The following is a 62011-nucleotide window of genomic DNA, read 5'->3' as shown; positions in this document are numbered from 1 at the left end:
AGGCCGTCTTCATCCACAATCACGTACTTCCTGCATCACTCCCCAGCCCCAGCCCGTCAAATCCATAAAGAGTATTTGACAGGAAATATCTTCCAAATGGCGTAACTACAACTTACCTTACTAGTCAGTGTCTTTTTTCACTCTCATTCATCCTGGCTCCTTTCTGAAACTCTCCTCATTAAAACAAGTAAATATATCCCATGTTAGTCTAACTTAAGTCCTATAATTTACAATATTTGTTAAAAATCTCAAATATTTTCCCATTTCTGGTGAGGTGTATATCTGGCAGTTCCCACTGATTAGTTAACTTATATGAGCACAGCTCTCCCCACCATTTTTAATACTAAGTTAAAACAAGAAATGTTCTCTTCTTCCTTTTTTCCAGACCTAGAATTCTATTACAGGTGAAAGGAAAGGAAAATCACTGCACAAAAGTTAGTGAGAAATCCTTGAGCCACAGTAGGTCATTTTTCCCTATTGGGAATGAATCTGTGATAGGGATATCCATCACTGAAAATCTGGCCCCTTTTGAGCCTGATGGATCCCCACATTTGCCTGCTGAGCCAGGGGAAATTTTGTGGGATTTTTTTTATTCTGAACTGTCAATTTACGCAAACTGCGGGTGCTATTTGTCTAATTTGTGCATATTTCAGCTGCAATATGCTTAATTTGTGCAAATTGCAGGTGCAATGTGCGCAAATTAAGTATATTATGGCCGACAAATGCACAAATTAAGCAAATTTCCACCATAATATGCACCAATTAGGCAAATTGCACCTGCAGTTTGTGTAAATGACCAGTTAAGAAAAAAACCCAGAAGTCTGCAAGCTGGTCCTGTGCAGATCGAGTTGGGCCAGCTCGCAGGTAGGTGAGCCAGAGTCCAGAGCCCAGCAAATTTCCAACATCCTTAATCTGTGACCACTGGTTGGAAAATGCCACTATTTGCATCATTTCTCCAAGGGATCCTGGAAATGGTACTCCCTGTCTCATCTCCAGGTTGGTGTGGTATTGGTGCTAGTATGAAGTGGTGTGAATGCTGGTTTCTTTTCCCTCACCATACACAATTCTTGTATATTTTGAGATGAAAGTTGTGTGGAAGCCATCCTTTTCCCATACAGGATCCCTGGGAAGATGCCCCATCTTCGTGTAGATGGGTGTGGCACCACTTTGAGGGAATCTGGTAGTTGTACCGCCAGAAGGTGCTCAGCCCAGCTGAGCTGCAGCACTTGGTTTTGAACTGCTTAACAAAGGTGTGGAAGAGGGGAAGACGTTGTGTGCAGATCAGACCACCTTGTACTAAAAATCATACCGATGCCCCCTATTAAAGTCAAAGGCATGCGCGCGCGCGCACACACACACACACACTTTTGTATCTATATTAATCTTTTTAATATACATACATAGATTTGTATATATCTGTATCAATGAATTCATATGAAATGTATATATGAAATAACATTTTCTAGCAATTATACATAAGCTTCAACAAAAGCAGACCCAGTATCCATTCTACACACACCCATGAAGTTTTTTGTACCCCCCACTTCATTTGAAAGAAAGGTCCAATGGGGAATCCCACTCCCTGGCAACTGAGCTTCTGTTGGTACCGGGTAAGGCATTTGCCCCATTCCAAAGTATACAATTACATTTTACAGACACCAAAATAAATGGTTCAAGATGTCCGTGTGGTGTTTATAACTATGACAAGAACCTGTTTGCATATAGCAGATTATGATGTAGTTCAGGCACATGGCCGAGGTGTTGTGGTACATATCAGGTTGCCTGCAGACAATGATCTCATACATGTGATACAAAATGATACATTGTTTGACAACAGCCCCAATGCTGTGTAATGCAATTAGAAGATTCCACATGGCCTTCAAAGTATCCTGAATCTTATCTCTTTTTGTTAGTCTTCCCAGTAAACACAGAGGATACCCAGGTCTTTTCTGCCTACGCTTAAACATGTGAAGACACAGAGACAAGTGATACTATAAACTCAGCCAAAGACAGTGATCAGGGCTTTTCTTTCTTTCTTTCTTTCTTTCTTTCTTTCTTTCTTTCTTTCTTTCTTATGAGAAGATTAATTTAGAACATGAATAGCTTAAGTAGTAAACACATCCCTTTGGGTATTAAGATTGGCAGGAGACATTGCATGGGAAGCCCCCCCCCCCGCCCCAGAAGGCTATTAATTCTTTAATTATTTTAAATATAATTAGTTCAAGAAGAGACTCTTAGTCCACTCTAGGCAGACATCAGTAAGACATCAGTTTGGAATACACTGCAGGCCATATGTGACATTGTAAAGGCAATTTTTATATATGGCAGTTCGTGGAAAAAGAAGACAATAACAATTTCTTTTCAAGAAGCCCATGAAAGACAACAAGAGGAGTATAGGTCAGTATAGTTCTTTTTAGATGGTACTGGAAGGAGTATTTTGAGGTTGGTTTGGACAAATCTGCCAATCCCTCATTTTTCCTATCGTGCATTCAGTTTGTTCCGAACTTTGCAATTCTTTGTTAACTTATGTTTTGTTCATCCCGAATGTTGAGATCTGTCTTTAAAAAAATGCATGGCATGATTTTTTAATGCATTTTTGTGGCCTTTTCTCTTAATATAGCCAGTTCTGTGAGCAGTTTCCACTAATATACACATGTTTTGCAAGCAAATTGTCTAATATAATGCATTTTTGAACATTTTCACAAATAAATGCATTTATGTGTGCACTTTTCCTTTTGTATACTTTTTTGATTGGATAGTTCCATTGAAAAATTCAGAGAAATGTGGATTTTGAAGAACAACTGAATTTCATTCTGTGTATCTTCACCTCCTAGCAAGAATGAGCCCATTCATATTTTCAGCCAGCCAGCCATGCTTGCCTTCAGGATGGTATAAGTAGGGATGTATGAGAAATTATTTGGGTTTTTTTAATCAGGATTTACCCAGTTCACAACTTCTAGAAAGAACATGAACTCAGACATAATCTGCAGTCGACAACCGTACATTTTTTAGTTTGCAATGTGATTCGCGGACCCCCCAAAATGCATTTGACAGCATATGTATATTTGAAAAATGTGAATGAAAAATACATATTTTTTTGAAAAATGTGCACAAATATGCTGCAATCAATGGAAGAAGAATACATACATTTCCAAGATGCAAACAACTGATGCTTACATGTGGAAAAACAGCATGAAAATACACATGGAATTTCATGCAAAAATAAAACTTAAAGCTGGCAGTAGAGACTTGAGTTGGAATGAGCTTTCAGATGAAATTCAGAGAACTTCAGCAAGCTTGGGTTTTGTGATTCTCACATACGTATAAGGGGCACAGGCAGGTCATTCAACTCCACCTTCCTCCACTGCTGTTTTTCCCCTAACTGACACACAAACTTCTGTGGTTCCTGCAGGCCAATGACCATACTCAAGTCCTCCTTGGACTAGTTTTGTTGTGGGGGCAGTGCCAGTGTACCCTTTGATGCATGTGTTTTGTTTGTTTTTGTTTTTTGTTACAATTAAGAGGGATAATATAGATGTCCTGGGCTGGAAAACATAAGGAACAATTTCGAACTTCCCTACAAGGGTGGCAGCACTGTAATAATTTTGAGGTATACTTCATGTCTCCCATCTTGTGCTTCAGATGCATCATCCCAGCCTGTGACTCATGAGGACAGTGGTTAATTAGCTTTCACATGCATACTTGTAGCCAGATGGTGAATACTGTGCTTAAATCACATGACATGACTCAGCAGCCTGACCAGCACTAGTGCTGTACATGCGGAATCCAGTTTAGAAAACAGGAAACCCATAAATATCTTCCTAGTTTTTATCAGTGATTAAGATGGAAACTATGTCGGATTTCAGTTCTTCTACTCACTCTTCCTTGTCAAAAAACCACGTGTTAGAATTCTGGATTATTTTACTAGGGTATGTGTACTCTCCACATGTCCATTTGGATGTGCATCTCTGTGTCCAAGAGACATGGCCAAACATAGTCAATTAATGATAGAGCTGCCTAGATTGTTTTAAGAGCACATACAGGGGAAATTAACATCAGAACATCAGAAGAGCCATCTGGATCAGAACAAGGGTCCATCTAGCCCAGAATTCTGTTCATAGTGGCCAATCAGGAACCCACAAGCAGGGCAAGAGTGCAACAGAACCTTCCCACCCATGTACTCCAGCAACTGGTGTACATAGGCTCACTGCCTCTGGTTCTGGAGGTAGCACATAGCCATCAAGACTAGTAGCCATTGATAGCCTTTTCCTGCAGGAATTTGGCCAACCCCCTTTTAAAGCCATCCAAATTGGTGGCCATCACTACATCCCATGGTAGTGAATTCCATAGTTTAACTATGCGCTGTGTGAAGAAGCACTTCCTTTTATCTGTCCTGAATCTCCCACCAATCAGCTTCAAAGGATGGCCTTGGGTCCTAGTATTTTGAGAGAGGGAGGAAAAATGTCTCCCTATCCACATTCTCCACACCATGAATAATTTAGTAGACCTCTATCATGTCTCCCCTTACCATCTTTTTTCCAAGCAAAACAATCTCAGCTGTTGTAACCTTCTCTGAATTTTGAAATGCTTTCAAAATTAAAAAATCCTTTTTTGTGCTACATGGTACTACTAATTGCTTATCTGATTAATCCTCACCCATGTAAAACAGAAACAAAACACACACACACACACACATACACACATGCACACACACACACACACACACTAACAATACTGGCTTCTTCTCTTTTGTCAATGACCCAGACTTTAAAGGACTGTGCTATCAGAAGCTTCTTTTGCATCCAACCCCTACATTCCCACTTATTTCCCTCCATGGCAATTTTTAATTCATTTAATGACTAATGCTGTGTAACAGCTATATGAAATTGCTCAGAAAGAATATCTAGTGATTTCAGGGGTAAAGCCATCAATATGCAAATGACACCAAACTCTATCATTCCTTTTCAGCATGTCCCAAGGAGGCTATTCAAGTTCCAAAACTGTGCCTGAGTTTGGTAAAAGACTGAATGTGGGTGAACAAACTGAAGTGTAATCCAGACAGGACAGAGGTGTTCCTAGTCAGTAGACCAGCAGTTCCATCTCTTTTGAATGAGGGGTGACTCTCCTTGAAAACTCAGAAAGCAGTCTGAAGTCTCTCCTGAACCTGGATTTGAGCCAAGGTGTCTAAGTGACAACCATGGCTACTAGTGCCATTGATCAATGTGGATTGGTTAACCAGCCACATCTGTTCCTGGAAGTGCAGATATGGACATGGCTTAGTTATATCACATCTGGGCTATTGGAATGTGCTCTGTGAAGAGTTGCCTCTGAAGACAATCCAGAAACTTCAAAAAATGTGGTTCAAAAAATGTGGCTGGTAAATTATTGTTGTTGTTGTTCAGTCGTTCAGTCGTGTCCGACTCTTCGTGACCCCATGGACCATAGCACGCCAGGCCTTCCTGTCCTGCACTCTCTCCCGGAGCGTGCCCAAGTTCATATTCATTGCATCCATGATGCTATCTAGCCATCTCATCCTCTGCCGTCCCCTTCTCCTTTTGCCTTCAGTCTTTCCCAGCATCAGGGTCTTTTCCAGGGAGTTTTCTCTTTGCATTAGGTGGCCAAAATATTGGAGCTTCAGCTTCATTATCTGTCCTTCCAATGAGCACTCAGGGTTAATTTCCTTTAGGATGGACTGATTTGACCTCCTTGCAGTCCAGGGGACTCGTAAGAGTCTTCTCCAGCACTACAGTTCGAAAGCATCAATTCTTCGGCGCTCAGCCTTCCTTATAGTCCAGCTCTCACAGCCATACATTACTACTGGGAAAACCATAGCTTTGATTAGACGGACCTTTGTCGGCAAGGTGATGTCTCTGCTTCTTACTATGCTGTCTAGGTTGGCCATAGCTTTCCTCCCCAGGAGCAAGCATCTTTTAATTTCATGGCTACAGTCACCGTCTGCGGTGATCTTGGAGCCCAAGAAAGTAAAATCTGTCACTGCTTCCATTTCTTCCCCTTCTATATGCCAGGAAGTGATGGGGCCAGATGCCATGATCTTAGTTTTTTTAATGTTGAGTTTCAAACCAGCTTTTGCACTCTCCTCTTTCACCCTCAACAACAGGCTCTTGAGATCCTCTTCGCTTTCTGCCATTAGGGTGGTATCGTCTGCATATCGGAGGTTGTTGATAATTCTCCCAGCAATCTTAATTCCGACCTCTGATTCATCCAACCCGGCATTTCTCATGATGTACTCTGCATATAAGTTAAATAAGCAGGGTGACAATATGCAGCCTTGTCATACTCCTTTCCCAATTTTGAACCAATGGGTTGTTCCATGTCTGGTTCTTACTGTTGCTTTTTGACCCTCGTACAGGTTTCTCAGGAGACAGGTAAGGTGGTCTGGTACTCCCATCACTTTAAGAATTTGCCACAGTTTGTTGTGATCCACACAATCAAAGGCTTTAGCATAGTCAATGAAGAAGAAATAGAGGTTTTTCTGGAATTCTCTTGCTTTCTCCATGATGCAGCGAATGTTGGCGATTTGATCTCTAGTTCCTCTGCCTCTTCTAAACCCAGCTTGTACTTCCGGTAGTTCTCGGTTCGCATACTGCTGAAGCCTAGCTTGTAGGATTTTGAGCATCACCTTGCTGGCATGTGAAATGAGCGCAATTGTGCAGTAGTTTGAACACTCTTTGGCGTTGCCCTTCTTTGGAATTGGAATGTAAACTGACCTTTTCCAGTCTTGAACACTCACTGTTGAGTGTTCCAGATTTGTTGACATATTGAATGCAGCACTTTAACAGCATCATCTTTTAGGATTTTAAATAGTTCGGCTGGAATACTGTCATCTCCGCTAGCTTTGTTGTTACTAATGCTTCCTAAGGCCCACTTGACTTCAGTCTCTAGGATGTCCGGCTCAAGTTCAGTGACCGCACTATCATGGCTATCAGGGACATTCAGATCTTTCCTGTATAGTTCTTCTGTGTATTCTTGCCACCTCTTCTTAATCTCATCTGCTTCTGTTAGGTCCCTGCCTTCTTTGTCCTTTATCATGCCCGTCTTTGCACAAAACGTTCCCTTGAGATCTCCAATTTTCTTGAAGAGATCTCTAGTCTTTCCCATTCTGTTGTTGATTGGAGCCAAATATTTTACCCCCGAGTTGCAAATGAAAACTGCATTGGCTTTGGATTTGTTTGCAGGCCCAGTTCAAAGTTCTCCCTTCCTAAAGATGCCCACCTCTTTCCCACTCTAATGGTCTTCTATCTCAATGTGAAGAACCCCGCCCCCCGCCCCGCCGCCGCCACTTTCTTTTAGTCTCTTGTTGGATCCAAAGATATTTTAATCTTGCTTGTTCTTAACCCACCTCATACTTGTTTACTCTGATTTTTTTAAAGATGTATTTTACATGTTTCATTTATATATAGTTAAAGCTTCCTGTTACATTATTTGATCTGTTGATGTTTTAATTCAAACATTTAAAAAAACCTGCTGGTTTAAAAGATCAGAAGATAAGGCTGCCTGTCTCACATTGGTCCAAATGCCACAAAACCAGGAAATTGGAAGCTAAGGCTGATGACTTATATATGTGCCCCTTGATCAGTCATGAAGTTGTGCAATGTCATGAATTGTCCTTGCTTACAACTTACCCTCCATGCACCCACACTTTTCCTGGGTCATTCAGACCCAAATCCATATTGGGAGGATGGAGTGTCTGAGACCAGCAAAGATTCTTTACGTTGTCCTGGTCCTGTATCACCTTATGCTTCAGTTTATTGGCCCTCATCCATGCTGCCACTGCATTCAAGTAGTGATCTAGGGTGTGAATGGCCTCTCCTGATTCAGATATAATGGAGAAATTGAGTCAGGTATCATCAGGATGCTGATGGCACCTCATCCCAGTTCCCCTAATGCACCCAATGGCTTCATATAGATATTAAATAGTATTGGAGAAAAGATGGTACCTTGAGGCACCCCACAGCAAGACTGCCAGGGGTTGACATGCAGTCCTCCAACACGGTTCTCTGGAAATTCCCAAATCCAGAAAGGCAATCCAGGAGGATACCATGATCAATATGAGACTGAATAAGAGTAACAGAAGCACACTCCTGCTTTCTCCACTAGTTCCAATAAAGATAATTCATTGGGGAAATCAATGGTGATTATGTTCAATAACCAGGCTAGAGCCCAGATTGGACTGGGTCTAGAGAGTCAGTATTCTCCTAGAATACCTGTAGCTGAGGTGCCACCATCCTATTGAGCAACTTGCCCAATAATAACAATAATAATAACAACAATAATTTATGCCTTTTCCCCCCAATACTGGGACTCAACGCAGCATTACAACATTAAAACATATACAATTAAAACCTATAAATAGGTTTTAGGGAGCATCACCTCTTGGAAGTAGTTAACCTCTGGATCCAGGGAGGGTTTTTTTTTTAAGGAATAGTTGTACCACCACCTCCTTGTGGGCAGCAAGGACCACCCCTTCTAACAGTAATGCATTCAGTACTCCCTCAACCCACCAGGTCAACCCCCCTTGCTAAGATAGAATAACTAAGCCATGATGGGTAAGAGTAAAAAAAGAAAAGAAAAAAGACATGTAGTGGGTCAAACTGCTACAACCATGTGGTCCATGTTCTCAGGCTGCAGAAACTGAAATTGATTCTGCAAAAGTGGATGAGATGGTGCACTGGACACCTCATTTGTTACTGAAAACTAATACATGTTCATATTTTTTCCCCACTCCTATAGACCTTACAGACTCCATGAAAAATCAAACTCTGATAAGAGAGTTTATACTCTGGGGACTTTCAACTGATCCACAAGTGCAGATCTTTCTCTTCTTTGTGTTTCTAATCATATACGCCACCACATTATTAGGAAATATTGCCATCATATTGGTAATCAGGGGTGAGTCTACCCTTCACATCCCCATGTTCTTCTTTCTCAGTCATCTAGCCTTCGTTGACATTTGCTATTCATCTGTCACTGTCCCAAAGATGCTGGAAAACTGTATAGGAAAGCAGAAAACCATTTCTCTCCTGGGGTGCATTTCACAGATCTTCTTCTTTACCCATTTTGCTTGTGCTGAGGTTTATTTGCTTACAGCAATGGCATATGACCGATATGTTGCTATATGTGACCCACTACATTATTCAACAATTATGAAAAAACAAATGTGCAGACAACTGTGCGGGGAGCCTGGGTAATGGGCTTGCTGGATGCTCTGGCCAACACACTGCCTTTAATTGATTTGAATTTCTATGGACTAAATACGATCAGCCACTACACCTGTGAACTTCCAGCAGCGTTGAGCTGATCTTGCAGTGAAAATTTCACCAATTACATGTTGCTACTTGCTGCTAGTTCTGTCTTTGGTTTTACCCCTTTCCTCCTCACCCTTCTCTCTTACATTTATATCATTGCAGCCATCCTTAAGATTCAGTCAGCAAAAGGCTGGAGAAAAGCCTTCTCCACCTGTAGCTCACACCTCACCGTGGTCTATTTATTTTATCTTTCGGCATTTTTCCGATACACAAAGGCAAGTTCTAAATCTCTTACAGACCTGGACAGAGTAGTCTCTCTCCAGTACCTTATTTTAACTCCCATGTTAAACCCCCTCATATACAGCCTAAAAAACAAAGAAATCAAAACTATTTTATGGAAGAGGTTTGGAAAATGTAGGTAAAGCTAAATAGCTACTTACATGTATAGAAAGCAAAGATGCAAAGCATGTGGGCAGTCAAAGATGGTTGGAAAATAAAATTGAGAACTGTTAGGTAAATGGATTATGTCATACTGTGATAGGCAATATATTGATAAAGATCTGTTTAGTATTGTAAAAGGAAGACAACTTACTCAAAGCATTAGAACACTATTAATGTGATATATAATTCAATAAATAAAAGACCTACGGTTTACAAAAAAAAGAGGTAAGGCTATATAGTTTTCAACACAATACCAAAATGCGGGGAAATTGTGAGCTAAGGCTCATAAGCCATATCATCACATCATCCCAAAGGAGACAGAAAGTGCAAGTGCAATCCCCCCCCCCAAAGCAGATATGTGGACAGAATGGAAAATTGGATATGCAGAGATGACTTCAGGGTTTTGGAAAACTTATGACAAACACCTTAGGGTCACCTACTTTTTTAGAGCAGACTTCCCCAAGCTAGTGCCCTCCAGATAGGTGGGAATGCAACTATTCCATAGGTGGGCCTCCCTTCCAGCAGAAGTACCTGCCCTGAGCTGAGCAACTATTAGCTGGAACCATGGATTTGCCCATAATGCTCCAGAATTTAAGGTATTCTTGAGTATGGTGTGTCTGTGTCTGTGTGTCTGTGTGTGTGAAAGAGAGGGGGTGGTGGAGGGAGTGGAATGGCCACCACCAAGAAACATGGCTTTGGCTCAAGCAGATCCTCAAATATGTCCCATGGTGGCACCACCCCTATTCACATGAGTTGGCAATGAAAAAGCCACAGTGGAGTATTCAACAAGAAACAGGATTGCAGAGATGCTTCTGATATCCCAGACAACTGGGAGAGGGTGTTTCCAAGAGAGAAGGCATCACATGGTTGCCTAGGGATAATGTATACAGTGAAACACACACATGCACACACACCTTCACCCTCTTGCTGGCTCCTCTTATGCATCACCCAAAAATGGGCAAGGACATTTCACAGGGCTACAAATTCAGCAGGGTCAATCACCTTAGCCCTATTTCAAATAATTTAATTTCCTGAAAATTGAAATTCGTAATTCATAAGTCAAGAACCTGTTCATCAGCCTTCCATTAAACTGGGGGTGGGTGGGCAACTTGTGGACCTCCAGGTGCTTTGACCTAAATCTCCCATGTTCCCTGCCTAGGGCAGATGGGAGTTGTAGGCCAAGACATCTGGAGGGCCACAAGCTGCCCACCATGCATTAAACCTACAAAAAAATGAGTGTTTGGGATCACAACAGAATCTTCCCTTTGTCTATCCCCAAAGGCCTTCTTCATCCATAATCCTGAAAGCACAGAATCATGTAGACCCTGCATCCCACCCACCCCAAATCCATAAGTGTCTGACAGGAAAATAATCATCTTTCAGAAGTCATTCCTAGCTTTGGTTGACCTTTTCACAACATCCCTACCTACTCCAATTTCCCTCATTAGTCAGTGGCTTTTTCACTATCAATAATCTTTTTGATTAAACTCTCCCCATAAAAATAAAGGCCACATCCATTGGTAGTTTAACTTAAGTCCTATGGTTTTCAATATTTGATAAACAGATACAAAGAATCTCCAGTATTTCCTCATTCATAAAGAGGTGTATACCTGGTGGTTCCCACACTGCTCAGTTTACTAGCATGAGCACAACTCTCACCATCATTTTTAATTCTAAATTAAGACAAGAACTCTTCTTATTTTTTCCCAGACCTAGAATCCTATTCTAGGTGAAGGGAATGTGGCTGCACAATAGTGAGCAACCCCTGAGCCCTCGCACATAATTTTTCCCTGTTGTGGATGAGTCTGTGACTACCAGTTCCAGATTCCTGGTTGGAAAATGACACTGTTTGCATCATTTCTCCAAGGGATTTTGAAAATGGTACTCTCATCCATGGTGGGAAAAGCCCAGGTTGGTGTGGCATCAGCATCAGTACTTACAGATTATAGCATGAAGCAGTGTGAATACTTGTTCCTGTTCCCCTCACCATACACACTTTTAAAATAATTTGAAACCAAAGCTGAGTGACAACCATCTCAGCTGAGCTGTAGTGCTGGGTTTTGAACTGCTTAAAAGGATGGGGAAGAAATTGTGCTCAGATCAGACCACTGTGTATGAAAAAATGTAAGAATGGATATTTATTTATTTACTTACTTACTTACTTACAACATGTCTATACCAATCCTCATCTAAACAGATTATGGAGTGGTGAACAAGAAAAGATAAAAAAGAATTAAGCACCATACAGGTTTTAATTTTGTTTTTAAACAAAATACCAATACAAATCTGTGGCTGGCCCATCAAGGAGAGCTTCTTGAAATAAAGATATTTTGAGCAGGTATCAAAACCAACACAATTGTGGTGCTGTCTCCAAAAATCTCCAAAAGTAGGGAATTCCACAGGAAGGGGGCCACCATACCAAAGGCTCGTGTTCTTTGAGTGGACTCCAATGGGGCCATAGGTCCACGTGTAACAACCAGGAGCATGCCGTCTGATGACCTCAGTGACTGAGCAGTTTGAGAAGGGAGAAGGCATTATCTCAAGTATTTTGGTCCAAGGTTATTTAAGGATGTATACACTAATAACAAAACCTTAAACTTGGCTTGGTAGCAAATGGGCAGCCAGTGCAGTTCTTTCAGCAAAGGAGTTGCATGCTGAAAAAGGATAGCCCCTGACAACTGCTGAGTGGCTGCATTCTGTAGTAGTTCCCGCTTCCAGACCAGCCTTAAGGACAGCCCCAGATAAAGCACATTGCAGTAATCCAGTCTTGAAGTTATTAGTACCTGTACCACTGTGGGCAAGCTATCTCTGTCCAGGAGAACCAGTCTAAATAGGTAAAAGGCACTCCAAGCAGCCATGGCCACTTCGGACTCCAGTGACAATGACGGATCTAGGGATCTAGGTGTACACCTAGACTATGAACCTGATCTTTCAGAGGGAAGTACAAGCCCATCCAGGAAGGCAAAATGCCTATTTCCCAGACTCAGGAACCACTCATCCTCAGGGATTCTGTCTGGCCACCTGATTCAGATATTGCAGGGCATGGGCATTATGGATGTTAGAGGAGGCCATTAAGGCATGGGTCTTGGATATTTTTGAGCAATGTCCCAGATCTTTAAAGCTGCCTCAGTTGCCATCATCTGCCTTAATACAAGGCTGCTTCTTCCCCCTGAATTCAATAGCCTTGCAGTTACTAGAAACCTTTGGATTCACTCCCTTAGCAGACTAATAGGCAGTGTAGCATGAAGGCATCAGCCTTTTAAAGTGGAGGTGAGACTTTCATGAGTTGGGAAACGGTAGGCAGGAAATTATGTGAGGTAGGGGAAATATTTTCAGGATTACATCACGTTTATTGTGTAGTCTTAAACTTATTTATTCAGGACTAAGTCATACTGCATTCAATGGGTTTTACTCCTGGGTAAGTGGGAGTAAATATCACTGAATCCCAGCTCAGAGATACTTGCCTTAACCACACAGAAGATCATTCAAATATATGGATCTAGAGAGAGACCTGGGGATTGATAACTTTGGTAATTAAAGACAACAACAACAACAACAATAACAACAACAACCAAAAGCAAAAGCAAAGGGATCTATGCTAGTCCACGAGAAATAAAAACCCAAAGTCCACAGTTGGCTTTATTAGGAATTTTGGTTAATCCTAATAAACATAGCCAACTATGCATTTTGGTACTTCAAGGGCACAATGCTATCAAGATAGTTGGCAGCCTTTGAACTTGGAGGCTAATAACTAACATTCAAAGCCCTTAACGGCTTGGGGTCAGGTTATCTGAAGGATCACCTCCTCCCATATGTGCCTGCCAGGACCTTAAGATCATCCTCAGCAGCCCTCCTCAGTGAGCCCCTGCCAAAGGGAGTGAAGTGGGTGGCTACTAGGAGGAGGGCTTTTTCTGCTGTGGCACCCCGGCTGTGGAATGAGCTTCCTAGTGAGGTTCGCCTGGTACCTACATTATATTCTTTCCAGCACCAGGTGAAGACCTTTTTATTTTCCCAGGCATTTTAGCATTTTAGCCCTTTAGACTTTTAGCTTTGCTGTTTTAAATCTGTATTTTAAATCCCTGCACTGCTGCTAGGTTTTATTCTGGTTTTATTCTGGTTGTATTGTTTACTGTAGTTTTAATGTTTTACATATTTTGTATTGTTTTATTGTGCGCTCTTTGGTTTTAATTGTTGTGAACCGCCCAGAGAGCTTTGGCTATTGGGTGGTATAGAAATCAAACAAACAAGCAAATCCTATGCAGGCCAGATGGAACACGGAGGGGATTCTCTCCTCTGTGCTCCAGCCACCCTGCACTTGTGGCTAGACATACATTTTTGCATGTCTAGCCACAGGTTAAGAGAGTGGAGGGAAGGGGCCCAGAGACCTGATAGGAAGCTGTCTAAAGTGACTTCTGCAGTCTTCTCCCTTCCCCACCCCCAGGACTGCCCCATTTTTGCCCTTTCCACACTCTGTGTATGAGTGCAGAGAGATGGCAGTGGTGTGAAAAGAACTCCACCAGCTATGATGGGGCAGGGGAGGGGGAGGGGAATGCAGTTTCTAGAAACCAAGTTTGGACAACTGTGGTTTCCAGAAACTGAAAAATCCTATGACTGTCTAGACAGTGTTTAGTGGACAAATGATTGCTTTTACATAGGAGTTGTATGATGATGAGGTTGCTAGAAACTTTTTGGTGTGGATTTTAGGATTTCCAGAAATTAGAACCCAAAAACCATTTTAAAAGTGTTCTATAACTGCAGAAACTACCACAATAAAGGATCTGAAATAAAATTAAAAAATGAAACTTTGACGGCAGCTCTCTCTGCCTCCCCTTCCCCCATTCTGGAGACCAGGATTAGCAAAGCACAGTCTTCCAGTCCTGAGCTCTCTGTCGTAGGCTGTTGTGCTCATTGGTGATGGGGAAGGAGTGTGAAGAGTGAGTGATGATTTATTCAGAAGAAATCCCACTATATTTAATTGAGGGTTACTCTGTAGCAGTTATGTAAATTTGCAGCCTAGGGACTATAATGGGTTATTATAGACTACAATACGTTCCTGCAATCTCCCTTGCCAGTGTGCCATTTTCAGTTTGCCATGAATTGGTAAATGTTTAAGGTGTCATACAGCTCTTTGCTTGTCCCAGGCACTCTATCCGCCCCTCTGGTTTTGGGCCTAAAAGTAGGGATGTCAGAGAATTTCACCACGAATCTCGGGGAGGCCGAATGCCAGTGCATTTGGCCCCCTGAAATCGGTGGTGAAACGGTCTGCCCCCCCACCCCGCAGGACGGGACTTACCTTGGGCAAATCCTCCTGGCGGCAGCAGCTCCGACAGCTGTTCAGCAGCGGTTCGGCGGCGGTTCAGCGGCGGTGGTTCAGCGGCGGCGGCAGCTGGTCTTCCGACTGGCTGCCACCACCGCCATTTCCAAGTTTTTTTTTTTTAAAAAAAACATGATAGGCTATGTAAAGATTTACGTAGCCTATCATGGCTAAATTTTAAAAAAACACCGTGATAGGCTACGTAAATGTTTACGTAGCCTATCACGGCTGAGTAAAAAAACCAAAAAAAACTGCGCATACGCAATGGCGGTGCTAGGGATGTACGAAAGGGACTTACCTTGTCCCGCAGCTTTTTTCGCGGTGGGGGGAGGCTTCCCGCCTCGCCTGGCCGAAAATCAGGCCGGGCGGGAGGAGCCCCATCCCTCGCCGGCAAAAGTCAGGCTGGGTAGAAGCACCCCGTCTACCCAGCTGCGAAAAACAAAAAAAACCACCCCCGTGATAGGCTACGTAATGATTAACGTAGCCTATCACGGCTAGATCTGCAAAGTCAGCCGTGATAGGCTACGTTAATCGTCACGTAGCCTATCACGGGTGACTTTAAAAAAAAAAAGCGCGTACGCTAATGGCGGCCCCCATAGGGAGCTGCCATTCACATTCCTTATTTGGTCCCTGTAGTCTACGTAAAGATTTACGTAGACTACGGCGAAAATAAGGGCAACGCAAATAGAGTTGCCCTTATTTTTGCTGTAGTCTACGTAAATCCTTACGTAGACTACAGGGACCAAATAAGGAACGCAAATGGTGGCACCCTATGGGGGCCGCCATTTGCGTACGCACTTTTTTTTTTTTTTCAAAGTCACCCGTGATAGGCTACGTGACGATTAACGTAGCCTATCACGGCTGACTTTGCAAATCTAGCCGTGATAGGCTATGTTAATCGTTACGTAGCCTATCACGGGGGCATTGTGTGTTTTTTTTTTACTTTTCTTGTAATGGCGGCGGCGGCAGCCTGACGAAGACCTGCTGAACTGCTGCCGGGACCCGCCGCCGGGAGCGACATTCGGCAAAGGTAAGTCCCGTCCCGGGGGGGTGCGGGGGGTGGGGGGGCAGAGAATTTCTCCCCAAAACTTGTTTAGGGGGCCGAACACGTTGGCACTCGGCCCCCCGAAGTTTCGGGGAGAAATTCTCTGCCAACCCTACCCCTTCTATAATCTTCAGCACAGGTAGAACTTGGCCCAGTGTGGCATAGTCTGCACTCAGTAGCGTTGTGCATTCATTGAATATGTTTAAAATGTCCACCAGGTCTTGCATCCAGAGCCACTGATGTGGTGTGACAAAACATTTGGAGTGGTGCTGTTTCTCAGTAATGTAGTCATTTATAGCTGATCTCTGCTCACAGAGTCTCTGAAGCATATGCAATGTGCTGTTCCAGCGTGTGCACACATCCAAAATTAATTTGTGTTCTGGAAGGCCACAGCTATGTTGGATGGCGCCTATTGCCTCCATTGCTGAGCAGGACTGCCTGAAGTGGATGCAAATGGATTGGGCCACCTTAAGTAGCTTGCCTATTTTAGGAAATGTGTTGCTCAATCTGGAATGCACCACAAGGTTCAAACAGTGCGCAACACACTGAATGTGGTTTAGCTGTGCGATGCGGGCTGCTTTTAGGTAGTTGGAGGCATTGTCTGTTGCTACACAGCCCACTGTTAGATTTAAGGGGGCCAACCAGGACTGAACAACACCACTGATGCTGCTGCTGATGTTTTCCGCTGTGTGTTTCCCTGAGAGTATTGTGAGGGACAATGTCGCTGTTCTACGAGTCAGTCGGCTGCTCACACTGACGGATACCCATTGCGTGGTGACACACAGATAAGACTTTGTTGGGTTACTTGTCCATATGGCACTCATTAAATGTACACTTCCTCCAACTGCACATTTCAAATCCTGTTGGAGTACCCTTCTGATTTCAGAAGCCAGGGCTGGAATGGCTATGCCACTAATGTAGTGACAAGAGGGGACATCCCACCGAGGGCACAATCTCTTCATGAAGCACACAAAGTCTTCATCTTCCACCAGGGAGAAGGGAAGCATATGTGTTGCAATGACCACTGTCAGGTCCTGGATCAACCTTCGTGCCTGGATGCTGTTGGAGGGGAATTTCTGTGTCAGCATGAGGCATTTCTCCATTGACGCCTGCCTCTTAGCGAAGCCGCCTTTTGTGCCCTTCTCACCCGGACCACTTTGCATGAGGTCTTTGGAAGATGAGGCAAAGAAGGCAGTACTGTTCTTTTTGGATGGTTGTGGCTTCCCGTTGCTATCTTTGGGCACAAGAAGTGCATGATGCACCTCCATGTGTCGCCTCATAGCAGACATGCCCACTCGTGCACAGCCCCTTCTTTTCCTAGCCGCACACGGCTTCTACAAATATCGCACATCACGACATAGTGGTCATTCTCTGCATATCTGAAGAAGCACCACACATAGGAGCTCACCCTGCCACCACCATTTCTTCTTTGGGGAATGGGGGTATCGGTTCCAGATGAGGTGGCATCAGGAGCTGCACGTTTCCGCTCATCTGTGGATGGTGTTGTTGCTGGTGTTGTTGATAGCGCTGACCAGTGCTTAGCAGGGGATGTTTGTTCCTGAGGTTTGGGATTGCTCCCAAAGAACCCGGAAGGCTGGAAGTGGAGAACAGAGTCAGACCCAGTCTCAGCAGGGACATCATTGATAAAGAAGGGCTCATCATCATCTTCGCTGTCCAGATCACTGATGACACTAAGTCCTCGGGGCTTTTTTTCAAAATCACATGAGCCGCCGCCCACGAGGTGATTATCAGCAGGCAGCTGTGGACCTGGTTCACCTGTCCCACTTCCGCTGTCTGATGCAGGGAGGACGGTTGTGGGCGTCTCTGTAAAGATTCAAAATAGATAGAAGCAGAGTTTCATAAGAAATGCAACTTTTACACATGAGTAATAGCCAAGAGAATAAAACTGTGTAGTTGTAGAAATCTATGAAACATAGCTTGGAATTGCAATCAATCAACATTACACAAGGTGCAGATGTAAGCTACTACTGCACTAGCTAGCACTGCGAAAACACATGACACAAGGTGCAAAAAAAATGTACTGTACAGACTTTGAAACTCCACAAGAGTTATCTAAATGTGTCCTCACTGGTGAAAGTCTGAAAAGCATGGGGGAGGAGATATCTGACTCCCTTGCAAGGTCCACTCCTTTGCATCAGCTCTATTATACCACTGTGTGGGACTCAGCACCTACAGGGCTGGCCCAAAGCGTTTTGCTTCCTGACCTGAGGCAAAGGATAAAATGGCACCCCTCCATCCTAGATAGAGCGATAGCTGAATCTTACTTGAACAGTGACAATGGGAGAGCCTCTTCCACCACACCAGAGGACAACAAGCTGACTGAGGAGGTACAAGGCAGTCTGAGGAGCACCCACAGTTCTGTACTCCAACACCTCGCTGCTACCTAATGATAGGGCTGGTCCTGAGCACATACTTGGCAAATCCCACCACCTTTTTCCAGGGTGCATTTGTGGTCCCCCGGGAGCGGTGCCTGATTAGTCAGGCCCTCTTTTAAAAACCATCCTCAGAAATGTAATTGCTTAATCAATTCACATTGCAGCTCTAGTTAAAAGAGACCAAGCCCAAACAAGACAGCAAGCTATGATGAATGGCTTTGGAAACAAAGCAAGCACAAAACACTGAAGTGTTTTCCCACCGAAAAGGTGTATCGTTTGAGAAAGTATTGCAGTTCTTGTAAAGAGTTGGGGTTTTCTTTAGTACTAGAGTATCAAGTAACTTTTAAATGATATGAAATATGTTCACAGCAATGAATATGAATGAATGTAAAACAGTCGTGTATGTTTTGTCGTGTTGAAGAAGAAGATCTCTTCCCCAAATGGTCCCCTCCAAAGGTTTTGGACTTCAACTCCCATCAGGCCCAGCTGGCATGACCAATGGTCAATAATGCTTGGAGTTGTAGCCCAAAACATCTGGAAGGCTGCAGGTTGCAGAAGGCTAATGTAGGGACTATTCAAATATTCGAAGATATTTATTTGTATCCAGATATTTACAAGCACCTGTGATGACAGAGTCTTACCAGATTCATCCTTTGGAATGACGTAGATATCTTGACTTTCATTCCGCCACTGTAGAGTCTACTTGGGAACATTTTCATCCACTTTGGATTCACTGCCCTTCCACTCACCATCCATGAACTTTCTTCCTCTTCCTCTGGAGTTGTGGCCGGCTGTCCCTGTGCCACTTTCTGTAGTGGAAATTGGCGGTGTGCGCTGCTTACGGGTGCGGGGTGGACTGTTGCTGGGGCTGCTGTCACTGCTGGGCACACCTTGGGCTTCCTCCTCTTCCATCTCATTCTTAAAATACCGCTGAAATGCAACCTCAGCGGTGTATGTTCTCGCCGGGCGTCCATGCCTCTTTTGAGTTCTGGATTGACCACGGGTTCCTCTTTTCTCCATGTTCATGTCTCTGGGCAGAAGGAGACATAAATGCATGTGGCAACGCTGAAATCATGTGAAGAGCCTACAATCGCAGATATAGTGCAGTGTAGAAGTAGTTACCCACCAATCCAGCCATTCAATGCTAACTAAATAGGGGCATATTGTACAGCAGATTAGGCTGAAAAGCACAGGATGGAGGATGTAGTGATGTACGAAAGGGACTTACCTGGTCCCGCAGCTTGCTTCGCGGTGGGGGGGAGGCGCTTCGGTTCTCCCCCCAAAGTTCAGGCCAGGGGGAAGGTGCCCCGCCTTGCCCAGCCGAAATTCAGGCCGGGGAGAAGCACCCCGTCTCCCCGGCCACAAAATACAAAGTGAAAAAACAACAACAACACCCGTGATAGGCTACGTAACGATTTATGCAGCCTATCACGGCTAGATTTGCAAAGTTACTTTGAGAAAAAAAAGCGCGTACGCAAATGGCGGCACCCATGGGTGCCATTTGCATTCCTTATTTGGTCCCGGGTAGTCTACAAAAAGATTTACATAGACTATGGCGAAAATAAGGGCGCTGCCATTTGCGTACGTGCTTTTTATTTTTTTTCAAAGTCACCCATGATAGGCCAAGTAACGATTAACGTAGCCTATCACGGCTGACTTTGGAACTCTAGCCATGATAAAAAAGGTAAAAAAAAGGTAAAGGTGTCCCCAACCAGTCGTGTCCGACTCTAGGGTGCAGTGCTCATCCCCGTTTCTAAGCCGAAGAGCCAGCGCTGTCCGAAGACGCTTCCGTGGTCATGTGGCCGGCATGACTGAACACTGAGGTGCACGGAACGCTGTTACCTTTCCCGCCGAGGCAGTACCTATTTATCTACTTGCAATTTCTTGCTTTCGAACTGCTAGGTTGGCAGGAGCTGGGACTGAAGACGGGAGCTCACTCCGTCACGCAGCACTCGGGTCTCGAACTGCTGACCTGCCGACCTTCCAGTCTGCAGTTCAGTGTCTTAACCACTAAGCGTTAATCATTACGTAGCCTATCATGGGTGTTGTTTTTTTTTACTTATTTTGTAGTGGCGGCGGCGGCAGCTGGTCAGAAGACCGGCCGCTGCCCCCGCCCCCACTGAACCGCCGCTGAACCACCGCCGGGACCCGCTGCTGGGATGGACATTCGCAGGAGGTAAGTCCCATCCCGGGGGTGGCAGGGGGGTGGCGGAGAATTTCACCAACAATTTCGGGGGGCCAAATGCATTGGCATTTGGCCTCCTGGAGATTCGGGGAGAAATTCTCCGCCATCCCTAGGAGGATGTAGTCCATCCATGTGGCCTGAAAAACACAAGCCTACAGTATACACAGGATGCTGGAGGATGGAGTCCTTCCCAGCAGCCCTAACAAAGGCTGCTGGAAGATGCCTTCCCAGTTCCCCCCGCCCCAACCCACTCAGAAACACTAAGTACATAGGGACACATGGAGTTGAAAAGCACATGGATTAATCCTGGAAAGCCCAGGAGGATGGAGGATGGAGTCCTTCCCAGCAGTCCTAACAAAGGCTGCTGGAGGATGCCTTCCCAGTTCCCCCTGCTCCTCCAACTCACCCCAAAATCACTAAGCATAGGGGCACATTCAGGTAAAGTAAACATATGAAAGAACATACCTTCACTGTAATAAAGGTTGAACTGCAGTGCCGTAGAATGGGGGGACACAGAACCACACTCCTTGCAGCTGCTGGAGACAGACACTCTGTCTGCAGCAGTGGTGCCTCTGGTCTCTAGTCTGGACTGGAGACTAGACACACCGCCGACCTATGTGAAGGTGGGATAAATGGTCAATGAGTTCCCTCCCCTCAATGACGCTATCTTCCTGGTGGGGTGGGGGGGTGGCCTGGAAGGATCTCGCTCACCTGGCCTCACCTGACCTGAACCTGACCTCACCTTCACACACAGACAATAAAAAAAAAGATGAGGCTACGTGCAGTTTGTCACTCAGCCTCAGGCAGGTTACGTGCACTTTGTGACCATGTCCCTCCCAGCAAAAGAAAGCCACATCGTAGCAGGAAACTGCATATTTATTAAATAGTTTTGTAAAATCCCTTTCGCCATCTTTCATCCCGATTTGCGAAGTTTCCTTTGTAAATACCTTCATAAAATTTTCGGCTGAGAAAAAAAAAAAGAACTGTGTGAGCTCCAGTTCAAGTAGACCAGGGCGCCCCATCCCAGGGGAGGGTCCACGGACCGGATGTGTCTGAATTCGGTCCCATTTGACTTTTGAACGGATTTCTCTGACATCCCTAGAACTGACACATTTCCACTACCACCTTTTTCTCTTGGAATAATTTAAACCCTCCTAGTAACTTAGTATAATAGGCTCAGGTGTAAGATGGGCACCAACACTGGGGACTGAGTTTGATCACCCATGTTGACCATATAAAGAAAAGTCATCCATGGTATTCTTCCAACACAATATATTTGACATTCAACATATACAAAACCAAAAAAATGCCATATACTAAGAACTAGTTTTGGAGGCTGCAGAACTATCTTGATCAGTTATTCAAGATTCATTCATTGTCTCTGCATTTGGTTTAAGATAGTCTGTTTGAAGTGATGCACCTCTCTGTTTTGGAGTTTCTTGGCAAACATGCTTTCTATCATAATTTTGGAAGACAGCATGCTCTAGAACAGCCTTCTCCAAACTGGCACCCCCCGGATGTGTTGGACTACAACTCCCATCATCCCCAGCCAGCATGGGCAGGTTGAGAAGGCTGGGACACCCCTCCTACACTGACTGGCTCTGAGGAAGGACCCCCTCAGAGCCAGGCACTTTGGCCTGGTCAGCTCCCTGGAGAGCCATGCCAGCTGCTTTCTGTGGCCAACACTGCTCCTCAGTGAGCTTGCTCATTGGATCTCTGAAAATTCTCAGAGCAAGCCAGAAGATGGGCAGTGGATGCAGCATCAAGGGGCAGGGGCAGAGACACAGCAGCTGTGGCAGCAGCAGCAATGGTGGGGGGAGAGAAGTGTCAGCTGTGGCAGTGGGAAGAAGGATGCTTCAGGTGCTTCAGTGGAAGAAGTGGGTATTGCAGCAGTAGCCACAGCAACAGATGGGGAGTTGGCAGGAGAGCTCACACAGGCAACTGTTGCCAGCAGATAATGACCTCGTCTATATAATGAACCAAGGCATACAAAGTGACTTATCATGATGACAGCCCCAATGTGAAGTGATGCAATTAAAAGTAGGGATGGCAGTGAATTCCACTACAGATCTCGGGGAGGCCGAATGCCAGTGCATTCGGCCCCCCAAAATCTGTGGCAGAATGGCCTGCCCCTCCTGCCCCCCCAGGAGACTTACCTGGGGCAGATCTTCCGGGCTGCGGCGGCTCCGGTGGTGGCTCCGGCGGCGGCTGCTGGTCTTCTGACCAGCTGCCGCCACCACCATTTGCAGTTTTTTTTTTTTGTTTTTTTACACCAACATGCTAGGCTACGTATGTCTTTACGTAACCTAAAATGTCTGGGTAAAAAAAAAAAATTAAAAAGGCGCACGCAAATGGTGGCTATGGCCGCCACCAATTGCGTTCCTTATTTTGGGCTGTCTTTACGTAAATAATTACGCAGTCTAAGACGGTGAAAATAAGGGGAACACAAATAGCGTTCACTACGCTATTTGCATTCCCCTTATTTTCACCGTCTTTGTCTAAGTAAATATTTATGTAGACTAAGATGGCCCAAGATAAGAAATGCAAATGGCAGCGGCCGTAGGCGCCGCCATGTGCGTACGCGGTTGTTGTTGTTTTTCCCCAGAGCCCTTTTTTTCGCCATCTTAGTCTACGTAAATATTTACACAGATTAAGACATCAAAAATAAGGAACGCAAATGGCGGCGGCCATAGCCGCCTCCATTTGCGTACGTGGTTCCCCCCCCCCCAGAGCCCTCCACGGCCGGAAATCCGGGTGCGGACGGCTCTGGCCTGGCTGGGCCTGGCCAGCTGCTCTGCAGATCCACCGCAGAGCACAGCTGGCCAAGGAGGATTCTGGGGGGGGAGGAACAGAGCTTCTCCCCCCCCACCATCAGCATAATCCGCGAACAGGTAAGTGATTTCCGTACATCCCTAATTAAAAGTTTCTATGTGGCCTCCATAAGTGCCCTGAGTCTTATCTATTTCAGTCAGTAGATGCAAGGCAACAAAGTATTCCCAGTAAATATAGATAATACCTGAATCTCCCACATAGGCATAAATATGTGAGGACACAGAAACAGTTGATACTATGTGAACTCAGTCAAGGACGGCGAGCACAGCTTTTCTTTCTTTCTTTCTTTCTTTCTTTCTTTCTTTGATCTTTTGTGTCTGAGATTATTAACTTAGAATGTGAAGAGATTTGGTTGTAAACAAATCCCTTTGGGAATTGGGATTGTCAGGAGAAATTGCACACGATTATCCTCCACCCCCCAGGAAAGCTATTAATTATTTAATTGTTTTAAATATAATTTGTCAGGATGAGATTCCTGAGGCCTCTAACCAGGCTGATAAGGAATGCACTGCCTGGTGTCTCTGACTTTGCAAAGGGAAGTTGCTATATATAGCAAAAAGGAAGACAACATTTCTTTTCAACACATCCACCAAAGACAGCAAGAAGAGTATAGGTCAGTATAGTCCTTTTCGGATTGTAGTGAGAAGGAGTGGGATGGATGAATCTGCCAATTTTGGTTTCTCTCAGTTTCTCATTTTTCAAATCTTAGTTTGGTTCATTCCAAGCTTCCATCATTTTTTCCCCTAAGTTTGTGTTTGGTTCATCCAGAACTTCAAGATCTTTTTCTCCTTCTTTAGAGGTTGGCATGAACATTCAAAGACATTTTTATGTGCATTTATCCTAATACAGGCAATTTAGTATACATATTTGCCTGATATATATATTTTGGCAAGACATTTTCTAATATAGTAAATTTTAATGTTATTTTCATCAACATATGCATTTTGAGTGTAATTTCCAGTAATGTACACATCCTTGCATGGAGTCAATTTTCCCCCAACTTATACTTAAATTTGCATGGTTCCTGAAGCTCAATTAGTATATGGAGTCTTCCTTGGGCTGTTTTTGTCTGTGTGTGTGTGTGTGTGTGTGTGTGTGTGTGTGATGTTTAAGAGAAGTAATAAATATATCCTGGACTACACGTATAACCATTTCAAACTTTCCTGCAAGTGTGACAGCATTGTAAGAATTAGGAGGTATGATTTGTGTTTCCCATATTAGGTTTATAATGTACATAATGGCATGAGATGAAACATTTGTAGGGGACATGGGATGAAAATGGGAGGGGGAGCTTAATTTCCCACCTCTCAGAGTGCCATGGTCACAAAGCAAATCAGGGTCTCATACACTTACACTAAAGTGAATTGTCCAATCACACATAGCTCTGCTTGCATATTTGGGTGAAAGTTTAATTTGGCCCTGAAGACTTGTCTAAAAATAGGCAAATCATGATACTGCTGTTTATAATATTTTAATGTCAAACAGGAAATCCCAATAGCTTTTTTTCAGTCTTGCTCAGACTTTCAAAGACTATGCTGTCAGCAGCTTCCTTTCCATTCCACCCCTACATTCCCACTTATTTCTGTCCATGTCTAAATCTAATTCATTTAATTTGACTAATGCTATTTAACATCTAGATCAAAGTGCTTGAGAAGTTGCCCAGGGATTTGAAATGGAAATGGAATGCTTGTTGTTGTTGTTGTTCAGTCGTTCAGTCGTGTCCGACTCTTCGTGACCCCATGGACCATAGCACGCCAGGCCTTCCTGTCCTGCGCTCTCTCCCGGAGCGTGCTCAAGTTCATATTCATTGCATCCGTGATGCTATCTAGCCATCTCATCCTCTGCCGTCCCCTTCTCCTTTTGCCTTCAGTCTTTCCCAGCATCAGGGTCTTTTCCAGGGAGTTTTCTCTTCGCATTAGGTGGCCAAAATATTGGAGCTTCAGCTTCATTATCTGTCCTTCCAATGAGCACTCAGGGTTGATTTCAGTGCTACTCCATTTCTTCTAAGGGATTCTTGCCCACAATAGTAGATATGATAGTCACCTGAATTAAATTCGCCCATGCCTGTCCATTTGAGTTCGCTGATTCCCAAGATGTCGATGTTCAATCTTGCCATCTCATGTTTGACCACCTCCAGCTTACCTTGATTCATTGATCTGACATTCCAGGTTCCTAAACAATATTGTTCTTTACAGCATCGGATTTTCTTTTCACCACCAGACACATCCACAGCTGAGTGTCCTTTCGGGTTTGGCCCAGCCGCTTCACTCTTTCTGGAGCTACTTGGAAATACCCTCTGCTCTTCCCCAGTAGCATATTGGACACCTTCCGACCTGAGGGGCTCATCTTCCGGCGTCATCTCGTTTAGCCTTGTGATACATTCCATGGGGTTTTCTTGGCAGGAATACTGGAGTGGGTTGCCATTTCCTTCTCCAGTGGACCACATTTTGTCAGAACTCTCTGCCATGACCTGTCCGTCTTGGGTGGCCCTTCACGGCATAGCTTATGGCTTCATTGAGTTACGCAAGCCCCTTCGCCACAACAAGGCAGTGATCCATGAAGGGGAATGGAATGCTATCAGTATGCAAATGACATCCAAATCTATCTCTCCTTTCTGTCATGCCCCCAGGAAGCTATGGAATTTCTGAACCTGTGCCTGGGGTTGATAATGGAATTAGGGATGTTAGAGAATTCCGCCACGGATCCCAGGGGGGGCAAATTCCAGTGAATTCAGCACCCTGGAATCCGTGGCGGAACGGAGCCCCCCGCCCCTCCACCCTGCAAAAGCCCCGTGGAACGGAGCCTACCTGGCTGCTGTTCCAGCTGAGGCTGCGGCTGCGGCGGCGGTGGCTCCGGCTGCTGCTGGGCTGGTGCGGACGCAAATGGTGTCCTGAGTAGGGGGCACCATTTGCATCCCTATGGTAGCCCGTGATAGGCTACGTGAATATTTAGGAGTGCCATTGCTCAATATGGGTTGGTGAATTTCCTGGAAATTCAGGTATGCCCATGGCTTCATTAGATCAGATCTGGACTATTGCAATATGAAAAGTTGCCTCTTTAGTAAGTGACATCGGTCCCAAAAATGTGGTGGATAAGTTATTGGCTGGAACAAACAATTTGAAGCATTTTAATTCTCAGTTAAAAACTGCCTTCATAAAAAATGGAATGAAATGAAATGCATTGGCTTCTGATTTCTTTGTAAGCCAAAGAGGAACGCTTCCTCTTCTGAACAGCTGACCCTCCCTCTCCACACTGATCTACAATCACAAACAAGACTGTTTGGATTCACAGGTTTGTGCATGTGTTCTTTTTTTTTAATATTGGGCAATATAATCTGCACATTACTGGTATGGGAAATATGACCTTATAATTGTAATGGATCACACGTTATACCAATAGCAAGAACTGTTTCTACTTCACTGAGCATCCTGTATCACACTTTGCCATAACACGTGAAGACAAGGAAATGGGGCAACAACAAGGTGTCCAATATACTACTGGGGAAGAGCTAGTGAGGGTGGAGAATTCTGCCATGGATTTCAGTGAGGCTGAATGCACTGGCATTCAGCCCCCTGAAATCCGTGGCGGAATGACCTGCCCCCCCCACAGATTCCCCCCGGGACAAGACTTACCTGGAGTGGATGTTCCGGATGGTGGTGGATCCGGTGGTGTATCCGGCAGCAGTGGCTGGTCTTTCAACTGGCTGCCACAGCCGCCATTGTCATCCTGGTCATTGTCGTGATAGGCTACATAAGTATTTACGTAGCCTATCATGGCAAGCCAAGCAAAAAAAAAAAGTTTACGCAAATGGCGGCTGCTATAGCGGCCGCCATTTGCATTCCCTATTTTTCACCGTTTTAGTCTACGTAAATATTTACGTAGCCTATTACGTCAAAAAAAGGGGAACGCGAATAGCATAGTGGGCGCTATTTGCATTCCTTTTTTTTTTGCCCAGCCGTGATAGGCTACATAAATACTTATGTAGCCTATCATGGCTGCCTGGCTGGACGCAAACGGCGGCCGCTACGGCGGCCACCATTTGAGTCCACGGCAGGCCATCCGCAGCTGGAACTCCAGCTGCGGACGGGCCTGGCCAGCTGTGGAGCAGAGCCAGCCAGGCAGGATTCCAGGGGGGAGGACCAGATCGCCTCCCCCCTGGTCGAGGATTCTGGGGGGAGGGGCAGAGTGCCTCCCCCCCACCGTGAACACAATCCGTGAAAAGGTAAGGACTTTTATACATCCCTAGGAAGAGCAGAGGGAATTTCCAAGTAGTGCCAGAAAGAGTGAAGCGGCTGGGCCAAAGCCGAAATGACACTCAGCTGTGGATGTGTCTGGTGGTGAAAAGAAAGTCCGATGCTGTAAAGAACAATATTGTTTAGGAACCTGGAATGTCAGATCAATGAATCAAGGTAAGCTGGAGGTGGTCAAACATGAGATGGCAAGACTGAACATCGACATCTTGGGAATCAGTGAACTCAAATGGACAAGCATGGGCAAATTTAATTCAGGTGACCATCATATCTACTACTGTGGGCAAGAATCCTTTAGAAGAAATGGAGTAGCACTCATAGTGAATAAAAGGGTGGGAAAAGCAGTACTGTGGTACAATCTCAAAAATGATAGAATGATCTCAGTACGAATCCAAGGCAAACCATTCAACATCACAGTAATTCAAGTCTATACCCCAACCACTGATGCCGAAGAAGCTGAGGTTGATGGGTTCTATGAAGACCTACAACACCTTCTAGAACTAACACCAAAAAAGATGTCCTTTTCATCATAGGGGATTGGAATGCTAAAGTAGGAAGTCAAGAAATCACTGGGATAACAGGAAAGCATGGCCTTGGTGTACAAAATGAAGCAGGACAAAGGCTAAGAAGGGAAGCAAAAAGCAAGGGAGAAAGGGGAAGATAAACCCAACTGAATGCAGAGTTCCAGAGAACAGCAAGGAGAGACAAGAAGGCCTTCTTAAATAAGCAATGCAAAGAAATTGAAGAAAACAACAGAATGGGAAAGACTAGAGATCTTTTCAAGAAAATCGGAGATCTCAAGGGAACATTTTGTGTAAAGACGGGCATGATAAAGGACAAAGAAGGCAGGGACCTAACAGAAGCAGATGAGATTAAGAAAAGGTGGCAAGAATACACAGAAGAACTACGCAGGAAAGATCTGAATGTCCCTGATAGCCATGATAGTGTGGTCACTGAGCTGGACTTGAGCTGGACTTGAGCTGGACATCCTAGAGAGAGAATACATCTCCTGAGGATGGCTTTAGGAAGCACGACTAACAACAAAGCTAGCGGAGATGACAGTATTCCAGCTGAGCTATTTAAAATCCTAAATGACGATGCTGTTAAAGTGCTGCACTCAATATGCCAACAAATCTGGAACACTCAGCAGTGGCCACAAGACTGGAAAAGGTCAGTTTACATTCCAATTCCAAAGAAGGGCAATGACAAAGAGTGTTCAAACTACCATACAATTGCACTTATTTCCCATGCCAGCAAGGTGATGCTCACAATCCTACAAGCTACACTTCAGCAGTATGTGAACTGAGAACTACCAGAAGTACAAGTTGGTTTTGAAGAGGCAGAGGAACTAGATATCAAATCGCCAACATTCGCTGGATCATGGAGAAAGCAAGAGAATTCCTGAAAAACGTCTTTTTCTGCTTCATTGACTATGCTAAAGCCTTTGATTGTGTGGATCACAACTAACTGTGGCAAATTCTGAAAGAGGTGGGAGTACCAGACCACCTTACCTGTCTCCTGAGAAACCTGTATGAGGGTCAAGAAGCAACAGTAAGAACCGGACATGGAACAACCAATTGGTTCAAAATTGGGAATGGAGCACGACAAGGCTGTATATTGTCGCCCTGCTAATTTAACTTATATGCAGAGTACATCATGAGAAATGCTGGGTTGGATGAATCACAGGTCGGAATTAAGATTGCCCGGAGAATTATCAACAACCTCCGATACGCAGACGATACCACCCTAATGGCAGAAAGTGAAGAGGATCTCAAGAGCCTGTTGTTGAGGGTGAAAGTGGAGAGTGCAAAAGCTGGTTTGAAACTCAACATTAAAAAAACGAAGATCATGGCATCTGGCCCCATCCCTTCCTGGCATATAGAAGGGGAAAAAATGGAAGCAGTGAAAGATTTTATTTTCTTGGGCTCCAAGATCACCGCAGAAGGTGACTGTAGCCTTGAAATTAAAAGACGCTTGCTCCTTGGGAGGAAAGCTATGGCCAACCTAGACAGCATAGTAAGAAGCAGAGACATCACCTTGCCAACAAAGGTTTGTATAATCAAAGCTATGGTTTTCCCAGTAGCAACGTATGGACATGAGAGCTGGACTATAAGGATGGCTCAGCGCCAAAGAATCGATGCTTTTGAACTGTGGTGCTGGAGAAGACTCTTACGAGTCCCCTGGACTGCAAGGAGGTCAAATCAATCTATCCTCAAGGAAATCAACCCTGACTGGTCATTGGAAGGACAGATACTGAAGCTGAAGCTGAAATATTTTGGCCACCTAATGCGAAGAGAAAACTCCCTGGAAAAGACCCTGATGCTGGGAAAGATTGTAGGCAAAAGGAGAAGGGGATGGCAGAGGATGAGATGGCTAGACAGCATCACCGATGCAATGATTATAGGGATGTACGAAAGTCACTTACCTTTTCAGCATGGTGATTCACGGTGGGGGGGAGGCGCTCCTCACTTCCCCCTGAAATCCTAATCCGGCCGGCTCTGCTCTGTGGAGATTCTGCGGAGGTGCCAGCCTGGGCCGCCCACAGCTGGACATCCGGCCGGTGGGCAGCCTAGAAGCAAAACAAAAAACAAAAAACAGCGTACGCAAATGGCGGCAGCTATGGTGGCCGCCATTTGTGTTCCCTTTTTTTCGCTGTTTTAGCGTACGTAAATATTTCTGTAAGCTATTACGGCAAAAAAATGGGAACACAAATAGCATAGTGGGTGCCATTTGCGTCCTTTTCCCCCCTGCTGTTTTAGCCTACATAAATATTTATGTAAGCTATTACAGCGGGGAAAAAAAGGAATGCAAATATCGCCACTATGCTATTTGTGTTCCCCTTTTTTTCACCCTAATAGCTTACGTAAATATTTATGTAGGCTAAAACGGCGAAAAAAAGGTAACGCAAATGGCGGCCACTGTAGCCGCCGCCATTTGGGTACGCTTTTTTTTGGTTTTTGTTTTGTTTGTTTCCCCCCCCCACCGGCATTTTAGCCTACGTAAATATTTATGTAAGCTATTACAGCGGGGGGGAAAAAGGAACGCAAATAGTGCCACTATGTTATTTGCGTTCCCCTTTTTTTTGCCCTAATAGCTTACGTAAATATTTACGTAGGCTAAAACGGCGAAAAAAAGGGAATGCGAATGGCGGCCGCCGTAGCTGCCACCATTTGCGTATGCTTTTTTTTGTTTTTGTTTTGTTTGTTTTTTGGCCTGCCATGATAGGCTACGTAAATACTTATTTTGCCTATCATGGCTATGATGAAGAAGCGAATGGCGGCCGCAGAGCAGCCTCCATTTGCAAGTCAGCACAGACGGTAGCAGGTAAGTGCTCCGTTTCGCGTGCCTTTCATGTGTTGGGGAGCGGGGGCTTCAATTTGCCACGGATTTTGGGGGGCCGAATGCACTGGCATTCTATCTCACCAAGATCCGTGGAATTCTCTGACATCCCTAAATTAATATGAACTTGAGCACACTCTGGGAGAGAGCAGAGGACAGGAAGGCCTGGGGTGCTATGGTCCATGGGCTCACGCAGAGTTGGACATGACTTAACGACTAAACAACAACAACAACTGAGCAAGCAAAGAACAGAAAAGTGGACTGGGACAGTTAAAAGTAATTAAATAAAATATTTTAAAGAAATGCTAGTATAGATCTTTTATTGTGTATCTGTTTCTTCTTGCCTGTATAATTCTTTGCATTTTGAGTGATTTCTGGGACCCATCTATATGGCACCACTTTGACCCCCCACCCCGTTGCAACTGCGCAGCAATGCCGCTTCAAATCACCATGCCCTGCAATACACTCATGATTAGGGATGTCAGAGAATTCCATCACGGATCTTGGGGAGGCCGAATGCCAGTGCATTCGGCCCCCCAAATTCAGTGGCAGAATGGTCTGCAACCCCCCTGCCCCCCCGAGATGAGACTTACCTGGGGTGGATCTTCCTGGTGGCGGTGGCTCCGGCGGCGGTGCGGCGGCGGCGGCGGGAAGCAGATGGTCTTCCGACCGGCTGCCACCGCCGCCATTTCCAGTTAAAAAAAAAACGTGATAGGCTATGTAAAGATTTACGTAGCCTATCACGGATAGCTTTTAAAAAAACACCATGATAGGCTACGTAATTTTTTTTTTTTTCACGGCCGGGTAGACGGGGTGCTTCTACGTAGTAGACGCTACGCTATTTGCGTTCCCCTTATTTTTGCCATCTTAGTCTATGTAAATGTTTACATAGACTAAGACGTGCCAAAATAAAGAACGCAAATGGCGGAGGCCATGGCCGCTGCCATTTGCATACGCTGGGTATGCAAATATGCTGTTGTTGTTTTTTTAAAATCAGCCATGATAGGCTACGTAAACATTTACATAGCCTATCACGGCTGACTGCAGGGACGCAAATGGCCTTTGCGTCCTTGCTAGCCAGCAGCTGGATGTCCGGCTGCTGGCGGAGCCGGCCAGTGGTTTCGCAGAATCCCTGTGGAGCAGCACCGGCCAGCCAGGATTCTGGGGGGGAGGAACGGAGTGCCTCCCCCCCAGCCAGGATTCTGGGGGGAGGGACAGAATGCCTCCCTCCCAGCATCAGCATAATCCGCAGAAAGGTAGGTCACTTTCGTACATCCCTACTTATGATGTACCACTAGCTTCCCTAAGACACTTGCCATGTCCCTTTTTTTGCCATTATTCTGACATGTGCAGCTGTGCAGTCCCATGAGTGTGGGGGTGCAACCCTTCAGTGGCTGTTTTATATTTGAGGGGCTTTGCTGTGTCTTTCTGACCTTGTTTTAGGTAAAAATTGGGTATTTTGTGCGCCTTGATTTCTGCAGAATCAGTTCTGTCATTTCCCCAGCCAGAGATTCTTGTGATAGTATGCACTCACAAGTGTTAGCGCTATGTGCCTAGACATCATTCCAAAATGGTGGTCGGGGTGATGTTGTTCCTCCCCCAAGACCCCCCCCCCCAGCACTTGGGTACTGAGTCCACAATCGCTGTGAAGATACAAAGCTGCAAAAATGTGCGAAAGTGTGATTAAATAGTTGAAAACTCCCCTTTGTGCCTTTTGTAACTGCGCAGCTGCAAAGGGATGGGGAAGCAAAGGGACAGAGTGATGCAGGCACTGAGCACGCCTACAATATGCCCACTATAACATGGGAAGTCAGTTCAGGGAAGAAACAGATGACCCACAACTGCAAGGAAACCCACACCAAACCCCCCAAATAACAGTAAAATGACTCCTTGAAGCTCCGCTTTTTCCAGGCAAAAACCACAGATGGCTGCGAAGTCACGACTGTATCATCTATCACGAGGGACCTTGACTCACACCTGCCCCAGAGAAAAAAGTAAAATATTTATGTAGGCTAGTGCGGCGAAAAATAAAGGGACGCAAATAGCACGCACTATGCTATTTGTGTTCCCCTTTTTTCGCTGTTTTATCTTACATAAATATTTACATAAGATAAATCAGCGAAAAACAGGGAACACAAATGGTGGCTGTGATAGGCTACGTAAATTCTTATGTAGCCTATCACGGCTGCAAGGATGGCAATGGCAGCGGGATTACCTTGTCCAGCAGCAGCCTTGCCGTGGCTGGCCAGGAATCCTGCCACCGCCGCCGGAACCGCCGCCGCTGCCGAATCTGCCACAGCTGCCCCAGGTAAGTGCCATCCCGGGGGGATTCCGCAGGGGGCAGGGGAGCAGGAGTCCATTCTGCCACAGATTCCAGATTCTTTAGAATCTGGTCTCACTGGAATCCAAGGCAGAATTCTCTGCCATCCCTACGCAAATGTAGGGATGTACGAAGTCACTTACCTTTATGTGGATTATGTTGATGGTGGGGCGGGAGGCGTTCCGTCCCTCCCTCTGGAATCCTCGACGGGGGGGAGGTGATCCGTTCCTCCTCCCCGGAATCCTCCATGGCTGGCTGTGCTCCACGGCAGCTCTGCGGAGCAGCCGGCCAGGCCCAACCAGGCCAGAGCCTTCCACAGCCGGATTTCCGGCCGCGGAGTGCTCTGGGGAAAAAAACCCCCGTGTACGCAAATGGCGGCATCTACGGCCACTGCCATTTGCGTTCCTTATTTTTGGCTGTCTTAATCAATGTAAATATTTACGTAGACTATGATGGCGAAAATAAAGGGGAATGCAAATAGCATAGCGGGCGCTATTTGTGTCCCTTTTTGATTCACCATTTTAGCCTACGTAAATATTTACGTAGACTAAGACAGCCAAAAATAAGGAACGCAAATGGCAGCGGCCGTAGACGCCGCCATTTGCGTACACAGTGTTTGTTTGTTTTTTAAACCCAGCCATGATAGCCTATCATGTCGTGTGTGTTTTTTTTTAACCCAGCCATGATAGGCTACACAAATCTTTATGTAGCCTATGACGTCATTTTTTTTTTTTAACAAGACTGCAAATGGCAGCGGCGGCAGCCAGTTGGAAGACCAGCCACCGCAGCCACTGCCGCCGCCGCCACCAGAGCCGCCGCCACCCGAAGATCTGCCCCAGGTAAGTCTCATCCCAGGGGGGATCTGCGGGGGGGGAGGGGGGCAGGCTGTTCCACCACGGAGTTCGGGGGGGCAAATGCACTGGCATTCGGCCTCACCGAGATCCGTAGCGGAATTCTCTGACATCCCTACGCAAATGGTGGCAGCTACACCATTTACATCCCTGCCTTTTGCCGTGATAGGCTACGTAAATACTTACGTAGCCTATCATGGCTTGGCAGGGACGCAAATGCTGACCGGCATAGTGGTCAGCATTTGCAGCTGCAGCAGCCCGGCAGCGGCCAGAATCCGGCTGCGGGCAGCCCCGGGTGGCAGCTCTGAGGAGTTGCCATTGAGCGGAGCTGGCCGGGGAGGATTCTGGGGGGAGGGACAGAGCGCCTCCCCCCCACTGCGGATGCCCTGGATCGGGACGGTACGTAGATTTTGTACATCCCTATTGTTAGATGGGAGCTGGATCAAGCAAAATTGATTCTGAATGGCTGGGGAAAAGCTAGGTGGAAACAAGCAGTTGGGAAAGAACAGTTAAGGTATGGCAGTTGACAGTTGAAAAGAGTAGTCTGTGGTAGTCAGAGAGGAAGGAGGTCTGCTGCTAAATCCAAATTCTTTTTTGGTTCTTGAACATTAAGCTTTGGATCTTTAGCTATTCCTTCTCTAAGGGATAACCTTACATGGCAGATGAAGATCAAGAGTAGGGACTAGGTACCTGTGTTATGCCAGGAGGCTGCCCTAAACCTTGCCAGAAGGAGGGTGTACAAACAGGAAGTAAAAAACAAACAAACAGATAAATTGTCCAAGCTGCCAGAGGAAGAGTCTACTCAGAAGCTGGACCTGATTGGAAGTGTATTTAGCTAGAGTGAAGGTTTAGGGGATTTGGCCTGAGGTAAAAGGAGTTCTTAGAGTCTTGCAGCAGCAGCAGTGCATCTTGAGTTCTTAAGAATTGTCACTAAGCAGTCTTTCGAAAACCTCAAAGTAAATATTAGTAATCCTTTATGTACTAAAATATCCCTTTAATAAGTTACATGTTTAATAGCTCATCTTGTCTCTAGAGATGGTGCCCATCTCACACTTAAGACTCTTAGACTAGCTACAAGGAGGTTTAAAGCATTCTAATATAATTGGTGGCAGCGGAAAATGCTCAGCTTGTGGAACTCTGTGGCAGCAAGTTCCTTAGGCCCCTGAAATATAAGCATTTGCTATAAATAACTATCCTTATAGGTGGGATTGCCCAATGGAGGAGCAGTTTCTCCGTAGGTGGTGGCAGTGCTGGGGAGAGGACATCCCCAAAGGGGGTGTCAGAAATTACTTTTTCTTTCATCACTCCCCCTCTAAAAATGGAGAGAAGCACTGTACCTAGACATGCGAAACTTCGGGGGGGCCGAGTGCCAACGTATTCGGTCCTCCGAAGGTTGTTCGGGGAGAAATTCTCAGCCCCCCGCCCCCCCCCGGATGGGACTTACCTTTTACGAATGTCGCTCCCGGCGGCGGGTCCCGGCAGCGGTTCGGCAGGGCTTCGTCAGGGGAGGGGCCGGCAGCCGGTCTTTCAACCGGCTGCCGCTGCCGCCATTACAAGAAAAGTAAAAAAAAAAAAAACGCCCCTGTGATAGGCTACGTAATGATTAACGTAGCCTATCATGGCTAGATTTGCAAAGTCAGCCGTGATAGGCTACGTTAATCGTCACGTAGCCTATCACGGGTGACTTTGAAAAAAAAAATCGCGTACGCAAATGACGGCCCCCATAGGGAGCCGCCATTCGCGTTCCTTATTTGGTCCCTGTAGTCTATGTAAAGATTTACGTAGACTACAGGGACCAAATAAGGAATGCGAATGGCGGCTCCCTATGGGGGCCGCCATTAGCGTACGCGCTTTTTTTTTTTTTAAAGTCACCCGTGATAAGCTACGTGACAATTAACGTAGCCTATCATGGCTGACTTTGCAGATCTAGCCGTGATAGGCTACCTAAATCATTACGTAGCCTATCACGAGGGTGTGTTGTTGTTGTTGTTTTTTCGCGGCCGGGTAGACGGGGTGCTTCTACCCGGCCTGACTTTCGCCAGCGAGGGATGGGGCGCCTCCCACCTGGCCTGAATTTCGGCCAGGCAAGACAGGAAGACACCCCCCCCTCACATGAACTTTGGGGGGAGAAGCGAAGCGCCTCCCCCCCACCGCAAAAAAAGCTGCGGGACAAGTTAAGTCCCTTTCGTACATCCCTATAAAGATTAATATACTTGTCAGAAGGGGGATACTTAATGCAAAAATGTCTTATTTATTCCGGGGTTGAGGAGAAGATGAGAGATAAATATCTACCTTTAGGGTGGGTGGACTGGATATTTAAGACCTCTTCATTTAAAAAAAAAATGTTTTTGTTTTTTTTAATGGGAAACGAGGAGAGGAAGAGTTAGACAAGGGTTAGAAAGGGTTAGACAAATTCCTGGATGAAAAGGCTATCAGTGGCTGCTAGTCCTGATGGCTATGTGCTACCTCCAGAACCACAGGCAGTGAGCCTATGCACACCAGTTGCTGGGGAACATGGGTGGGAGTGTGCTGTTTCACTCATGTCCTGCTTGTGGATTCATGGTCAACAGCTGGTTGGCCACTATATGAACAGAATGCGGGACTAGATGGACCCTTGCTCTGATCCAGCATTGCTTTTCGTGTGTGTGTGTGTGTGTGTGTGTGTGAGAGAGAGAGAGAGAGAGAGAGGTATATGGGAGGGAAACAACATTCAATTCCGGAAATAGTCCAAGGCATAGAACCTCCATGTTCAGAAGCAGTGTACCTCTGATTGCAAAGGAGAGAAAAGGACAGGGGATAATGTGTGTGTGTGTGTGTGTGTGTGTGTCTGTCTATGAAAAATAGAGCATTTTAAAAAAAACAAACTTGGAAGGACCTGAATGTTTGTTACTGAAAAGCAGTCTGTGGTGTTTATATTTTGCAAAGCACCTTTAGAACTTATCACTCCCTTCTTCTCGGAGGGGCAGAGAGAAGTAACTCTGTGTTGCTAGAGGAATCCTTCTGTGAGTTGCTTCACAGCAGTTCATTGCTTATATCAGTAGGTGGCAGGATGCGTTGAACAGTGAGAAGGAGCCCTCTACTTGAAATTCTCTACATGCTGTTGTGTTTTTTTGCCCTACTCTGAAACATGGAATTACACAAAAGTCCATGTTTCTTATTCTGGGTTTGGAACTGCACCATAATGAATGAGAAAGACCAAACCATTCACCACCACATTGAGATTTCCACCAGCAGACATGCTGTAAGATATTTGGGGTTGCTTTGGAGTATGAACTGCTTGGTTGGGTTGGATCAGTTAGGGGTATGGGTATGAAAGGAAAATATCCATTCTCTAGCACACTGAGATTTCCATCAACATGCATGAAGCAGGATCTAAGTGAGGTTGTTTTGGAACTCGAGATTGCCTGGTGGGGATAAAACAGTTTTGGTGTTATGGTGCTGCAGTTCAAAATAAATGATAAATGGTTAAGCACCCACTTCCAGCACACTACTTGTTTACTTCAAACTGCATCCCCCAACATCTCTTCAGAAAAGATACATGGGCTCTGGTTTGTGAGCTCAGTTGTCTTAACTTCATTCTCTATGTTAGCTAAAACCTCTTTGGCTTACACATGCAGTTTAATATGAATGATTAAGCAACTCATTCCTGCGCAAATCAATATGTTCCCCACCCCCACACTGCCAAGATGTGTTTTTCTTAGTGCCTCTTAAAATCCATGAAACTTAGGGACAGCGGAGAATTCCGCCACGGATTCTAGTGAGGCCAAATGCACTGGCATTTGGCCCCCCAGAATCTGTGGCGGAACAGCCTCCTCCCCCCTGCCCGCCCTGTAGAACCCCCCGGGATGAAGCTTACCTGGGACGGATGCGGTGGTGCGGTGGTGGCGGCGGAAGGTGCGGTGGCAGCGGGGACGGCGGAAGGTGTGGCGGAAGGTGTGGCGGTGGCAGGTGCGGCCGTGGGGGTGGCAGCGGCGGCGGAAGGTGCGGCGATGGAAGGGGCAGTGGCAGGGGCGGAGGCGGGGGTGGCGGGGGCGGCAGTTGCAGCAGCTGTTTTAGCCTACATAAATATTTACGTAGGCTAGAACAGTGAAAAATAGCGAACACAAATGGCGGTGGCCATTTTTTGATGGCCTTTATATCCCATTTTTCTTTCATGGCGGTCCGGTCAGCATACATGATTTCCCCTCTTTTAATATCACAAAAAAAACCCTGTGAGGTAAGTAGGTTAGGCTGAGAATTGGTTTCTGGTCCAAGATCAGCCAGTTAGCTTCATGATCAAGTGCGTTTTTGAACCCTGTTCTCCCCAGTCCAAGTCCAATGACTGCATTGCAATGCACGTAGATAATTCCAAGCCTTTTTTTATTTTACATTTTACTTTGGCTGCCAGTTATGAATTTCTGTGGCTTAATGATTAGATCAAGAGAACTAATTTGGAATATGGAGGGAAAGATTACCCACACCCAGCCCTCTGTGGGCCAAATGATATCAGGTGGTAGGGTCATGCCCGTTTCGTTCCTGGCTGACATGCACGAGGTCATTCACCTGGTGCATCCTCCAGGACCCAGCTTCATTGCCACTGTCCTCCCCCAATAGGGTTCAGATGAGCAGGGTCCAGATGAGCAAATGGGGGGTGGAGTACTCCAGCTGGTGGCTCAGCTGGGACCCTGTTTCACTGCATGCCAACTTTCTCCATTGTGGGATGCCACCATGCAGAAAAGCCTAGGGATGTACGAAACTCACTTACCTTTTCGTGGATTGATTCACAGTGGGGGGGAGGCACTCCGTCCCTCCCTCCGGAATCCTCGACGGGGGGGAGGCAATCCAGTCCTCCCCCCCAGAATCCTGCCCGGCCAGCTCCACTCCGCAGCTGGCCAGGACTGCCCGAAGCAGAATTTCCAGCCACGGATGGGCTGGTGCGGATGCAAATGGCGGCCGCCGCAGCTGCCGCCATTTGCGTCCCTGCGTTAGCCATGATAGGCTACGTAATTATTTATGTAGCCTATCATGGCTAACCCCCCCAAAAAAAAACCAGCGTATGCAAATGGCAATGGCTATGGTGGCCGCCATTTGCGTTCCCTATTTTTCGCCGTTCTAGCCTATTTAAATATTTACGTAGGCTAGAATGGCAAAAAATAAAGGAACACAAATAGTGCCTACTACGCTATTTGCATTCCTCTATTTTTCGCCGTAATAGCCTACGTAAATATTTACGTGGGCTACAATAGCGAAAAAAAGGGAATGCAAATGGCGGCCGCCGCAGCCGCCGCCATTTGCGTAAGCCATTTTAAAATTATTATTATTGGCTTGCCGTGATAGGCTACGTAAATACTTATATAGCCTATCACGGCAAACACCAGAACGACAATGGCGGCCACGGCAGCTGGTCGAAAGACCAGCCGCCGCCACCGCTGCCAGACCTGCCGCCAGATCCTCCACCATCCAGAACATCCACCCCAGGTAAGCCTCGTCCCAGGGGGAATCCGCGGGGTGGGCGGGGGGTGGGCCATCTGCCATGGATTTCGGGGGGCTGAGTGCCAGTGCATTCGGCCTCACTGAAATCTGTGGCGGAATTCTCCGTCATTCCTAGAAAAGCCTCCCTGACTGAGTTGGTGGCTGGAGGATCCCTCCTGCACTGGTTCAGCTACAGATGCTTTGCCCATATGGCATCTTAACCCAATGGGGAAGGCACTGTGTTTGGTGAAACTGCCTTGACCATAATTCTGTGTCTCTGTCTATGTCTGTGTCAGCAGCAGGAGCATTGCTCCAGCTGCTGGCTCAGCCACGTTTCTTCAGCTGCACAGCAACCTCCGCAGGTCAGTCCCTGGACCATTGTACTCTATCTGTGATCCCTGTGGAATCAGTGTGCAGTGTACAAACATACTCTTCAAGCACTGGGAAAAACACCCTCCCAGTGTCAGCCAAATCTCCAGTACCAACAGGCCACACTGTTATTTCAAAATTTAGATTTGAAATAACTAGGGATGTCAGAGAATTCCGCAACGGATCTCAGTGAAGCTGAATGCCAGTGTGTTCGGCCCCCCGAAAACCATCGCGGAACGAAGCCCCTGCCCCCCCAACCCATGAAAGGCATGCGGGACAAAGTGCCCGTCGCCCCCACCCCATGAAAGGTGCGCAAAACAGAGCACATACCTGCTCCCATTCGCGCTGCTGTGCGAATGGCGGCCATCCTGCCCGTTTGCCATTTGCGTCCCTGCGGAGGCCATGATAGGCTATGTAAGCATTTGTGTAGCCTGTCATGGCGGGGGAGGGACCCCAGCATATGCAAATGGTGGCGGATACCGCCATTTGAGTACAATGGGTTTTTTTCCCCCCTGCCGTGATTGGCTACGTAAATATTTACATAGCCTATCAGGGCAGGGGGGAAAATACCCCAGCGTACGCAAATGGTTGCAACTACAAACATTACCGTACGCTGGGGTTTTTTTCCCCCTGCTGTGATAGGCTATGCAAATATTTATGTAGCCTATCGTGGCTCACTGCAGGGATGCAAATGACAGCGGCTATGACAGACACCATTTGCGTCCCTGCAGGGCTGCCCAGCAGCCGGATGTCTGGCTGTGGGCGGGTGGAGCAGGCCAGCGGCTCTGTGGCTTGGCCGCGGAGTGAAGCCGGCTGGCCAGAATTCTGGGGGGGAGGCACGGAGCACCTCCCCCCCAGGGTGGATTCCGGCAGGAGGGACGGAGCACCACCCCCCACCTGCGGAGCCCGGCAGAGCCAGGTAAGCAGGGTTTTGTTATAGGGATGTACAAAAGTCACTTACCTTTTGCAGATTATGTTTATGGTGGAGGGGGAGGCGTTCCGTCCCTCCCACCTAGGGATGGGGGAGAATTTCTCTCCAAAACTTCGGGGGGCCGAGTGCCAACGTATTCGGCCCCCTGAAGTAGTTTCGGGGAGAAATTCTCCCCCCCGCCCCCCCCCCCCAGGATGGGACTTACCTTTCCCAAATGTCGCTCCCGGTGGCGGGTCGCAGCGGCGGTTCAGCAGGGCTTCGACAGGGGCGGGCCATTCCAAGAAAAGTAAAAAAAAAAAAACCCGTGATAGGCTACGTGATGATTAACGTAGCCTATCACGGCTAGATTTGCAAAGTCAGCCTTTGGGCTGACTTTGCAATGTCAGGCTTTAGGCTACGTAAATCACGGGTGACTTAAAAAAAAAAAAAGCGCGTACGGCTAATAGCAAATAATAGCTATTTGTGTTGCCCTTATTTTCGCAGTAGTCTACGTAAAGATTTACGTAGACTACAGCGACCAAATAAGGAACGCGAATGGCGGCTCCCTATGGGGGCCTCCATTTGCGTACGCACTTTTTTTTTTTTAAGTCACCCGTGATAGGCTACGTGATGATTAACATAGCCTATCACGGCTGACTTTGCAGATCTAGCCGTGATAGGCTACGTAAATCGTCGTGTAGCCTATCACGGAGGCATTTTTTTTTTTACTTTTTATTTCGCGGCCGGGCGAGGCGACGCGCCTCCTCCCCGGCCTGAATTTCGGCCGGGCGAGGTGGGAAGCCTCCCTCCTGGCCTGAATTTTGGCTGGGCGAGGCAGGAAGCCTCCCCCCCAGCCTGAACTTCGGGGGGAGCAGCGAAGCGCCTCCCTCCCACTGCGAAGCAAGCTGCGAGACCAGGTAAGTGACTTTCGTTCACTCCTACTCCCACTAGAATCCTCAACGGGAGGGGAGGCGCACCGTTCCTCCCCCCTGGAATCTTCCGTGGCTGGCTGTGCTCTGCAGCAGCTCTGCGGAGCAGCCGGCCAGGCCCAGCCAGGCCACAGCCGTCCACAGCCGGATTTCCGGCCGCGGAGGGCTCTGGGGGAAGAAAAAAAAACCGTGTACACAAATGGCGGCGGCTATGGCTGCCGCCATTTGTGTTCCTTAGTTTGGGCCATCTTAGTCTACATAAATACTTACATAGACTAAGACTGCGAAAATAAGGGGAAAGCAAATAGCGTAGCTGACACTATTTGCATTCCCCTTTTTTGCGCCGTCTTAGTCTACGTAAATATTTACATAGACTAAGACGGCCTAAACTAAGGAATGAAAATGGCGGCGGCCGTAGGCGCCGCCATTTGCGTACGCCTTTTTTTTTTTTTTACCTGGATGTTTTAGGCTACGTAAAAACTTACATAGCCTATCACGTCTCTGTAAAAATAAAAATGCAAATGGCGGCAGTGGCAGAAGATCTGGTCAGGCCGTTCCGCCACAGATTTCGGGGGGCCGAATGCACTGGCATTCGTCCTCACTGTGATCTGTGGCGGAATTCTCTGCCATTCCTAGTTTTGAACACCCCTAGAAATAACCCCATGTTTATCTCTATAGAGACTGGGAGACAGACTGAACTCTAAAGATAGCAAATGTTAATGCAATTCTCTTCTTTTTGTATAGTAATTATTCAGTAATCAATTGATTATTATTTATCTATTTACCAGCCCATGGAGCTGGCTTTTCATGGGCTGGGACAGCTCTTAGTTTGATACAGTGAAGCCTTCAAACAAACTTACACAGCTGCCAGAGTTGGACACATTATGCCCACTCTGGCCCCTAGGCACAGCCCCTGTCATGGTGACCCCCATAGACCCTTGAGGGAGGGGTCTGTCTACTTCATTCCCTGGGGGTGGTGCTGCCCAGCAAATGAGGGGAGGGGGCAGCCATATAACTCTTTTCCTCAGACTCCTTCCTCCTAGCTCAAAACTCTATGAACAGCAAAACTATCTCATCATGAAGAAGGTCTGCCATGTAGCGACTGAATATGGTACAGGAGGATTCAACCACACTGACATATTTAAATTAATTGTAATTAATGTTTTCTGTTTGCTTTTTTTAAAGAATAACTGTGAGGTGTATGCCCATATGGTCCACTTAGTCTGCATGCAATGTTTCAGGTGTCTGGGTTTCACGGTCTTGGAGTTTTAGGTGTCTATGTTTCATGATCTTGGAGGACATACAAACAAACACTTCCATTGAAGCAGTAAATCATCAACACACTGATTGGGCACCATTTTATTTCAAGGTGGTGTACGAAATTTTCACTATCCCTAAAACGATCCCAGATAGAGGTACAACAAATCCTAAAAGTTTCATAACAATCTGATGTAGCGTTTTTTAGTCCATTGAGGACATACTAGCATATGCTGCCTTTTATTTATTTAGATTTATTTATTTAATTTCTATACCTCACGATAGCCAAAGCTCTCTGGGCAGTTCACAAAATCACAAACCACAGATACAAGATAATAAAATTCAGCATACAATTTAAATATACAAAATTTAAAACAATTTCAACAACTGAAAACAATTTCAGTAAAATACTAGACCTTTTACAGATAGCTGACATAAATGCCCCATCATATGCCATTAAATGGATTGGGAGTAGAGGACAGTCTTAATCTGGTGCCAAAAGGGTGACAATGTTGGTGCCTGAACAACTGAGAAGGTCCTCTCCCTTGTTGCTACGTTCCCTGTCTCCCTTGGAGGTGGCACTTGGAGGAAAGGCTCAGATGTTCATTTTAGCGTCTGGGTAGGTTCAGGTCAGGAGATGTGCTCGGTCAGGTACTGTGGTCCTGAGCCATATAAGGCTAGGGATGGCGGAGAAATCCACCACGGACTCCAGTGAAGCCGGATTCTTTGGAATCTGGCCCCCTTGAGTCTGGGACAAAACGGACTAACCCCCCCACCCCCCGAAATTCTCCCCGGATGGACCCTACCTGCTGCTGGCCAGCCCGGGTCCATCCCCTGCTTCCGTCCATCCGCTGCCCTGACTACAGATGCAAATGGCAGAGGGCATAGTGGCTGCCATTTGCGTCCCTGCTCTTTTTGGTGATAGGCTGCATAAATATTTACGTAGCCTATCATTGAAAAGAGCAGGGACGCAAATGACGTAGCGGCCGCCATTTGTGTTGCTACTCTTTTCGGTGAAAGGCTACATAAATATATACATATCCTAACACAAAAAGAGCAGGGATGCAAATGGTGGCTGCTACGCCATTTGCGTCCCTGAGTGGTTACTTGTGATAGGTTATGTATAATAATAAATCTTCAGCTGATTTCCCGCTGCAGAGGGCTCTGGGTAAAGAAAAAAAAAACATGTACGCAAATGGCGGTGGTTACGGCCGCCGCCATTTGCGTTCCTTATATTTCTTTGTCTTAGTCTACATAAATATTTACATAGACTAAGACGAAGAAAAATAAGGAACGCAAATGGCAGCGGCCGTAGCTGCCGCCATTTGCGTACGCGTTTTGTTTTTGTTTTTACCCAGACGTTTCAGGCTAAGTAAAAACTTAGGTAGCCTATCCTGTCTGGGTAAAAAAAAAAAGCGTACGCAAATGGCGGTGGCTACGGCTGCCACCATTTGCGTTCCTTATTTTTCTTCATTTTTTTTTTTTTTTACAGAGACATGATAGGCTGCATAAAAACTTACGTAGCCTATCATGTCTCTGTAAAAAAAAGAAAGAAAAAATGACAAGACTGCAAATGGCAGCAGTGGCAGCCGGTCAGATGACCAGCTGCCGCCGCCGCCACTGCCAAAGCCGCCACCGCCCAGAACATCAGCCCCAGGTAAGTCTCGTCCCGGGAGGGATCCGTGGGGGGGCGGCGGGGAGGCAGGCCATTCCGCCACAGATTTCGGGGGGCCGAATGCACTGGCATTCGGCCTCACCGAGATCTGTGGCGGAATTCTCTGACATCCCTAATGTCGTAGCCTATCACGAAAAGAGCAGGGATGCAAATGGCGTAGCGGCTGCCATTTGCATCCCTGCTCTTTGCCGTGATTGGCTATGTAAATATATATATAGCCTATCATGGCTAACTGCAGGGATGCAAATGGCGGCTGCTATGCCAGCTGCCATTTGGGGCCGTACGCAGCCCAGCAGTGGACAGAAGTCCGGCTGTGGATGGGCCTGGCTGGTGGCTCCGCGGCCTTGCCGCAGAGCAGAGCCAGCCACAAAGGATTCCAGGGGGAGGGATGGATCCCCCCCAGTGGAAGACCCCACCCAGAACGGGGTGAGTATTTCATACACCCCTATATAAGGCTTTATTTATAGATTAAATAGGGATGGATGAACCACCCTGCTCCATGTGCCAGACTGCCACCACTTACCCACCCCTGTTTGGCACCCTGGATGAGCCACCAGGCAGTCCAGGGGTGAGTGGCACACAGCCACTCAATCTCTCAGTGAGCCACCATTTTGTGTAAAAATGGTGGCTCTTCGTTTTACATGAAAGGCCTTTTATGCAAATAGCAGCCATAAAGCAACCATTTACACAAGTTCATATGCGTCAGTGGACCATTCACACCTGTAATCTTGTGTAAATGGCTGCTTTATGGCCACCATTTGTGTAAAAGGCCTTTTATGTAAAACAATGAGCCACCATTGCTATGCAAAATGGCAGCTTGCTGAGAGGTCGGGAAGCTGCACATTGCTTGCTTGGTGCCCACAGACTGCCTGGTGACTCATCCACTTACCTTGCCGAACAGGGCACAGACTGGAATCTGGGAGCCTGAAACGGGGGGAGTCTGCCAGACTCCACCCGTCTTGGACGCCTCAACGTCCCAAAATTAAAATCTGCACCTTGAATCAGGCTCAGAAACATACAAGCAGCCAATTCAAGTGGGCCAGAACAGTCGTTACATGCTCAGATCTTCTTGTCCCAGTTATTAATTTGGCTGCTGTATTTTGCATAAGATGCTGCTTCCAAACGTTCTTCGAGGGCAGCCTGACATAGAGAGCATTGCAGTAATCTTATTTGGAAATTATCAGAGCATAGATTACATTACTGAAACCACAGGTTATCCATATCCAGATAGGATGTAGCTGGGCCACCAGCTGAAGCTGGTAGAAAGTACTCTGTGCCGCTGTTCTCAGTAACAAAGAATCCCAATGCTATGAACCTGTTCCAAGGGATGTCAGAGAATTCTGCCACAGATCTCAGTGAGGCCGAATGCCAGTGCATTTGGCCCCCCGAAATCCATGGTGGAAGGAAGCCCCCCGCCCCCCCCATCCTGCGAAAGGTGTGCGAAACGGGACACTTACCCGGTGCTGTTCGCACTGCTTTGCGAATGGCGGCCGCGTCTGTGGCCACCATTCGCTTCTTCATTATGGCCGTGATAGGCTATGTCCGTACTTACGTAGCCTATCACGGGTAATGCAGGGATGCCATTTGCGTCCCTGCAGAGGCCGTGATAGGCTCCGTAAATATTTATGTAGCCTGTCACGGCAAAAAAAAAAAAGGGAACGCAAATGGCAGCTGCCATAGCTTCTGCCATTTGGGTTCCCTTTTTTTGCCATCATAGGCTATGTAAATATTTATGTCACCTTTCATGGCAAAAGACGGGCGCAAATGGTGTTGTGGCCGCCATTTGCACCCCTGCCTTTTGCCTAGGGTTGGCGGAGAATTTCTCCCCGAAACTTCGGGGGCCCAAGTGCCAATGTGTTCGGCCCCCCGAACAAGTTTCGGGGAGAAATCCTCCTCACCCCCCCTTCCCCCGCACCCCCCCTGGGACAGGACTTACCTTCGCCAAATGTCCCTCCCGGCGGCGGGTCCGGCCGGCGGTTTGGCGGGTGTTTGAGCGGGGTGGGAGTGGCAGCCGGTCTTTCGACCGGCTGCCGCCGCCACCATTGCAATGAAAGGAGAAAAAAAAAACCCGCCCCCTGATAGGCTACGTGACGATTCACGTAGCCTATCACGGCTAGATTTGCAAAGTCAGCCGTGATAGGCTACGTCAATCATCACGTAGCCTATCACGGGTGACTTAAAAAAAAAAAAAGTGTGTACGGATAATGGTGGCCCCCATAGGGAGCCGCCATTCCCGTTCCTTATTTGGTCGCTGTAGCAAATTTGCTATTTGCATTGCCCTTATTTTCGCCGTAGTCTACGTAAACATTTACGTAGACTACAGCGACTAAATAAGGAACGTGAATGGCGGCTCCCTATGGGGGCCGCCATTTGCGTACGCACTTTTTTTTTTTTTTAAGTCACCCGTGATAGGCTACGTGACGATTCACGTAGCCTATCACGGCTAGATTTGCAAAGTCAGCCGTGATAGGCTACGTGAATTGTCACGTAGCCTATCACGGGTGACCTTGAAAAAAAAAAAAAAAAGCTATTTGCATTGCCCTTATTTTCGCCGTAGTCTACGTAAACATTTACGTAGACTACAGCGACTAAATAAGGAACGTGAATGGCGGCTCTCTATGGGGGCCGCCATTTGCGTACGCACTTTTTTTTTTTTTTTAAGTCACCCGTGATAGGCTACGTGATGATTGACATAGCCTATCACGGCTGACTTTGCAGATCTAGCCATGATAGGCTACATGAATCGTCACGTAGCCTATCAGGGGGCGTTTTTTTTTTTTTTTAACTTTCGCGTTCGCGGCCGGGTGAGGCGGGAAGCCTCCTCCCCGGCCTGAATTTTGGCCGGGCCGAGGCGGGAAGCCTCCCCCCCGGCCTGAACTTCGCGGGGGGACCAGCAAAGCGCCTCCCCCCAACCGCGAACGTCCTTCGAGGACAGGTAAGTGACTTTCGTCCACCCCTACTTTTTCCATAATAGGCTACGTAAATATTTATGTAGCCTATCAAGGGAAAAAACAGGAACGCAAATGGCGGCCACCATAGCCGCCATTTGCATTCCTTTTTTTTTTTTTTTTGCCATGATAGACTATGTAAATATATACGTAGCCTATCACAGCAAAATACAGGGACGCAAATGGCGGTGGCTACGGCAGCTGCCAATTGCGTCCCTGTGCAGCCCAGTGTCTGGATGTCTGGCTGCGGCGAGCCCTGACCGGCAGCTCCATGGAGTTTCTGCGGAGCGGAGCTGGCCAGGGAGAATTTTGGGGGGAGGGACAGAGTGCCTCCCCCCCACCGCAAATGTCACCCTTCAAAAAGGTGACTTTTGTACATCCCTACCTGTTCCTTCAATGGGATTACAAGCCCACCCAGAACAGTTTGAACACTCTCCATCTGGTCAGAAGAACCACAAACTAACAGCATTTCAGTCTTGTCTGCTGCATTGAGCTTCCGTTTATTAGCTGTCATCCGCTCCCTTGTCATAGCTAGGCATCGATTTAGCATTTCATGTATTAAGACATACATTAAAAAGACTGTGGTAAATTGTATGGATAGTTTTAGAGAGGAATACCTTTGTAACAATGAAATATGAACTGGAATGACAAGGAAGGATTTGATAGTACTACTGGGGGTGACATAGGAAATGGTAGTGGCAGCCAGGAGGTTGACAGAATTGACTGACCCAATTACTGCAAATAAATTCTTTCACATGGTAACGCTTTCACATTGTTTGAAAGTGACTCTTAAATTAATGAAGGGATTTGTTCATAAACCTCCTCTAATAAAGGCCTGTCTATATGAATGTTGTAACTAAGACAAGCTGCTCAAGAGAGAACCTATATGTTCTTGGTGGCAGAATAAGAAGTGCAGACTTAGATGAGTAATGGGTGTACAAGACTCATTCACTCCCATTCATAACCACCACTCTCAATAATAGCCTGGGGGTGGCTTCCTCCTTCCTCCCTCTGAACTTCTTCACAGTGTTCTAAAGTATGTTTTCAGATCCCCATTGTTAAAACCCCTGTTAACTTGTGGTCGACTTTGGTCAGGATCCCAAAAGTCATGGTTCCTGTGATTCTTAAGTGGAATCTGTAATGACTAGGGCCCGGTGTGACAACTGCCTTTCTCAAGGGCTTCTAAGTATGCTGCCACCTCCCCACAGGTTATTCCTTTATACTAATTTGTTTGATTTTGGTCTATAGAAGCACCAATAAGTAAAGACATTTAATCATTTCATCTTCTTCATTGAAACTACTACTGGGAATGGAGAAAGCTTAAACAATATGCTCAGAATTGCAGAAGACTGATTCACACATGCATCAGAGGACTCAGAAGGAGGAAGGATGGAAGTTCATCCTTTGATGATTGCAGATCATCAAATCCTCCAGATAGAATGTTCATATTTCATATCACATCAAAGACAGTGCTTGTGAGTGGAGTTCATGCAATCCTTCAGTTACAAGTCATCAAGTGTTGAGAAATCAACTGATAAATGTATATATGAACTCACACACATTCTCATATGAAAGAATTTTGTTCCATCCTGGGGAAAACAGCAACGAAGACAAAGAGCTAGAGCACAGAACACAATCCTGCATTTCATTTTTAAGGAAAATGGAGAAATCTGTTTATCTAATTCATGTGATGAGGAAGACTTTTCTGAGAGCAGCCTTGACATCCTTATTTCTCAGACTGTAGACTATAGGATTCAGAGTTGGTGTAACCAGTGTGTATAGGGCAGCAACTACTTTGTCTCGCTCAAAGGAGTAGCTGGAAGCTGGACGTATGTAAGTATAGATAACTGTGGAGTAATATAAGGACACAACAATAAGGTGTGATGAGCAGGTAGAGAAGGCCTTTTTCTTTCCTTCAGAGGTCTTGATTTTAAGGATTGCCCTAACAATGAAGCAGTAAGATAAGCATGTTAGCAAGAAGTTTCCCATAGCTAAGAAGATGTCTGCTACAAAGACCCAGATCTCATTGATTCTTACCGGGCTGCAGGAAAGAGCCAGAAGTGGAGGGATCTCACAGAAGAAGTGATTGATACCATTTGGCCCACAAAAGATGAGTCCCATAATCAGGCCAGTGTGAACCCATGAGTTAGTAATGGCTATAAGGACCACTACTGTGGAGAGAGCCACACATACCTTCTTGCTCATCATGATGGCGTAATGCAAAGGCTGGCATATAGCTACATAGCGATCATAAGCCATGATGGTGAAGAGCACCATCTCTGCTCCCAAGCACCATGTGAAGGAATAGAGCTGAAATATGCAGCCAGAGTAGGAAATGCCTTTGCTGAATGTTGCTATGTTCCCCAGCATCTTAGGAATGATGGTGGAGGTGCACACAATGTCCACTACAGCCAAATGGAAGAGGAAGAAGTACATGGGTGTGTGAAGTTTCGGATATGAAAGGATGGCAGCAATGATTGCTAGGTTTCCAATCAAGGCAATGGTATAAATGCTAAGGAAAATGATGAAGAGCATTGTCTGCAGCTTCGGATTCTCAGAGAGGCCCATCATCATGAATGTGGTCACACAGCTCTTGTTCCTTATTGCAACTTTGCCACATGATCTGTGGATTCAAGGATTCAAAATAATATCCATGACAACTTATCTAAAACCTTAACATTAACACATAGCTATGATGAAAAACAACACATTATTGTCACCACAGAGCCAGTGTGGTGTAATGGTGAGAGTGTTGGACTGGGAGCCAGGAGATCCAGGTTCTAGTCCCCACTCGGCCATGGCAGCTCACTGGGTGACTTTGGGCCAGTCACAGACCCTTAGCCCAACCTACCTCACAGGGTTGTTGTTGTGAGGATAAAATGGAGAGGAGGAGGAGGATAATGTAAGCTGCCTTGGGTTCCTTGAAAGAGGAAAAAAGGCAGGATATAAATGCAATAAATAAATAAATTATACTGATGCTAATGTGTTATTTTCATAAAAATCAACTTTAATCCTTCCTTCCTACCTACCTTTATAAATGTTATATTGGAGCAACTGTATTAAAATACAAGCATTTTAGGTTTCATTTACATCAACTATGACCATCATTGTCACATTTAGCCATTAAAAAGTTAATATTTTCATAAACCACAATATATTTCAGTGATTCATTCTAAAGACTAAGACAAAATGCTGGGATGTGTTCCATTTTCAAATATGCACATAGATTTTTCAGGTGCTAATAACGAGAACAAATGTGTGACACAGTGGCACTACATTGGGGTCATACGAGGCATGAAATCATTTTTAAGAAGGAGACAAAGAAGAAGGAAAAGTCAACTTGGATACTAGCATTCTCTCTAATGTGTATATTTTTCACATTAAAAACAACAACACCTCAGTTCAGTTCCTTCTGAAGATTTTTTTCAGCTGAAGATTTATTATTACTTTTTTGGAGTTGGTTTGTGATGGAGTCAGGAGGTATTAATTAGGGTTATTTTCTTACTGGAACTGGATCACTTCTGCATTGCACATGTAACCCATGGGCATTTCTTTTTTCTTGGCCAGGGGACCTTAACACAGCCCACTTCTGTTCTCTGCAACCATCACCTGAAACTCCCCCCCCCCATCAGTTATTGCCAACCCCTCTGATAGTTAAATAACATAGGCTGACAGTGGAAAGATTTTCTGTCAAAAATAACCACAACTAAGAAAGGGTCTGGAAGAGGGATAACCTAGATTGCGAGGTGTGTGTGTGTGTGTGTGTGTGTGTGTGTGAGAGAGAGAGAGAGGATCCCAAACAGGAAACTAGGCAGACACGCATATTAGGTAACTTATACATATGAATTTACTCAATGAACACTGTTGCTGTACTATCCCCTTGCTTTAGTCCTGTGAAGACGAAAACCCGTGTGACTGGGAAATCATGAGAGGATTCACAGTCTCTGTGAAATCCCTTATCTAATTTGTGTCCAAACTCACAGCTCCCTCAGATGGGGAAGCTGGCTGGCTGAGTCAAACCCAGCTGAAACTTCAGTAGTCAGACTTTCTCCTCAGGACACAAATCCTTCCTTTAGACCCTTCAGCGGGGCTCTCTTTTGTGTATCCTGGTTGCCAAACAGACTGCCTGGGCCAGCAGCAGAACTCAGCTGGGATTCAAAACAGTAAAGAGGCTGCAGTGACAAGCCAAGGCCACAAAAAAGAAAACCTCCACCAGACCCAGACGCCTTTTCCTTTCCTCACACCCAGAAGGCAGGCTTTTCTTCTCTTCTTCCTTCTCAGTCATACACTCCCAGTTACCCATTGTCGGGGAAACCTGGCCAATCAGTGCTGGTTGTTCACTGTTTTTACCCAGAGCTCTCAACTTTCAACCCAGTGCAATACAATAAATTCACACTCCTTGCTTAGCCCTTTAGTCATGGAAGGGAAAATGCTGTCTACATCAGCCGAGATACATTTTGCACACTTAAAACTGCAATCCTGAAAGGGGTGGGTTACACATACATAATTCAGTCCTTAACGGGACTTACTCCCAGGAAACTGTGTATATGACTGCAGTCTTAGTTGTCCAAGATACATGATCTGAGAACATATAGAACAGCGCTTGCCCTTCAGACAAAACACTTGAGGAATCCTGAGTGAAGCAACACAAATTTAAGTGAGACTCACAGATTTTTCATTGGGCGGGCAGGAGTTATAAGCAGATTGTCACTGGATTTTGCCTCATGTGAAATTTAAAACACATTTGGAAGTTCCTTCTCTTGAAAAATAGCGGAGGAATTTCAAGGGCAACAAAACAAAACAAACAAAAACATTTTGATAAAGAAAAGCAACATGTTCATGAAAGTTTCACACATTCCCAATTTGGAGAGCAGGGGAAGAATCTGAGACAGAACATGTTAATTATGCTAATCAAGGTCTGTAGCACATTTTCTTTCCATCAGGCCTGACTAATATTTTGAAATACATTTGACATTAATGGAGAGACCATTTGGTCAAAATGCGAAAAGAATGAAAGTCCTAGAAGAATCTCTTCCGTAACTGAAAGTAAATGTAGTTGATTGGCACACGATGCTGTTCTTCCAGATGGATGGCTATCAGCACTGCTAAAAGACAACTATTGCATCCCCCCCCCCCTTTAACAGGTTTTCATTTGTGGTGGTGGGATGGGATTGAAGAATGTGTAGGGAAATGTGGGCAAATTACAGGTGGATATTATCTTGATGCGCTAATAGTCATTGTGGGAGGGATGGTGTTTGGACAACAGAGTGTAAATTTAAGCATCTAGTCAGGTTGAAAAGTCATTTAGCTAAACAGAAGAAATATACTGAAGTAAGCAAGACCTGGACACCCTCATCACATTTCTAGGTTATTCATCTTCATGTTTTAAGATGAAAAATGATAAAGATGAAATGATGTCACATAAACCAGCTGCATTTTCTTCTCTTTCCCCACATAAGAACTTGCAGTGAATGGATGAAAAGAGAACATATTAACTCACATGTCATCAAAGTACTGCTTTTCCATTGCTGTGGTCGTTTCTGTGAAGATGGAAAACTAACAGGAACTACAACACTGAAAAGATAAATCTGTCACTAAATAGGCAAATTCAGTTACTGTATGATAATACAGCTGATGTTATAGCACCATGTACAGATGGATGATGAATTGTGGGTGCATATTTGTATTTTAGAATTTACTTCAACATCTGTAGGGTGCTTTTCAATGCAAGCCCACCCATGGTGGCTCACACAACATACCAAAACCATTAAATCAAACCCACAATCTCTACTGTGTAATATAGAGTGTAATATGGCTGAGAGAATATCAAGATGGATTTATACAGCAATATATTGGTGGCTGTTGGGAGAACAATTCCCACAGCATATTATAGCAATGACTTCACTGTTGACCCTGAAAGAACAATTAAAGTTCTGGTTGGTCTAGGAATGGTATCAAGGGCATTCTTCTTACCTCACTTTTTCCTTTAATTAATCATAAAGTTTGCTTTGCTTTGTTGGGTTCTTTTTTTGTTTTTGTAAGGATGGCAGTGCTATACCCAACACCTCCCAAGATAAACCTTTTTTTTTTTTTTTACATGTCTGGAAATATGGAATCCATTGTTTTCTCCAATCAGAGCAGATCAGAATAATGCATCTCCATCTTTGGTCTACCCCTTTCCTGTGACATCCCTAAATAAGCTCTGATGCAACCAACTACCTTCAGAAGTCACATAATTAGTGGAATGGAATCCAATTCAAGTGTCACATGATCTTAGATTAAATACACCTATTTCTGGAAGGTCCCAGATTTTGTTGGAGAGGATATCTAAACAAACAGCATCATGAAGACCAAAGAGCTATCAAAACAAGTCCAGGATAAAGTTCTGGAGAAGCATCCATCAAGATTGGGTTATAAAAAAAAAGTATCCCAAACTATGAACATCCCGTGGAGCACCATTAAATCCATTATTACAAAATGGAAAGAATGTGGAATAACCACGACTCTGCCTAGAGAAAGCTGCCCACCAAAACTCAGTGACCAGGTAAGGAAGGCATTAGTCAGAAAAGCAATCAAGAGACCAATGGTAACTCTGAAGGAACTGGAGAGATCCACAGCTGAGATGGGAGAAACTGTCCATGGGACAACTTTCACTCAGATGCTACACAAAGCTGGACTTTATGGAAGACTGGCAAGAAGGAAGCTATTGCTGAGAAAAACACACACACAGATATCAAATCTCATTTGGATTTTGCCAAATGGCATGTGGGAGACTCAGCAAACATGTGAGAAAAGGTTATCTGGTCCAATGAGACTAAAACTGAACTTTTTGGCCTTATCACAAAACCCTACATGTGGCAGAAAGTCAACAGTTCTCGTCACTCTGAGAACACCATCTCCACAGTGACGCATAGTGGTGGCAGCATCAAGTTGTGGGGATGCTTTTCATTGGCAGGGACTGGGGAACTGGCCAGGATTGAGGGCAAGATGGATGGAGCCAAATACAGGGCAATTCTAGAGGAAAACCTGTTGCAGTCTGCAAGGGACCTGGGACTGGGGCAGAGGTTCACCTTCCAGCAGGACAATGACCTTAAACACACAGCCAAAGTTACACTGGAGTGATTAAAACAATAAGAACCCGAATGTCTTAGAATAGCTCAGTCAAAGCCCAGACCTCAGTCTGATTGAGAATCTGTGGCAAGACTTAAACATTGCTGTTTGTCAACGATCCCCATCCAACCTGGCAGAGCTTGAGCAATTTTGCCAAGAAGAATGGGCAGAAATTGCAGGATCCAGATGTGTAAAGCTGATAGAGACTTACTCCAAAAGACTCAGAGCTCTAATTGCTGTCAAAGGTGCTTCTACCAAGTATTGACTTGTGTGTGTGTGTGTGGATACTTATGCAACTTACAAATGCCAGTTTGTTTTTGCTTTACTTTTGTGGCGTGTGTGTGTGTGTGTGTGTGTATATATATATATATATATATATTGCACCAAGTATGTGTGTAAATCAAATTGTAAAAATGCCAATTAAATCCAGCAATCTTTACGACAAGCCTCTATTGTATGCAAGTGTGCAGGTGGACGGTTGAGGGAACAGAAGTCTAAAGCCACTTAGTGTGCAATCCTATTGATGTTTGGACAGAAAAAAGTCCTACAAATGACAGTTGTAGGACTCCTTTCCGTTTAAACATCCATAGGATTGTGCCCTTAGTTGGTTTCTGCATAATGATGACAAGAAGAAGAAGACATACAATTTACTTATTGTTTTTATTTTAGGAGTGTACGAAAGTCACTTACCTGGTCTCACAGCTTGCTTCGCGGTGGGGGGGAGGCACTTCACTGCTCCCCCCGAAGTTCAGGCCGGGGGGGAGGCTTCCCGACTCGCCCAGCCGCGAAATAAAAAGTTAAAAAAAAATGCCCCCGTGATAGGCTACGTGACGATTTACGTAGCCTATCACGGCTAGATCTGCAAAGTCAGCCGTGATAGGCTACGTTAATCGTCACGTAGCCTATCACGGGTGACTTAAAAAAAAAAAAAAAAAGCGCATACGCAAATGGCAGCCCCCATAGGGAGCCGCCATTCGCGTTCCTTATTTGGTCGCTGTAGTCTACGTAATCTTTACGTAGACTACAGCGACCAAATAAGGAACGCGAATGGCGGCTCCCTATGGGGGCCGCCATTAGCCGTACACGCTTTTTTTTTTTTTTAAGTCACCTGTGATAGGCTACGTGACGGTTTACGTAGCCTATCACGGCTGACTTTGCAAATCTAGCCGTGATAGGCTACGTTAATCGTCACGTAGCCTATCACGGGGGCTTTGGTTTTTTTTTACTTTTCTTGGAATGGCGGTGGCGGCAGCCGGTCAAAAGATATTTCTTGGCCGCCTTTCAGGGCAGAAGCCCTCCCAAGGTGGCTCAAAGCAATAAAACTACATTAAAACAGTTGAAATTTAAAAGTGATAAAAACATAAAAATAATAAAAAACAACAACAAAAGCCAACAATAAAACCAACAACAATGTTAACAGCAGTTAACAGCAGCAATAGCAATCATATGAATAAAAGGCCAAGGTAAAATAATACGTTTTCAAGGCCTTCTTAAAAGTCTGTAATGACGGAGCATGGTGGACCTCTGATGGCAGCTTTTTCCAATGGTGTGTGGCCACTGCAGAGAAGGCCCTATCACGTGTGGTTATTCATCTGACTGCTCTCATGAGTGGGCAAATGAGAAGGGCCTCTCTTTCTTATCTTAAAGTGTGGGCAGGCTGATATGGGTGAAGGAGATCCTTCAAGTAATGTGGTCCCAAACCATTTAAGGCTTTAAAGGTCAAAACCAGCATTTTGAATTGGGCTCAGAAATGCACCAGTAACCAGTGCAGCTGGCACAGTATGGCTGTTATATGATTGAATCGCCTTACCTCCACCAATATTTGGGGGGCCGCATTCTGCACGAACTGGAGTTTCTGAACCATCTTCAAAGGCAGCCCCACATAGAGTGCATTATAGTAGTCCCGCCTGGACATGACTACTGCATGGATAACTGAGGCAAGGTCCATCCTGTCCAGATAGGGCCGCAGTTGGTGTACCAGCCTAAGCCTGTAAAAAGCACTCCTGGACACAGCAGACACCTGGGCTTCCCTGGTTAGTTCAGAGTCCAGGAGGACTCCCAGACTGTGCACTTGGTCTTTTGGGGGGAGTGAAACCCTATCTAAGACCAGTTGTAAACCTCCATCCAAAGTAGCTGGTTTCCCAAAGCACAGTACATCCATCTTGTCTGGATTAAGTTTCAGCTTGTTCACCCCCATCCATCCCAAAACAGCCTCCAGACACTGGCTGAAGAGTTCCACAGCCTCCCTGGGATGTGCAGATGGAAACCGGAGGTAGAGCTGAGTATCAGCTGCACACTGATGACATTTCAGCCCAGACCTCCTGATTACTTCCCCCAGTGGTTTCATGTAGATGTTAAAAAGCATGGGGGACAAGATAGAACCTTGCAGCACCCAACAGGCTAATGGCCATGGGGTGAAACCAAAGTCCCTCAGCACCACCTTCAGAGACCTCACCACCAGAAAGGACCAGAACCACTTTAAAGCTGTGCCTCCCAAGCCCAATCCAGACAAATGATCCAGAAAGATACCATGGTCGATGGTATCAAAAGCCACTGAGAGGTCCAGAAGAACTAACAGGGTTGTACTCCCCCCATCACAGTGTAAGTCATCAACCAGGTCAACCAAGGCTGTTTCCGTTCCACAACCGGGCCTGAAACCTGACTGGAACAGATATAAATAATCAGTTTCTTCCAAAATGGCTTGGAGTTGTGAGGCCACCACATGCTCCAGCCCCTTGCCCAAGAATGGTAAATTTGACACAGGGCAGTAATTACCTGGAACCATAGGATCTAAATTTGGTCTCTTCAGCAAGGGCCTCACCACACCTTCTTTCAAAGCTGTGGGGACCTCACCATCCCTCAAGGAAGCATTTATCACCTCAGAGGTCCAGATATCCAAGCCAGCTCTAGCAGATTTCACAAGCCAGGATGGGCAAGGCTCTAAAGGGTGAGTAGTAGGCCTCAGTCCTCTAAGCAGTTTGTCCACATCCTCAGGTTGCACAAGCCAAAAGGTATCCATAAGATGACTAGATGGTGCACCAGCCCCGTCCATATCAGACTCAGTCATAACAATGGCATCCAAGTCAGTACGAATACGAGTGATTTTATCTGCAAAGTGTCTAGCAAATTGTTCACAGCGGGCCTTTGAAGGTTCAAGTTCTTGTGTTCCAAGGCCCACACCCAAGAGTCATTTAACACATGAAAGAGCTCTGCTGGACAACACTGAGCAGATGCAGTGGTGGTGGAGAAGTAGGATGTCTTCGCCGCCATCACCACCAAAGAATAAGATTGCAAGTAGGGATGTAAGAGAATTCCGCCATGGATCTCAGTGAGGCCGAATGCCAGTGCATTCAGCCCCCTGAACTCCGTGGCGGAATGGCCTGCCCCCCCGCCGCCTCCCCACAGATCCTCCCTGGAACGAGACTCACCTGGGGCGGATCTTCCCGGTGGCGGCAGCTCCGGTGGCGGTGGCGGCCAGTCTTCTGACCGGCTGCCGCCGCCGCCATTTCCAGGCAGGTTTGTGTAAAAAAAAAAAAAGACGTGATAGGCTATGTAAAGATTTACATAGCCTTTCATGGCTAGGTTTAAAACAAAAGAAAAAAAAAGACATGATAGGCTACATAAATCTTTACATAGCCTATCATGGTTGGGTAGGTAAAAAAAAAATCCGCATATGCAAATGGCGGCGGCTACGGCCGCCGCCATTTGCGTTCCTTCTTTTTGGCCATCTTAATCAATGTAAATATTTATGTAGACTATGACGGTGAAAATAAAGGGGAACGCAAATAGCGTAGCAGGCGCTATTTGCATCCCCTTTTGATTCGCCATTTTAGCCTACGTAAAGATTTACGTAGCTGCCGTGGATCACAGCCGGCCGTTCGAGGATTCTGGGGGGAGGAACAGAGCGCCTCCCTCCCCAGCCAGGATTCCGGGGGGAGGGACGGAACGCCTCCCCCCCCATCATCAACATAATCCGCGAAAGGTAAGTCACTTTCGTACATCCCTAATAGCAAGTGGATTCTTTCCTGTGTTCAATCGTATTCATTCTGAGTCTTCTGCCATTTGCACTCTAATTGTTGACACTTCATTGCCCTCAGCTCCTCAGAATACCAAGGAACTGACACAATTCTATGACTAGGTCAAGGATGTTTTGGAGCAATCATATCAATAGCCTAGGTCATCTCCTCATTCTAAGCGGTGACCAGGACACTGGCAGGACCGCCAACTAAGCCTGCAGGAAAATTGCCAAGAGACCTTAAAAATTCATCCGGATTCATCAGTCTCCAGGGGCGAAGGATCAAATTTGCCCCCCCACCCCTGCAGAGGTTACAGGTGGCCTGAAGGTCAAAACTGATCAGATAATGATCTGTCCATGCTAAAGGAGTCACTACTGGCTCCCCCACTTGCAGATAGGGATGGCAGAGAATTCCGCCACGGATCTTGAGGATGAATGCCAGTGTATTCGGCCCACCGAAATCTGTGGTGGAACGGCCTGCCACCCCCCCCCGCCACCCCCCGTGGATCTACCTGGAGGAGACTTACCTGGGGCGGATCTTCCTGGCGGCGGCGGCTCCAGTGGTGGCGGCAGCAGCGGCGGCTGGTCTTCCAACAAGCTGTCACCACCGCCATTTGCAGGGTTTTTTTTTTTTTTTACACCCACGTGATAGGTTACGTAAGTTTTTACATAGCCTAAAACGTCTGGGTAAAAAAAAAAAAAAGCGTACGCAAATGGCGGTGGCTACGGCCACCATTTGTGTTCCCTATTTTTCACCTATGTATCTTACGTAAGTATTTACATTAAGATAAATCGGCAAAAAAAAAGGGGAACGCAAATAGCGTAGTGGACGCTATTTGTGTTCCTTTATATTTATGTAGGCTAGAACGGCAAAAAATAAAGGAAAGCAAATAGCATCCACTATGCTATTTGCGTTCCCCTTTTTTTCACCGTTTTATCTTACATAAATATTTACGTAAGATAAATTGGCGAAAAATAGGGAACGCAAATGGCGGCCGCCGTAGCTGCTGCCATTTGCATATGTTGGGGTTTTGTGTGTTTTTTTGCCCAGCCATGATAGGCTACGTAAATTCTTACGTAGCCTATCACGGCTGCAAGGATGGCAATGGCGGTGGCAGCACCCTGGCCGTGGCCGGCCAGGATACCAGCTGCTGGCGCCACCACCACAACCTCCGCCACCGCCGGAACCGCCGCCGCTGCATCCGCACCAGATAAGTGTCATCCCAGGGAGATTCCACGGGGAGGAGGGGGGCAGGAGGCCATTCTGCCACGGATTCCGGGGGGCAGGATTCTAAAGAATCCAGCCTCACTGGAATTCGTGACGGAAGTCTCTGCCATCCCTCCTTGCAGGGAGATCCTGCAGAGCTAGGAACTGGAGTGAGGCAGGGAGAGTCAGGAACAAAGCAGGATCTTGATTTTGACCTGGCTTACTCCAGGTTTCAGGAGACCCATAGCAAAATGTCTGCTGGTGGGACCCATCCTATGCCAGTGATTGCCACTGGTTTTATCTGGCTATGGTTGCAGCAGCAGTGCTGCAAACAGTGCTGGGCACTGAGCCATTATTTAAATTTCCTACAATGCCTCTGCTGTAGTGTTGCTCTGGGCATTGTGGGAAATTTGTGGGAAAATGACAGTTTCCTGATCCTCAATGGGAATAGCCACTAACTTCCCCATAGTGTCCCAAAGCAGTGCTACATCAGAGGCATTGTGAAAAATTTAAATGGCAACTCCCAGACCATCACTGGGAGCAGCTATTTAAATGTCCCACAATGTCCACAGCAGAAGAGGCATTGTGGGACATTTAAATGGCAGTACATTGCTTGGCATTGATCAGAGGGTCCAGGGTAGGCATTAGTAGTGGGTCCTGTTGAAATATCGGGGCCCCATCAGCTGGCCCAAGAATGGCATGTGCTGCCATTGGGCCTGGATTTTTGAGCTAGATGCAGGATGTTGTCTCCTGCTTAGCAATGTTTATTGTTGAATTGACAATATGGGCTGTATGTCATAATGAGAGCACACTTGCTTTATGTGGAGATTGCCACACATTTAATTCTCAGCATTCCTAGTCAAAATGATCCCACTTATCAGGATTGGGAAAGAGCTCTTGAGGCCTTGGAGAGATGATGCCATGCATACTAGACAATACTGGACTAGATGGACCAATGGTTTGACAGTTGACACAGGATCAGGTGGATTCATGCTTTGTTGAACAAAGCTTGCTGGTAGTGAAAGTTTATTTAGGATCTGGGAATGGCCCAGTAATGGAAGGACCCAGACAACTTTGTTTGGTTATCATAGCTCAGGAAAAAAAGTTCCAGTTCAGCTCCCCAAAAGTCCCTCAGTCAAGATCTGCAGAATCCGCCAGCCCTCACAGTAGACTTGGCCAATTATCTTCCACTGTCCAGGCTTTTCTCAATGTGCAAGAGGAATGTTCATAGCTAGGGATGTCAGTGAATTCTGCCACGGATCTCGGTGAGGCCGAATGCCAGTGCATTCGGCCCCCCGAATTCCATGGCAGAACGAACCCTCGTGCCCCCCACCCTGCGAAAGGTGCGTGAAACGGAGCACTTACCTGCTGCCGTTCGCGCTGCTTTGCAAATGGCATCTGCGGCCGCCATTTGCTTCATTATTATAGCCATGATAGGCTACGTATATACTTATGTAGCCTATCACAGCTAACACAGGGATGCCATTTATGTCCCTGTGGAGGCTGTGATAGGCTATGTAAATATTTACGTAGCCTATCACGGCAAAAGACAGGGGTGCAAATGGCATAGTGGCTGCCATTTGCGCACTTGTCTTTTGCCGTAATAGGCTACGTTTATGGCAAAAAAAAGGGTATGCAAATGGTGGCCACCATAGCTGCCACCATTTGCATTCCGTTTTGTTTTTTTTTCCGTAATAGGCTACGTAAATATATATGTAGCCTATCACGGCAAAATACAGGGACACAAATGGCAGCGGCTATGGCGGCCGCCATTTGCGTCCCTGTGTATCCCAGTGGCTGGATGTCCAGCTGCGGGCGGCCCCGGCTGGAGGCTCCACAGAGTAGCTGCAGAGCGGAGCCAGCTGGGGAGAATTTGGCGGGAGGGACAGAGCTCCTCCCCC

General features: G+C 46.0%; 1 protein-coding gene and 1 pseudogene across 1 annotated transcript; one reads left to right on the top strand and one right to left on the bottom strand.

The window, feature by feature from the left end:
* Positions 1–8759: 8759 nt before the first annotated feature.
* Positions 8760–9688, top strand: LOC146341481 (olfactory receptor 5A2-like; annotated as a pseudogene).
* Positions 9689–49461: 39773 nt separating this feature from the next.
* On the bottom strand, positions 49462–52081 carry OR13G1 (olfactory receptor family 13 subfamily G member 1). Its single transcript, XM_084807485.1, has 2 exons — positions 52023–52081; positions 49462–50401 (listed from the first exon to the last, which is right to left on the bottom strand). The coding sequence occupies exons 1-2, from the start codon at positions 52079–52081 to the stop codon at positions 49462–49464; spliced, it is 999 nt and encodes a 332-aa protein (XP_084663611.1).
* Positions 52082–62011: the final 9930 nt, after the last annotated feature.

Source organism: Heloderma suspectum, chromosome 6 (assembly GCF_057233095.1).
Source record: "Heloderma suspectum isolate Gila_16-S chromosome 6, 16-S_ref, whole genome shotgun sequence".
NCBI lineage: Eukaryota > Metazoa > Chordata > Lepidosauria > Squamata > Helodermatidae > Heloderma > Heloderma suspectum.
Note: the sequence above shows the minus strand (reverse complement) of the source record. Positions and strands in the feature narration are given on the sequence as shown.

What these genes read in the sequence shown, in the direction of transcription:
- OR13G1 (XM_084807485.1), bottom strand. Translation starts at nt 52,081, where the DNA reads ATGGGTAACTGGGAGTGTATGACTGAGAAGGAAGAAGAGAAGAAAAGC. An exon ending in AAGAAAAGCCTGCCTTCTGG is followed by an intron (nt 50,402 to 52,022) that starts GTGTGAGGAAAG and finishes TTGAATCCACAG; the next exon opens with ATCATGTGGCAAAGTTGCAA.